Here is a 69,918-nt window from a genome sequence, read left to right as displayed (position 1 = left end):
GTTGGATGTAGAGATTGCTTGAATGAATGAATGAATGAATGAATGAATGAATGAACGAAACTTTTAAAAATAAACATCTAAATGGGTTGGGCTTATTGGGGAGGGGGGTAAACATTCAAGAGAGAGATTATCCCCTGTGCAAACACTGTCAGAGCTTAAAAAAGATTGGAAACAGTTCATTTTACAGTTAGCATAACCCGGATGCCTAAACCTAACAAAAACATACTAAAGTAATTAATTAATTAACTAACTAACTAATTAATTAAAACCACATACCAAGCTACCTTGCAGGCTGACAAAAAATTCTATGTTTTCCCCTTTTTTGGTTTCCCCCTGTTTTTACTTCAGCCCATCCTCATCCTCAAATAACTTCCTAAGAAAGAGTATGTGGCAAGTAAACTTCCTCAGTCCTTATCTGTCTCCATTATGTCTTTGATTTGCCCTGGTGCCTAATAAACAGTTTAGCTGGGTACTGAATTCTAAAGTGAAAATCATTTTCCTTCAGAATTTTGAAGATCTTGTTCCACTGTCTTCTGACATCCAACATTACTGGTGAGAATCTGGTGCTTTTCTGATTTTCATTCCTTCATAGGTTACTTTTTTCTCTCTCTGGAAACTTTTAAGAGATGCTTTCTCATTTTCCTGAGTATTCAGAAATTTCTAAATCTTGTGTGTTCTTTACGCAGGAGGCTTGATGAGCTGTGTTCGTCTGAAGACTTGAGTGTTTTTGGCCTGGGAAATTCTGCTCAATTATTTATTTGAAAATTCTCTCCCCTGCTTGCTTCTCCCTAAAATACTTACTCATCAAATGTGGACTTCCTGCATTGTTTTTTTTTTCTCTTATCTATTCTCTAATAAAATTTTGATTATTTTACTTTATGCTGTATTTTCTGAGAGATTACCCTGACTTTAACTTTCAATATTTCTACTGAATACTAGTTATATTTTTCATGTTCCAGGACTATTTTTTCCCCTAATTGTTCCCTTTTTTTAACACTACTCATGTTTTATAAATTCAGTGCCTTCTTGAATTCTCTTTTTAGCTTCTACCTATAAATTGTTTTGATTGCCTCAGAGGTCTTATTTTCAGTTTGTTTATCTTTGTCTTTCTATTTCATATTTCAGGCTTCCTTAAATAGCTTCTGGCTTGTGGTTGTCCATTCATATTTAAGAATCAAGCAGTAGAAAAGTTTCCTGGAAGCTTTGTGCACATGGATAAGAAGAGATGAATGGCAGGCTTTGTTTCAGAGTAAGCTGGTCTTTATGCTTTGGGATTTCCAAATGTCAGCCTGCGATGTGCTTTACTGGAGGATGCCACCTTCAAATCCAGCTTTCCTAGTCTTCCTCAAACTGTTCAATTTCTTTAGAGAAGACTCTCCATTTTAGGGGGAAGGAGTAATATAAGGGTACGGGGTAGAGCTGAGCACTCTGCATGCCTGGCTGAGCACTTTGCACACAAGGGTCAAGGAAGTTGATTGTCCCATTTACAAACTTTCAATTAAGCCCCCATCTTCAGCCACATATCCCCCTTGCCACCCTCCATTGCACCCAGCAAATCCAAGTCTCAAGCTTCTTCAGGCTTCTGTGGGCAGGTCAGCCCCCAGCTTGGCTGCAGACCCTGACAGGTGTATTCCAGACTGCAGCTCCCTCTATCCTGCTTCCTCAGTCCCCACTCCTCCATCAAACCACTCCTCCAGAAATGTGTTGAGGTTTCTCTTGTCCACAGATACCCTTCCCCTAACCCTTTTCTTTGGAAAGGTGTATATTTTTATTATTCTCCTAAGATATTTCTGAGGCAAGAGAAGATGATGTGCATTTAGCTGACCATCATGGACTAGAAGTCCCATCTGCCTTGTAATGAAGGCTGGTGTCCCATCTGCCTTGTAATGAAGGCTGGTGGGCATGGGCGTGTGTTGTCTTTCACAATTTTACACGAATGGACCTCAGCTGACTGTGCAGTCTTCCTAATCAATGACACACTTACAAGAAATTCAAAAATATGCACAGACATGGAAGGAAAACTTTTTTTTATTACACAACATTTGAGTGTGTGTTGATGAAAATATATTTTAAATATGAAACTAAAATCAGACATGTCCCTAAAGCACCTCTTCAGAATCCTAAGTTTCATAGAATATGTTCAAGAAACCACTGGTCTAGTAAAAAGAACATGATTATTTGGATTCACACAAACTTGATTCAGAACCTGGTTCAATCATCTGTTCTCCCCAAATGTTAGTTTCCTCATCAATACCTACCTCCTTGATTACTGGGAGGATTAAATGAGATAATACACATGCAAAGCACCTAGCACAGAACCTGGAGATTAGTAGGTGCCCCATAAATGCTAATTACTCTTCCTCCTTCCCATCTCATGCTGAGCTACTCACCATGCCCCACTTTGTTCGAGCTATACCCACCTCCCCCTTCTCCACCTCTTGAGAACCTGCTCAGTCTTCAAGGTTCAGCTCAGACATTCCCACATTGACAGAGCCTTCTCCGACCCACCAGAAGATTCATTGTTCGCACCTCTGTTGTAGCTCCCATCTCTCTGCAAGTGAAAGAGCTGTGCACACCCTGTCCCTCTGGCGAAGGATTCCTTAAATACAGCATCCTGATCTTGTTCTTAAGATTCCTCCCTAGCACCCAATATGGTAGCTGGCACATAGTAGGCATTCAATAAATGTTTCAACAGATAAATAATTGAATTGCGACAAACTAAACCAGATTATGGACAGCCTTAAACAACAGCCAGGTTGAGACACAAAAACCAAGCCATGACCCAGACAGACAGATTCGGACTTGTCCACGTTGCAAACACCTCGTTCCTTTCTTGCAGGAGTTTCTGAGCTGTTGTCATAATGACCTGTGCCTCCAGCCCTGCCACTATGCCAAACGCAAGTAAACACATTCAACTCCACGAGACCGAACCTTGGTTTGGCTTGGCCCTTGCCCTGCCCCGTGAGACAGTCAGGAGGACTAGACAGAGCTCACCTGGATTTATGGGAACCCACTGGGTGGGGATAGGATTTTTCATTCTCAAGAATGACATGTTTTGCTCTGGGGCTGGGCTGGGGCAGGATGCCTTCCCTGTTATTCTTCTCTTTACCTTCCCAGGCAGCACATGGCAGAAGAAAACATCTTGGGCCTGGACCTCTCCCCTCTCCTTCCCTCTACCTTCACCTCCCACCCAGGCAGGGTCAGGCCATTAGTCAGGCAAAATAGAGATGTGACACGATCTATAAGCAGGACCCTGTCCAGGGCCTCACACAGAGCCTGGGGGTGGATGGAAGAACACAGCCCACACTGGGAGTTGCTGGCCTAACGAAGAATACAAAGTCCCTCTCTTCAAGAAGCTCCCAGTCTGGAAAGAGCCAAGATGTCCATCGACAGATGAATGGATAAAGAAGATGTGGTATATATATACAATGGAATATTATGCAGCCATCAAAAGAAATGAGATCTTGCCATTTGCAACGACATGGATGGAACTGGAGGGTATTATGTTGAGTGAAATAAGTCAAACAGAGAAAGACATGTATCATATGATCTCACTGATATAAGGAATTCTTAATTGTAGGAAACAAACTGAGGGTTGCTGGAGTGGGGGGTGGGGTGGGAGGGATGGGGTGACTGGGTGATAGACACTGGGGAGGGTAGGTGCTCTGGTAAGCGCTGTGAATTGTGCAAGACTGTTGAATCTCAGATCTGTACCTCTGAAACAAATAATGCAATATATGTTAAGAAAAAAAAAAGAAGAAGAAGAAGGTAGCGGGAGGGGAAGAATGAAGCGGGGGAAATCGGAGGGGTAGACAAACCATGAGAGACAATGGACTCTGAAAAACAAACAGGGTTCTGGAGGGGAGGGGGGTGGGAGGATGGGTTAGCCTGGTGGTGGGTATTGAGGAGGGCACATTCTGCATGGAGCACTGGGTGTTATGCACAAACAATGAATCATGGAACACTTCATCTAAAATTAATGATGTAATGTATGGGGATTAACATAAGAATAAAAAAAAAAAGAGAGAGAAGAAGCTCCCAGTCTAGGGGTACTGCATGGCCCATTCAATTAAGTGTCCAACTCTTGATTTGGGCTCAGGTCATGATCTCATGGTTGTGAGATGGAGCCCCACATCAGGCTCAGCACTGGGCGTGGAGCCTGCTTAAGATTCTCTCTCTTCAGGGCACCTGAGTGACTCAGTCAGTTCAGTGTCTGCCTTCAGACTCAGGTCATGATCCTGGAGTCCTGGGATTGAGCCCAGCGACAAGCTCCCTGATTCTCCCTCTCCCTCTGCCTCCCTTCTCCTCCCCTCCTGCTCTCTCACTTGCTCTCTCTCTCTCTCTCTCAAGTAAATAAATAAAATCTTTAAAAAAAAAAAAAAAAGGTTCTCTCTCTCCTTCTCCCTCCCTTAAAAAATAAAAGCCCCCAGTCTAATGGGGTGGGGAGACAAAGCATAGCTCCCAGGCTGATGTGGTCACACCCACATCCAGGAAACACCCAGTCCAGTGCGGCCGACAGTGCACATGCACACAGGCATCATCCAAAACAGAGGGGATACAGCATGGGTCGTGGTGCCTCCCGTGTCCCTACTGTGTGCCAAGCATTTGACATATGTATCACTTTCAAGGTCATCACCCAAGTGGTCCAGTCTCAAGTGGTATTATCATCCACGAAAGCAACCCCCAAAAATGATAATTTTGAAATAACTCAGCTCGTTGATTTGAATGCCTGAACCCCAACAGAAGGGATTCGTGAGCCACAGCCATGCTGTGTAGCTCTCCTTGCTCTCCCCGCCTCTCCTCCTTCAAACGTACCCCCAACCCACTTTCCTCTCCATTCTACATCACATTTGCCCAACGATTATTCTGACAAGTCGGCACCGTCCTTAGAGGCTGAGGGGGGCGAAGCAAAGGAGTGAGCCAAGCCGAATCTGCTCCAATGCGCAGGGAGGAGGGAACCCCTGGGAAGGAACCCTCATGCCCGAATAATTTCCACCCTGTCACACACATATTGTCTCATCTAAGTCTCCCAGCCACTTTGTAAGGTTGGTGCTATCATCTCTACTCTATCGATGGAAAAACCTGAAGTTAGCAAATAACCTGTGACCAGCAGCGTGTCGTTGCTGAGTGGCAGAATGGGGACTTGCCCCCACCACGACTGCGGGCTCCCGTGCACAGGGAAACGTGATCACGAAAAGCACAAATACCAGTTGTTAGTAGGGTGCCCAGAGTGAAGGAGTTGGGTGACTCAGGACTTTGAGGGAATGCTTTGTGGAGAGCCTTCCCCAGGGTGTGGCAAACTCTTCAAGACCTCAGGATATGGATGTGTTTGTGTCTGTATGTGTCTGGGAGGTAGGTGAGGTGACCACAGGGAGTTCCACTCAGCCATGGTCCACTTCTTACAGCTCATGGTGTGGGAGGACATTCCATGCAGAGCCACTCATCCCGGGGAAATGCAGGGGGAGGGCTGTGAGGACACCTCCCACACTGAGGAGGATGCACAGGGACACTCACTGAGGGTCAGAGCAGGCCAGGGAGACTCCTGAGAGTAGAATTTACTCAGGGTGTCTTGTCACAGAACGTGGAGACTCTGTCTCTGACAACAAGAGGCTGGTGGGGCAGGGAGGGTTGCCACATTTTATAAGCAAGAAAACTGGAGCCTATCGAAGTTTCACAACTACAGAGGACTTGGGACCAGGCTTACACCCAGACCTTCTCAGCCCCACCACACCCTGCAGCCAACCCAGGCTGCCCGGGAGGAGCAGAGAGTTCTACAGCTCACTCCCACGTCCCCAAACCCACCCAAAAGCCTTGGGTCAGATGGGGCTTTGACACTTCTGTCTGTTCTTTCGGGGGCCACCAAGTGACTCTGGATATGGGTTCGTTGGGCGGTTCCATGGTTTCCTGCAGGATCTGGCAAGAGAAGGAACTCAGTGAATGGAGGGGTGCGGGCAGTGATGACAGACGCTATGAAGAGAAGAGCTCTGGGCAGGAGCCCATAGGGACCTCTTCCTGCTCTGCCACAACCCAACACCCAGGACAGCCTTTCGTCACTGCCTAGGAGGAGGTGGGAGTACATCATGCTGTCCAGAACCTCTGAGAGGGGGGAGGATGGGCAGGAGGACGGAGCAGGCCAAACAGTTGGGGTGCCTATGCCTTTCTTCAATGCCCACCCCCTTCAACTGGATTAGCTTTGACTTAACGGTTTTACTCATCCACACTTACTGGCAGGCCTCTGTTTGAAGAAAGCGTCTGGCCTCCTATCTTCTTGCTTAGGAATACCCTTGAACAGGGTTTGTTTGCAATCCTTTCTGTTGTGTGTGTTGAAACCAGGAGTCCCCTGTCCATTTAGGAGGTTCCCAGGTGGGGTCTGGAATGGGTCAGGGCAGTTTTCTCACCTTTGCTGCTTCTGAGTTCCCCCCACTGTTGATCTCAGAAGTCTTTTTTTTTTTTTTTTAATGTTTTATTTATTTATTCATGAGAGTCAGAGAGAGAGAGAGAGAGGCAGAGGCAGAGGGAGAAGCAGGCTCCCCACCTAGCAGGGAGCCCGATGCGGGACTCGATCCCACGACCCTGAGACCATGACCTGAGCCAAAACCAAGAGTCAGATGCTCAACCGACAGCCACACAGGGCGCCCCTGAACATCTCTGTTTTACTCCCTGTGGTGCTGCCCTGCCAAATTTGGGTGCTATTCCCAAGTTTTTCCCTCAGTCCTTCAAGAAGGGAGTTTGTGTGGGATACTTCTGAGGCCTTCAAAGACATAGGCTGTGCCTGGGCCCTCAGATGTTCTCACAGCCCTTTGTGCCTCCCTGGTCCCACATGGTCTTCTGGACTCACCTGCACACTGAAGCCTGTGGAGCTGTCTCCCGCCCCACTAGTTGTAGAAGAATCCAGTAAATGCTTGTTGGCTATTAATTCCCGTTTCCCTTCATCACCTCTGCACGGCTGTAAAACCCATCGCCTTCTTGAAAGTCCCACGGCCCCATGATACTCCATCCAAAGATGCAGAATGCCGGGGGGAAAGGGCGGGGGGAGCAGGTATCTTATTCTCCCAAGCACCCCTCCCCGTGATCTGAGGAGGTTTGACTAGACACCCAAAGGCAGTAAGACCAGAGCAAGAATTTGAGGGCGCTTCAGCCCACAACTCACATTGGAGAGAATCCCTCCCTGGCAGGAAGGTAGGGGGCTAGATTGGATGACCTTGAGCTCTTAGCCCTGGAGGCCAAAGGTGGGGCCGCCCCAAGGCCCTGGTGCTGGTAGCTCCAGCTCCAGAAAGTAGCTCTTCCTCTCCACATGCAGGTCTGTTTCCTGGTCTAAGAAGTAGACCCCTGAGGCCAGGCAGGAGGTAGAGAGGGAGTACATGCTGTCAGCACCCCAAGGCAGACATAAAAGCCACCCTGAGATCAGAAGCCTGAACACCATGCATCCCCAGCAGTCCCATAAATCCTGCTCCATTCCCAGCCACAGCAGGGAGTGGGCCATGGGGATTTATGGATGAAATGGGCAGAGTGGGGGAGCACCTCGAAGGCGTCAAATGCTCCCACAACCCAAGCCCCAAGCCCTGCTGGAACCCCCCAACAGTCCAGTCCTCAGCACCCAGAGGACAGATAGGGAGGCAGTGGCTGCAGCCCCACAAACCCATCCCACCACTTGCCATTCAGACTTTGGGAGAGACCTTCCAAGCCTTTTGAGGGGCATGGAGATGGCAGAAAGGTTACTGGCAACAGGGCCTCTGGGAGAGAACACTCCTCAAGGCCTTGCAGGAGGCTCCGTTTCAAGGCAAAGAAATATCCCTGCCCTCAGGGAGCTCCCACTCCAACGGGGAGACCCAGGCCTGACTTGGGGTAGAAGGTCAGGCTTGCCGGCTGAGACATCTCAGGGCTCCTCCAAGACTCCCTGCTCCAGGGAAGGGCAGGGCTGAGGGTGGAGACTGTGAGTAAGCAGGTTTGCAAAGGACAGCACTTCCAAGCTAAGTGACTCAGAGGCAGGAAGAGAGTGAGAACTGGGCTGGGCCCTCACCTGGCCTGGTGGGCGCAGCTGCCCCAGGCACTTGGGGAGACCCCGTGTCCTCTCATACCCTCAGGCTCCCCTATTCCAGGGTCTCCTCAGGGAGGGGTGCCAGGTAGATTCCTGGGGTCAAGAGTCCTGCAGATGATGGCAGAGTGGAGAGGAGACCTTAATGGATTCCCCTGCCAGAACCCTGCTTTCTCTCTGCCAGAAGCTCAGACACCATTTGCAGAGAGCACCCACTCCAGGTGCCCACTCTCCCTCTGGGCATGTGCCTTGGGGCACATGCCATCTGAACCTCCCAGAGCACTTTGTACTTTCAACCTGGCTGAGATACCTCTAGCTTCTCCTCCCAGAAAGACTGAGCTACCTTAAGGCAGAGACCAGCCTGACTTTGTCTCAAGGCACTTAGTACAGAGCAGATGCCTGGTAGGTGTTTAAAAGTGTTGAATGAATAAATGACCCACTCAGTACAGTATTTCTTAAGGCCGGGCAGGTGCCTGCATCCCCACTCTGTCTCGGAGATGCCACAGCCTCCAAACTGGTCTCCTGGCTTCCTCACTTTGACCACCACCTCCATCCTTCAGCCATAATATAGACAAAGGATCTTGCAAAACACAGGGTCATTATACTTCTTCAAACACCGTTGCTTCCCACTGCTCTTGGGAGAAATCCAAAATCTCTAACCTAGCCCCCAGGAGCTGATGCCTGGCTACCTCTCCAGCCTTGTCACTGTAAGCCCCTCATTCTTTGTGGCATCGAGTTTCCTTTGGCACTGCATGTGAACTGCTATCACTCCTACCTCAGGACATTTGCACTTACATTCTCCTCCCTACCAGCTCTTTCTCCCCCTTTTCTCCTCTTCACCTGCCTAAATCCTGTCATCTTCAGATCTCAGATTAACTGTCTCTTTCGTGGGGAAGCCCTTCCTGATCCCCCAGTGGAAAGGTCCCCGTTACATATCCTCAAGGCAACCTCAGCTTTTCCTTCAGGGTATTTTTCAGTTTGTAATTTCATCAATGTCTATTCACCATACTCATGCCACTCCTACCCCAAAGACCATCAGCAGCATATGGACCAATGCCCAGCCCAACCCAGGGACACACCTGACCAGAAATGCCCTGTACCACAGGGGGCTGGGATTCAGGAAGTACTTGAACCAAGAGGTCAGGCCCACCCTGTGCCAAAGGTGTGGGAAGAAGGAACTCAGTGGGGCATGCATACTCACCCGGAAAGGGAAAGCTGCGGAGTATTTAGAGAGAGAGATAAGGTGGCCAAAAAAGCAGGAAATGAGCTGTGGGGAGTTGTTGGCTGAGGCAAGGCAGTTTAGAATGAAGACTGCAGATCAAAGCCACAGGAAGTGGGCTGGTTTTTTCAGTAACGGAAGAATCTGATCAAAGCCACACTTTCCTGTCTGGGTGGGGTAGACAATTCATTCACTTACTCAATGTATTCATACATTATCATTCGGTCACTCAACAAATATTGATAGAGGACCTTTCTCTGTGCTGGGCACTGTACTATGCCCTGCAAATACAGTGCTGAGTAAAAATGGATCTGGGGCCGCCTGGGTGGCTCAGTTAGTTAGGCGTCTGACTCTTGGTTTCGGCTCAGGTCCTGATCTCAGGGTCGTGAGATGCAGCCCTACATCAGGCTCCCTCTGGGAGTCTGCTTCGAGATTCTCTCTCTCTTTCTCTCTCTTTCTCTCTCCCTCTCCCTCTGCCCCTCCACCTCATACTCTCTCTCTCTCTCTCAAATAAATAAATAAATCTTTTTTTTTTTTAAGTGGATCTGGCCACTACTATCTTGAGTTTACAGGCATCCAGCTTAGCATCCAAATGAGTTTCAAACTGCGAACCTGCAGTCCATTTAGTGGGTCACAGCCAGCACATTTAAAAATGAAATACAGAATGGAATGAAATGAGACGGGATGGAAAGTATCAGTGTATCCCACATAGTAAGGAAAAGCATTGTTTCAGTTATTTATGTATTATGTGAACTGGGTCCCAGCATAAAATATATTTCCTACTGTGGGTCACAACCAAAAAATTTGAAAAATACCAGTCTAAACATTATTTAAGTAATTCCAGAAGCCTGTAACTAATGTGTCTGCTAGGGAGCATGCAGAGATACACAGAGTGCTATGGGAGAATAGAACAGTAGGACCCCACTGGGCTGGGCTGGAGAGGGGTGGTCAGGGACGTCTTCCCTGGGGCAGAGGGCGGATGGGACAAAGGAGCAGAGGAGGCCAAGAAAACTGCATGTACCATCTGGGAGAAGGAGCGTGGAAAATGTAAGGGGAGGAGAGGGAAGGAGCCTGGAGTTCGGCGAGTGGAGGGGAGGATGGCATGACATGAGGATGGAGAGATAGGAAGGACCCTTTTGTGACTTGCTGAAGAGTTTGCTCTTGATCCTAAAAGCAAGAAGCCACTCGTGGGTTTATCCATCCCTACACTCAACAGCTTGCTGAGCAATCCCTCGACCTGGCTGTCCTGGTGCTGGAGGCACAGAGGTGAACACACCTGCAAGCCACCTCTAGGTCCGCTGAGAGTCAGGGTACTGGTAGGTGGGAAGGGGTTACTCCAACCAGCAGACCCTCATCCTATTTCAGTAAACCGATGTCTCAGGTTGGGTTCCCCCAGAAGCTGACTCTAAGACAAGAATGAGCATGCAAGTCATTTACTTGGGAGATGAGCCCAGGAAGCACTGGTAGGAAAATGGAAGTGGCAGAGAGCAGGGGAAGAAGCCCATAGCAGGAGTGGGGCCTGACTTGCAGCCCTGGGCAACCAGCTCCATCCCGCCAAGAACCACTGGGAGACGGCGAGGGGCGCACTTCCTAAGGGGCGGGAGCTGTGGCTTCCATACTCCTGGGGACACTCCTGGCCTGTCCCATACACAGGCGGGGCTGCTCTGGCTGCAGAGAGTTGCAGTGCCAGAGGGATATGGACAGGGCACTGACCATTTCTGCCAAAGTCATCCTGTACCGCTTCCAGAGCATTCTGTGGTCCCTTAACTCATCTGCATTTGATTTAGGGATTACCCCAAGATCTCTAACGCCAGCCTTAACTTTTCCCCTGGTCTCCAAATCTTTATATCAACCAACCATCACCCAGACCTCCCCCTGTAGATGTCCCATGAGCACCTCAAATCATCAAGTCCTAAATTTAATTCAAATGAGTCCCCATCCCCACCATCAGACCTAAACCTCCAGTTGGGATGAACGGTACCCCAAATATCCTGTCACCCAAGCCACAAACATACTCCCTTCATCCCATTGCCCCAGCCAACAGACAACAGTCCCTCCGTCCTGCCCCTCCCTTGTCCATGCCACCACTGACCAGCCTGAGGACGCCTCTGCCCTTTACACCCAGGTCACTATCGGCCCCCTGGCTGCCCTCCTCACCCCCATTGGGCCATCCCAGGCCAGCCTTCCAAAACACAGATCTGGTTGTGTCAGTCCCTCGATCGAAATCTTTCATGCCTTTCATGCCTCCTCACCGCCCCGAGGACACCTGCTTATGCACAAAGGCTTCCATGTAGGGCATCAGCCCCAGCCCTCCTCATGTCCCCACACCATCATTACCACCGCCCCACCTCATCCGCTCCAACTACTCAGATTATCCCTAATTCCACCTCACATACACATTCCTCTGCACTTGTACTCCCGCTTTCTCAACCCAGTAGCCTCTGCTTTGTCCACCTGGCCAGTGACCCTTCTAGTCTCAGCGCAGGCCTGCGTCCTCTGGAGAGCCCACTCTGATCTCCCCCACTGGGCCTACACACCCTCCTGTAGGACAAGGATGTCATGAAATAGTCTGCCCCCCTCCACCAGACTATGAGCTCTTTGAGGGCAGGGACGTTATTTCATCCTTGTTTCCCCAGCACCTCGCGTGTAGTCTGCTCCCAGAAAGCCCTCCATGTGACACTTCCAGACAGTGGCTGAGCTGAGCTGGGAAGCAGTCAACACAGGTGACATACACCTCTGAGGACAAGACAGCATGAGTAGGCCTTCCCCTACCAGCACTGCCCTCCTGAAGCCTGATGACCGGAGCTGGAGCTGTCATGCTAGTGAGGACAGGGTGCACGGAGCCGTTCACACTCTCTCAGGACCAGAGGCAGGACCAGACCAGCAGATAGGCTTTGAACTCGGCAGAGCAAAAAGCTTCTGTCCCGCTGGGTATTACAGACAACCTTGGCTCAAGGGACACTTCTCTACCCATGTGGGCCAAGTGGTCAATGAGCATCGGGCAACAGATCTGCTCTCTGGTGGGTGACTCTGGACAAGACCCTCCTCCTCTCTGGGTCGCAACTTCCCCATCTGTATAATGGCAACTTGCACCAGATTTATTCTAGTTCAAAAATACTACAATTTGACTGTAATCCCACCAAGAAACAAGCCTGAGGGCCGAGTCGGGGACCCATGACACGGTGTGGAAAGAATTAGTACCTGGGGACGACTGCCTCTGTCTAACCTCTGCCCTTGCACCTGTTCCTCTGGCTGAGTCCCTCCACCTTCCTCAGGTTGTTCGTCTACAAAAGAGAATAATGGCATCCACATGGAAAGATTGCTGTAAGGAGAAATGCTATGAACCTGTAAAGTGCCTGGAGCAGCACTCGACCCATAATTCATGCCATCATCGATGTAGGTCCTTTCCCCTGATACTAGAAGGCACCTGTTAGTGCTGGGTGCATCCCAGCTCAGCCTCCAGAGCACCAGACTAGAAAATTCTGTCCTCACTCGCCTCTTCCCATGCCTGCCTCTCTCCCCCACGCCATTATGTGGCTTCCCTCAGCACGAAGCTCAGCTCCTTGCCTATGTCTGGCTAAGGGCCAGAGTGGCCAGGTGAGCATAGTTAGCCACAGATGTGACCACCCAAGATCCAAGACCAGAGCGGCAGAGCCTGGATTCACCCTGAGGTCTGGGCACTCCAAGTCCGGAGCTCCCACCCCAGGACAGCAGACCCCCATGTGACACAGGCCCACAGGCTTGCTGCCCACTCACTGTCCAGCCACCCTCCCTCTGTCCCCAGGTGACCCCACTGCATTCCTGTGGTTTGGGGTTTTCAATTGTGGTGGCAGGTGACCAAAGGTTTGGCACCGTCCCACCAGCAAGTGGGGAGGGGGCTCCAGGGGCCAAATTCTTCTTCAAATGAGATTCCCGTGGTTTCCTCAGCTGAGGCGTCTGCGGAGCAGAGAACAAACAATGTGGAATTAAATTTCTCTGGAAAACAGGCTCGGCGAGTGAAGATCTAAGCATCCCTTTGGGCGTGGGGCCGACTTTGCTGGGTGCCAGGCTGGACTCCCACTGCCTTCCAGGCCCAGCAGTTGAGCAATCCTGGCTCCTGAGGCTACACACCCCTTACCCCCACCAGCAGCCTCCCTACCCTGCATGACCTCAGCATTGTCATCAGAGAAGGGCTCCAGCTTTTCCTGGATTCAGCTGGGGAACCCTGACCAGAGACAGCTGCGAGCCCCCAAACAGGAGCATCCTCCTGGGACGGGTCCACACCAGCTGTGTCTGATGCTGCCGCCACCACTGGGTGAGATTTCAGGATCAGGTTGCAAAGACTAGGGGACGTGGTGAGACTGGCTGTCTCCCTGGGTCCCCAGGCCCCTGCAACATATTCTAGAGTGACAGACCCCAAGAGGCACAGAGGAGAGAAGAACAAAGAAGCAGAGCCACCAGCTGATTTCCCCAATCCCCTGCACAATATCATCTTAGATCCTGGCAAAAAAAGGCCCCCTGTGATGTATTCATACAAGGGAACATCATTTGGTCATAATAAGGCAGGAAGTACTAATACGTGCTATAATACAGATGAACCTTGAAATCATTATGCTACGTGAAAGGAGCCAGTCACAAAGACACGTATTGTGTGATTCCATTTACACCAAATTTCCAGAAAAGGTAAATGGATGGAGACAGAATTCAGATCAGTGGTTGCCAGGGCCTGGGGGAAGACAGAATAGGGAGTGACTGCTTAGTGGGTATTGTGTTTCCTTTTAGGGATGATGAAAATGTTTTGGAACTAGGTAGAGAGAGTGGTTGCACAACATTGTGAGTGTACTAAGTGCAGCTAATGCTAAATTTTGTATTATATCTATTTTACCACATTAAAAGGAAAAAAGAAAGGCCCTTTCCTTGGGTCCCCCACTGCAGAGGGATCCTGCTCTAGCTGCCCCTGTGGAATGAGAGGTCCAAAGATCAGAGTGGATGTACCTAACAGAGAGCCATGGCCTCCCTTCTAGACCACACTTGATGTATTTCTTGCCTAAACACCCTGAGATTTCTCCAGGTTCCTTTCCCCAAAGGCAAACTGCACCTTGGGCCCAAGGGACAGAGAAGGGACAGCTGTTTCCAGGGGAGTAGATGGAATTTAGCTTATCTGGCCTGGGCTGTCCATCCTTCCGGTGCAGGATGGAGCCAGATATGAAAAGAGAAGAGGGGTCAGACCACAGGCCAGGGACTGGGATCCAGGGGCCACCCCTCCCTGGGCAGCTGCCTACTGGCACCGAATTTTAAGTCATCAGAGAACTATGAATTTGACCCTGGCCTTCAAGATCATTATGAACGTATATATGTCAAGGTGGATGGATAGAACATACTTTATTAATGGTGTGTAAGCTTGACTTACAGCTTTTGAATATTTAGACTCAGGGTAGTTGGGCATCTGTATTTGTCTTCTATTGCTGTGTAACAAATGAGCACAGACATAGTGCTCAAAAGAACACCCATTTATTAACTCACAGCTCCACAGGTCGGAAATCCAATGGACCTAACTGGGTTCTCTACTTGAGCTCCCAAAAGGACGAAACCAAAGGGTCAGCCGGGCTGGGCTCTTATCTGGAGGTTCTGGGGAAGAATCCACTTGGAGGCTCTCTCAGATTGTTGGCAGGACCCAGTTCCATGGGGTGTAGGGCTGAGGTCCCCATTTCCTTGCTGGTTGTCAATTGAGGGTCACTCGTGTCAAATCCTTCTCATGCTTCAAATCTCTATTACTTCCCATCCTGCTACCAGATGGGAGAAAACTCTCTTCTTATAAAGGACTCATCCAATTAGGCCAGGCCCATCTAATTCACCTCCATATTTTAAGGCCAACTGACTTGGGACTTTATATCTACAAAATCCTTCATAACGTACCTAGATTAGTATTTGATTGAGTAAGCAGAGGATGGGATCCTGAGATGGGGGCATCTTAGAATTCTGCCTACCATGGCATCTATTTGTAATCTTTCCCCAGGCCTTGAAAATGTTAGGGGTCAACTTCTCCAACCAGAAGGGTCCAGTTCCCTCTACCTGAGGACTTATCTCATGGGAACTTTGCTTAACCTAGAGCAACCATGGCCCATCTCTGGAGGAAGCCAAGTCCAGCAGGACCTATGAAACTAATAATAATAACCATTTATAAATACTTAGTGTGGGGGAATCAGGAATCATTACACATAACTTTCAAACATCCCAGAATAAAACAAGGCTCGGGACATTAATTAACATTCCCAGAGTCACATGGCCCATCAGTGGGGGAAATTGTAGAGTCTAACGCCTACACGATGTTGCTTCACAAAATCTTAAGGAATTCAAGCCCCCCAACATCTCATCTGGGGTCAGACACTGTGTTAATCAGGCTGCCACGGCTGTACGCACTCCAACATCCTGGTGGCTTCACATATAAAGATTTCTTTCTCGGGGCACCTGGGTGGCTCAGTCATTGGGCGTCTACCTTCGGCTGTGGTCGTGATCCCGGGGTCCTGGGATTGAGCCCCGTATAGGGCTCCCTGCTCAGCGGGGAGCCTGCTTCTCCCTCTCCCACTCCCCCTGCTTGTGTTCCCTCTCTCGCTGTGTCTCTCTCTATCAAATAAATAAATAAAATATTTTTTAAAAAAAAAGATTTCTTTCTCACACAGGTACAGTGGGTGTGGGCTCTGCTCCTCACAGCATTGCGGGGACCAGGACACCCCACTCTCGTGAAGGCCTTAACCTCCTCCCGTGGGTCCTCCACATCCAGCCATTGGGCAGGGAAGAGAGGGAGCCACGGTGAGTTTTTCAGGGGTCAGACCAAGATAAGACATGGTTGACATTTCTTTGGCCACCTTCCACTGGCCAGAACTCAGTCCATAGCCCTGGTTAACTGCAGGGGAGGCCAGGAAATGCAGTCTCACTATGTGCTCAGGAGGAAAAGGAAATTGACTCTGAGGAACAGACAACACGGGTGTTGCCGAGGATACCACGCTCTTTGGCCACACGTGGTTCCAGGGGTGCTGTAGGCAAAGGGGGGGGCCACGTGCAATCCATGACAACAGAGCTGAGCTCAAGAAGTGAAGACAAAGGTAGGCATGCTGGCAGGGGTTGGGGGCAGGGAGGTGTGAGAGCACAGTGTGTCTTTTTACTCACCTACTAGGCTCAGCAGGAAGCCTTGCTCATCCAATGAGCTCACTGTGAGCCTAGGGCTATGCAGGATCACCCAGCACCTTCCTCCTTCCTCCAGCTGGCTGGGGGTCCCTTTGGGGATTGGCTTCCTCCAGAGCAGGGACCACATTTGATTCATCTCTCTGGATCCCTGCTGGGCCTGGTACAGTGTCCAATGCCTGGGGGCCCCTGGCCACAGGCTGCTCCCAGCCTAGTGGGTGGAAAGGACTCAGAGCTCTCTGGTCTAACCCAAGGCAGGCAGGGACATGCCATAGAGGAGGGGTACCAACAAAGTGCCCCCTGGGGGAGATTAATTCTACCTGAGGCTCAGGCAGAAGGCTTTATGGAGGAGGTGACATTTCAGCAGGTCCTTGAAGGAGGAAGGTTAGCATTTGGAGCATAGAGGTGGGCCGTGGTTGCTCTAGGTTAAGCAAAGTTCCCACGAGATAAGTCCTCAGGTAGAGGGAACTGGACCCTTCTGGCTTGGGTCACTGCTGTTCCTGGTCAGGGGTGGGGCACAGGTACCGATATCCCTATAGGAGTGTCCCTCCACCTCCACTCCCCCAGGGAGAATGAGAAGCCCACCCTGGGCCCCAAGAGGGTAGGGATTCCTGAAGCCACCGGACCCTGTGCAGTGGGGACGCGGACTGCACAGACCAGCCTGCACTGCCTTCACATGGCCCTAGAAGGCAGGACCTGAGTTTCAGTCTGGCCCTGTCATCCCTTGCCATGGGGTGGCAAGTCACCCCTTTCCCCACCCGTGTCCCTCCCTGAGCCTCAGTGACCCATCAGACCAGTGAGATCCGACCTTCAAAGTAAAGCGCACGATGTACCCCTAGGGTAACACAGAATGATCCACTGACATGGGGGAAGAAGAATTTTAGAATTCAAGGTATAGGGCGCCTGGGTGGCTCAGTTGGTTAAGCGACTGCCTTCGGCTCAGGTCATGATCCTGGAGTCCCGGGATTGAGTCCCGTATCGGGCTCCCTGCTCAGCAGGGAGTCTGCTTCTCCCTCCGACCCTCCCCCCTCTCATGTGCTCTCTCTCATTCTCTCTCTCTCAAATAAATAAATAAAATCTTTTTTAAAAAAATAAATAAATAAATAAATAAATAAATAAAATAAAATAAAATAAAATAAAAAGAATTCAAGGTATATGTATTTACATGTATTCCCATCTAAAAGTAAGAAAGGCATTCGGCTGTCATAATATTTAACATACAGATGTTATGTACCCCTTCTCAGCTAATCATGTCCCCCTGCATTAGTCAATGTCTGGAGGGAGGTGCAGTTGCTCACTTTGCAACAGATTGTTAACAGACGGACGCTTACATATGCCCAGTTCAGTGGAATTTGCAGATTGTCATGTCTAATTCAAACTAAATTAACCCTCCTGAAAAAAAGGACAATTGGCCTAAAAAAATTTCTGCAAAGAAACAGCAAGAAAAGAGCAGTGCTTCCCCCTAACCCGAGGACATGATTTCATGTGACATTTCATAACGGGAAAACAAGGGTTGTCTGTTGAATGCTACAGTTGCGGTTTCCAAAAATGAAGTCTCTTTCATCAGGATAAAGGTGAACTTTAAACAGTTGTTGAGGAAGTAACTTTTTTTGGAAGGAAAATAATGTAGAGAGCATTTAGAAATAAAATTTGAAAGCGTTCCCATTGTTGCAAGATTTTGTTGCTGAAAATCTTGTGTGTGCCACGATCTTTCATATCAACGCCTTAAAAAAGGGGGGGGGAGTTTTTTTAACTTGCTTGAAAATCTTCCAAATGAAGAGTTTGAGTGGGTTTGAAATCCATTTGCTGAAAGTATTAAAATGCAACATATTCCAATTTCTTTGCAAGAACAACTGATTGACATGAGAGAAGATGGAAATTTGGAATTCAATTTTCAGCAAAACCTTTGCATAATTGGTGGATGGCACTGAAAATTCAAAAATGAATGTCATGACTTAATGAGCCGAGCCCACAATGCACCTCATCCATCTGGATCTAGGTATCTCCATGAGGCCTCCTTTTCAGCTGTGACAGCCTTGAAACCTGAATATTAAGTAAACTGAATTTAGGACCAGACATTCAAGTCACTGTTCTACAGAGTGTTAAACCAGGCTTTTCAAAAATAAAGAAGCGTATTCAAAGACGTTCCTCTCACTGTGAGAGAAAAAAGGGATTTTATACCATGATTAAATGAAAGGCCATAAACATTACTTTAAAATATGGTGTTTATTTATTACATTTTTCATTTCTATGTATGTGGTTTTACAGTGTACATGATATAACAATATACATGATATCTGACTTGTACATATATGAATAATGTACATGATGCACTTTGTAATGTACATATATTTATGTAATATACATACTAACATATATTCATGTATATAGTTCGTGTATATAAAGTTCTATGTACATAATTTATAAATTCATTGCTACCAGGGCCACAGGTTGCTCCCAGCCTAGTGGGTGGAAAGGACTCAGAGCTCTCTGGTCTAACCCAAGGCAGGTGGGGACGTGCCATAGAGGAGGGGTACCAGCAAAGTGCTCCCTGGGAGAGATTAATTCTGCCTAATGCTGCTCAGCATTTTTTACTGATGGGACGTATGAATGATAAAGCTTGAGTTCAAGGATGTCTTGAACTCCCTGTCAGTGCCAGGGACCCCCTCCTCTAGCTGTGGCATTAGAGACTGCACAGGTGTCCTCTGTCCTGGGTAGGGCTATTCATAACACAGATGTTCCTGGACTGGGCTTCACCTGGCCTGCATGTAGAGTTTCAGGCATACATGTTTTGTAGCTAAGGAGGCAGAGACACAGAAGAGTAAGACCTGAGCCCACCCCACCTTCTGAGGGCAGCCCCTTCATAAAGACCAGAACGCCCTCCCCTGCCTAAGAAGGACCTCACTCCTCTCCTCCTCACCCCTCCCACTGTAACGGGAAGGAAAACAAAACTTTCCTCCCGCTCAGAGGGAATCAAGAGGCCCTGAGAGGGTAACTGTCTTTCCTGGAGCATCACAGCAAACTGGCAATGGAGACTAGGTGTGAATTCAGGCAACCAGAGGGCCAGGTCCGGCCTTTTACCTGCTTTATTCTCTCTGGACCTTGATGCAGAACCTGGTTTTTAGGTACCAAAATTCTCGCTATCATCTCTGTTGGAAAGCCCTTCCTGCTATTAATTTTAGTCTTGCATGCTGCAAATAAAGCCTAGAATGTTCAGGATGCTAACCACCCAGGTCAGTTCTCTGCCCCGTTGTAGCAAAGAACGTCCCTCCCCAACATCTTTCACATCTGTCTTAACCCCAAAGAAGAGCGAGTTCCAGAGAAAAGTAAGGCCCGCACCTCTGCTATGCTGTCAGGGGGCTCAGCCCCTCCCTGAAGCAAAGATCTTTCTATGGCGCAAATATGTTCATGTTATTCCTCCCCTGGTCCTACTCTGCTTAAAAGCATCCCCTACATCTCCACTCCCCACAACAGAACAGCCAGGCTGCTTAGGCCAACCCACATACCCTTCTCCCCCCTGCCCAGCATCACCCACTGACAGGAAACAGAAACCACACTAGTTAATTTAAGCAGAAAGGAATTTCATGTGTTCTATGCTTACAAAGTCATCAGAAAGGCTAGAGGAATAGGCTGCACCTGCAGGAATGGCTCCCAGGAAAACACAGGACCCACCTTAGGACCTGCCCCCTCTGGCACCTTCAGGAAGGTAAAGAATCAGGAGCTACCCAAGGTCTGTTGACCTCAAGAGCCATCACCTAACTCTTTCAGGATCAGGAAGCTGTTTCAGCAACGTCTCCACACCCATAAAGCTGGACCCTGGATGCTAGAAAGCAGCAGCCCCAGCATCCCAGTGTCTCTATAGCCGTGCTCAGCAGCCATAAGCCATGGTCCCAAGACCACGTGATTGACAAAACCTGTAGCCTAACCAGGACGTCAGAGGCAAGGGAGTGTGAGAAATACAGAAAAATGCATGTTCTGCCTTTTTGAAAATCAATTAACATACTCCATCACATCAACAAGCTGAAGAAGAAAAATCACACAATCATATCCATAGATGCAGAAAGAAATGCTGTCCCACCCCTTGGGGGGATTGATCATGTCAGGGGGAAGGAGAGGAGCAGAGAGAGGTTGGGAGAGAGGCAGGGTGGCATGGAGATGGCAGCTGAGGCTGGAATTGGTGTTCCTAGGACTGGCTTAAGGTGTAAGAAGTGGCCAAATGTAAACCAAAAAAGCTACACATTCCAAGAAAGACGATGACCTCAGGCACAGGGTCATAGGGCTGGGGGCCCCTCGGCCCTGAATTACTGCCACAAAGGCTGTCCTCCGTGCCAGCCCCCAGGGAGGCAGCCAGGGTTAACACCAGAACCCCAGTCCTGGCCCAACACAATCACCTCCCCGTTGACCTGCCCCTTCCACGGCAGATACTCAGCAGCTGTCCCTCTCCACTGCCCCACCCAACTCTCCCACCCACTCCTGAGCTGCAGCCCCATGGGTGAGGCCACTGTGTACCATGCACCCTGGCTTGTCACTTGCAGCTTGCATCCACCCCACTTCCTTCATTCCAAGACACAACTGCTCACCAAGCCAGCCGGGCTGCACGGATATCCAGAGATGACTTTTCACGCAACCATCAGGAGAGAGCACCTTCTTATAACTTTGCCCAGCTTTGCTCCCTGGCCTCCCATGACCCTGGTTCATCGTGCCTCCACAAAGCCACAGGGTATCAAAAACTTTAAGGCCAGGGCACCTGGGTGGCTCAGTCGGCTAAGCATCCGATTCTTGGTTATGGCTCAGGTCATGATCTCAGAGTTGTGAGATTGAGCCCCCCGCCTCACCCCCCACCATCGGATTCAGCTCAGTGTGGAGTTTGCTTGGGATTCTTTCCCTCTTCCTCTCCCTCCTCTTCTGCGCCCCTTCCCCCCCCCCCACCCCGCTTGCATGCTCATGCACTCTCTCTCTCTCTCAAATAAATAAATAAAATCTTTAAAAAAAAAAAAAAAAAAAAACTTTAAGGCCAAAAGCCTTCCCATTGAGCATAATGGGAGCACAGAGCTGCCCACCCACCCATCCCTGAGATTAGCCACTGCTGGGACCACTATGAGTCCCTGAGCTAGAGACTTTGCCAGCTCCCTCACTTCAGACCAACCTGCCCAGACCTGGCTCAGCTCTGCCACCGGTGCCCTCCCCCACCATGACTTGATACCCCCGCACAACACTCTGGGACCCCGGCCCGGAACAAGGAGGGACTTGGGGCCAGGGAGAGGGGACACTTAGACTTCTGGTCTTTTTGCCATCACCCCTGCATGGAACTTCCTCTCTGGGGCACAGACGAGACCATGCAGAAGGATAGCCCATGAGTGAATGAATGAAGAGAAGCAAGGCTACACGCCCCTTCTGAAAGTCCTCCAGACACTCAGAGCCTCCTCCCCTTGAATCAGAAGCCCCATTCCCAGGCGAAGAAGGAAAAAAAAGAAAATGTAAGATCTACGCCCAGTCTTAGTTCCAGTGGGTCCGTACCCTGTGCTTGCCACGGTGCCACCTACCCCAGACAGTATAGGAGGGGGGTGTGGGAAGGGTCTCCTGCCCACCGGCATCCTGCTTTCCTAGGCCAAAGCCTTCACTTCCTGCTAGTTCTGCCAGCCCATGGTCCTTTCCTGGCTGGCATATGGTGGGCGAAATGCCCACAGCACACCTTAGTCCTAACAAGACCCTGTCCCTAAGGCAGAGCTTGTCTCTAACAAGCAGAGCTCCACTGACCGCTCTCCCCCAACAGGAGGCAGTTGGGGGGCGGTGAGCGGGGCAGGCAAGCAAGAAGCTTGGGAAACACACACACACACACACACACACAGCCCCAGCAACCTCCAGGCCAGTGCAAGTGCCAGCCCTACCTGAGCTCATCAGGAGGGGTGGGGCCTGCAGGCCATCAGCCACGTGTAGGGCCTGGAGGGGAAGAGGGAGGGAGGAAGGGCCGCCTGCTCTTACAGGTTGGGAGGTGAACTGCACCTCCCCTCACTCTCCACCCGGACTTTGAGCAGTCTTGGTCCCAGGAGCCAGGAGTGAAGACAGCGATCTGCCTACCCAGGACACCAGGTACGTGCCTTTATTCTCTAAGAAGAGAGGGAGATTCAGCACCTTTGCCAGCCTGACTCATTTAACCCTTTGTCCTCAGCTTCTTCTCCACCTGTCCTGGGGGCTGGAAGTAAAAGCAGAGAGAAATGGGAGGAGGCTGTAGATGAGAGAGGTGGTCTCAGGACCACAGACCCCGGAGGTCAGCACTTTAAGAGAATGAAATCTGTACCCCTCAGCGTACAGATGAGAGAACCAAGGTCCGGGGGAGAGGGGGGCGAGGGACAGAGAAGAGGCTTGCCCAAGGTCACAGAGACTTGGGAAGGGAATGGACACAGAACCCAGGCCTCCTGCCTCCCAGCCCAGAGCACAAAGCCTGGCCCTGAGCCCCCCACTGTGCTGGGCCTTTCCGAGGCTGCCAGGAATCCAGGGGTGGGGGCCGTGGCCAGGTTCTGCTTTCCTGGATCTGGGTGGAGAGGATGAAGCAATCAGAAGCCACTCGTCAAGGATGGGGGTGGGGGGGGCTATTGAGTCAAAATGCTTTTGAGGAGGCTCAGACTTCACCTTCTGTCACCTTCTCCCTTCACTGACCTGGGCTCATGATAGGAGGGAGAGAGTAAGTCAGTGAAGTGGAAATGGGGATTTGCCAAGATTTCAGGCCTCCTGCCTCTGGAGCCCTTAGGAACAAAGAAAGATATTTGAGTCCAAATCTGAAGGGGGAATATATGGGAGGGACCTATGAATAGGCAGAGGTGGCTGGAGCCCTCCCATGTACATAGGCAAGTACACACACATACACAAGCACACCCCCAGAGTGTGGAGCCCCAGGGACCCTCCTCTCCATCTTAGAGCAGGAAAGAAAGAGCTAGAGAAGTGGGCTGGTGAGGGTTTCCAGGAATAAAGGAGTGAGCCCCAGCCCCTGCCCTGGAGGGTCTGCTGGTGATTCAGGTAGTATTCAAAGTGAAAAGAGTTTCAACAAGAGCCTGAGGGGCTGCCTGCCTTTTGCTCAATCCCACGCCTGTCCCACTGGGTTCCAGAATCCCAGAAGGGGCAGATGTGAAAAGGGTCTTAAATCTATGAAGTAGTGATATAGGGTTAAGAGTTTGGGAGTGTGGAGCCAAGACCACCCAGGTTCAAAGCCGCTGGGTTCAAATCCCCATTCCACCTGTGGATTCTGCAGGTTCTGTGACCTTAGGCAAATCACTGAACCTCTCCAGCCCCACAGTAAGAGTACCCTCCTCACAGAACCACTGAGAAAATGAAATGAGTAAACTTTAAGTTCTGTTATTATTATATCCCCATCATACAGATGGGACAACTGAGGCCCACAGAGGAAACGGTAGCACAATAGCAGTTTCCAATCAGTAAGCAGGCATCCTAGGTTCTAGTCTGAGTGATGACCCAGGCCCCCAGTGTGCTCTGCAAGGTCAGTAACCCCAGCCTCCTCTGTGGCGCCCAGCCAAAAACCCTGCAGGATGCACTGAGATCCTGCCCCAAGAAACCCGGGCCACGTGGAGCATGTGAGGAAAGAGCCACAGCTCTGTGTCCTCAGCTGCCCCCAGGAAATTGCTCGGAGGCCTAGTCCCTTCCACTGCCATTTAAAGACACGCTTCCCGTGCCTGGGACACACCGACCCCTCCAGGCCCCAGCCAAGGAGAGGTCTGGCAACAGAGCCTACAGGAGCCATGGGGAACAAGGGAGCCTGGCTTTTCTCATTAACTTACTGTGCAACCTCAGGCAAATCATACGCCCTCTCTGGACCTCAGATATCCCTCTGCATTGGAACTCCACGTGGTATAGGCAGTTAGGAATCCAAGTCCCTTCCTCTAGGAAGTCCTCCCTGACCTCTGCACCAGTGCCTACAGAGTCTCCTCTGTTTTGCCTCCCTTGGTAACAGTGTTTTTAATTGCTCACCTGCTTACTTGTCTGTTTCACTTACTGGCCCACACACAGTAGCAGCTGACATCAGGCAGCCTGAGGTCGGAGTCCTGCTCTGACACTTGGATGACACAGTATGACACTTGGGCAAGTTACTGGCCTCTCTGTCTCTCCATTCACACATCATAAAATGGAAAATAATAGTGTCTACCTCATAGGGTTGTTAGGAGGAGTTTAAAAGACTTTATGTGTAATATATGTGCATAGTAATTATTCAATAAATATTAGCTGGTATTTATTTAATAAAGAAGGCTGTGATATAGCAGATATTCAATGACCTCTACTGAAACAATTTTATTTGACAATCACTTGCATAATGCTTATTATGTGCCATGCACCGTTCTAAGCATGTTACAAATCTTCACACATTTTATAGTTAAGGAAAACTGAGACACAGAGAAGTTCATTAACTTGTCCAACATTGTACAGCTAGAAAGTGGTAGAGCCAGGATGCAAACCCAGGCAGTCTGGCTCCGGTATCCATGCTTTTAATGAATGAATAAATATGCCTTTCCTTGCGGGGGGCGGGTTGGGGGGAGGAGTGGGAGGGACTTCAACTACCAAAGTTGCTCAGTTCCCAACCCTGGTCTCTTTCAGGTCCTGGGAGCTCCTGGTTGGCAAGTGACATCTCTGGGGTGTAAGTGAGGCTGGTTTGAAGCTAGAGGTAAACGGACGGTCACTGCCCCCACCATGTCGCAAGTGATGTCCAGCCCCCTGCTGGCAGGAGGCCATGCAGTTGGCTTGTCTCCCTGCGAAGAACCCAGGAGGGCCCTGCACCCAGCACCCAGCCCCGGCCTGCCACTGCAGTGTCCCTACTATACCACAGAAGGTTGGGGAGCCCAGGCCCTGATGGCCCCCACACCCTTCAAGGGGCCCCCCAGCAGGCTCCAGCAGGGTCCACAGGCTAGAGCCAAAGCCAGCTGCCTCCTGCAGTCCCCTGGGGAGCAGACCTCAGGGACCCTGGAGGACCTCGACTCCTACATTGACTTCTCACTGGAGAGCCTCAACCAGATGATTCTGGAACTAGACCCCACCTTCCAGCTGCTCCCCACAGGAACTGGTAGCCCCTGGGCTGAGCCCACCCAGAGCACCACCTCAAGGAAAAAGAAAGATGAGCCTGAAGCCTTGGGTAAGGACCTGGGGCACGGTGCCAAGGGGGGTGCTTGGGGACCAGACCTCATGAGGAAGAAGAACTTTTCTATCAAATCAGAGGAGCAGGAGAAAATGTCCTGTTGGGAGGTGCTGTGCAGCCCTAAACAAGTTACTTAATTTCTCTGTTTTCTTTCCTATATCAAAGAGATATATATAAGTTTCCCTCACTATCCAATTCTATTTTGTTCCTGAGTTTGGAAAAGTGATGGATACCTGTTTTATGTGATTTTTCAGAGACTTTAAATAAGCTTATATATATATATATATGTATATATATTATATATATATATATAAGAATTTCATACAATGCCATGCATGTAACTAAGAGCCCAAGAAATGTGGAGTCCCTGAACCTCACTGTTCTATAGTATATCTCTTTAGGTCCTAACCTGGGTCCCCTGAAACTTTTATAGGATTGCTATCTGGGCCCCTGTCCCTGTTTAGGGGAGTATCTCTCTGGGGAGGCCCAAACTGGAAGTAGCGGGGTTAGAAAGACACAGAATTCAGTCTATTTGGGGTGGGACCCTGCTGTGTGTAAGCAGCGATGTGCTGGTAAGCTCCATGATGGGGTGGCAGAGAGCCCTGTTTGCAAACATCTGCCAATTTCACGGTATAGATTCTCCCAGCATGGCCAATCTCAAGCTACCAAAATGATGTCACTGAATGTAGTACTGGAAAGAGATAACCTGTAGATGGCCATTACGGTATATATAGTATTTCTACCATACCATTACAATAGATATAAATAATCTCAAGAGTATAGATAATAGTGGGGCACCTGGCTGGCTCAGTTGGAAGAGAATGCGACTCATGACCTCAGGACCATGAGTTCGAGCCCCATGCTGGGTGCAGAGATTATTTAAATAAATAAAACTCGGGGCGCCTGGGTGGCTCAGTCGTTAAGCGTCTGCCTTCGGCTCAGGTCGTGATCCCAGGGTCCTGGGATCGAGTGTCGCGTCGGGCTCCCTGCTTGAAGGGGAGCCTGCTTCTCCCTCTCCCATTCCCCCTGCTTGTGTTCCCTCTCTCACTGTGTCTCTCTCTGTCAAATAAATAAATAAAATCTTAAAAATAATAATAAATAAATAAAACTTTTTTAAAATTTTATTTATTTATTTGAGAGAGGGTGTGCTCATGCGAGCGTACAAGCAGGGGGAGGGACAGAGGGAGAGAATCTCAAGCGACTCCATGCTGAGCAGTGGCTCAATCTCACGACCCTGAGATCATGACCTGAGAGGAAACCAGGACTTGGATGCTCAACCAACTGAGCCAGCCAGGCGCCCCTAAATAAATAAAACTTAAAAAAAAAAAAAAAGAATCTAGATAATAGCAAAATCTAATTAAATAATTGGGATATGATGAATTGTATTTATTACTTTTGTTTTTATTGTAAGTTATTTCATTGTAGGTTTATGTAATTTAATTTTTAATAATGTCTGAGTTTAGAAATCAGCTGGACAAAATCCTAAAAATTTAACAATCAGCTCTTACGAGCTGGTACAAGCCAACTTCAATATACCACTACATCCAAGGGAATCTAGAAATCGCTACATCTGGTGTCAGTTTCCTGAACAAAGGGTTTCAAGTGTACTCTGAGGATGAAGGTCAAGGAGCAGGACCCCATTAGACAGGCTGGAAGACTGAGGTCTCCAGGGGTTTAAAGGATCAGCATGGGTTAAGGGATACAATTAGGATTAGAGATAGTGTCCATGAGAATTTCTACTTATTGAGCACTTATTATATCCAGGCTCTGTGCTGAACATCTTACAGGAGAACATTTAATCCTCCCAATCTATCCCCGTGAAATATTTTATCACCATTTTACAGATGAAAAAAACGGAGGCTGAGGGACTCCAGTAAGGAGCCAGTCTAGCCTAATCACTGGAGGTGGGCAAACTTTCCACAAGCTAGTGACTTCACTCCTTTGTCTCATATTCTTCATCTGTAATATAGAGAGGAGTTCTTACCTCAAAGGGGGTTGCAGGGTTTAAAAGAAATAACACTTGGGTGTTTATCAGAAATCCTGACATGCTGTTAGTCATTATAAATGGCAGCTGGTTTAATTAAACACTAGGGTTGCATTTAGGACCCGCCCCAGGATAGGCTCAGGGTCTGGGATGGAGGTGAGCCCAGCACCCAGGTCCTTCGGCGCCCCAGTTCCCAGTCTCCAGCCTGCCTTCTGCCCCTCCCATTGAGCATTGCCTTCCAGGGCTGTTAAAAGAACCACCTCTATCCGCCAAGATCTTCCTGCTTCTTGAGGCTGGTCACAGGCATGTCTCTGCAGGGAAGGTGACTTGGGTCTAATTACCATTGGCAGGAGCAAGCCCAGGGCTTTAATGTTCATGCCCCAAGGCAGGGGTTCCACACACTCAAGGCCCGCTGGGGCAAGACCAGCCTCTGTGGAGCGTCCACATGTATGGGGTAGGGATGTTGACAACATCCCCTTCCTCCAAGGAGCCAGTGGTCAGTAGTCTGTGTTCTCAGATGCCCTGGACACAACCTGCCATCATGGGGATGTGTCCACCTGACCCTGGGTAGCAGAGGGGTTCGGGGGATGAGCGGGCAGCCAACAGTGGTCAGAGAGTTCTGATGAAGCCCCCTAATTCTGCCCTAGCATCTTCTGATGGAATAAGAAAATCCTCTTCTCTAACCTCTGCCTGAATGTCAGTGATGCCTGGGAATTCACTACCTCCTGAGACAGCCGGCATAGTCAGCTCCCTGTTAGAAAGTTCTTCCCTGCGACCGTTGTGATTGCTAACAGTGTGTCACTGTGATGGGTGGCACCTGTCCCGTGCATCTCAACCTGCCAAAACCCTCCCCTCAGACCACCACTACCGGCAACAAAGCGCTTGCCAGCCTGTGGAAACCTAACTAGTTCTGGGCACCGTGGTGAGTTTTCACTGGGCCAAATGTATCCAAATGTGTGGGATGCCCTCCCTTCGCCTCTCATCCTTCCTTCTCTTGGGGTGTCAAAGGGAAGATGTTCTATAATTGTGGTGCTAGCAGATGTTCACTGTTTTCTCTTTGTCCTCACTTGGCAAAATTAAAAATTAAGCATCGGTGATCCTATGTTTCTCCCTCCCCTAAATAAATATAGATAGATTTTGTAGTGCATGATCTCAGCATCTACCCTGTGAAGGAAACAGTGGTAGCCTCATTTTACAGATGAGAAAGTGAGGCTCAGGGAGAAGAAGTAATGACCCAGGGTCACACAGCCAGTGGGTTGTAGGTCAGGCCTCAAAGCCTGGGCATCTGGCCTCCAAAGTCTGTGTTCTTGCCTTTCTCTCTCTTCTTTGGAGCTAGTTTCCTGCCCTCCAGAGCTTCGAAGAACAAATCTGTATGGAGGCAGCCTGCAGGCTTCTCTTCTGGGGCTCTCCTCCTGCAGCGCTCACAAATCTCCCCCAGCTTCCCTGCCCCTGCCTCTTGCTTACCCTGGGGGGCTCCCATCCCACAGGGAGCATGGTTATTCCAAGCAAACACCATATCCATCTCTGCCACTCCTCCCCTCCCCATCTTTGGAACAGGCACCCACATTTCATTTTCCAACAATTTCTGCCAGGCAAGGCTGTTTGCCAATCCCAAGAGAAGGGTGCTTAATAACTGTCTCTCTGCCCCCCTCCCCACCCACGTGTCCCCTTCCACCAGCCCAGCCTGGTGCTGGCGCCTGTATCCACCCAGCACTGCTCAGACTTGCCCCACGAGCCTGTAAACAGTGGCTGCACCCAGGTGAGGGTGTGGGGGGCCTCCACCTCCCCTAGCCGCATGCACCTCAGGGCAGCAGCGAGAGGTGACTCACAGCTCCAGGACTCCTTCCTTCCTTCCCACCCTGCTCTGCTTGCTCAGTCCCCCGAGCAAGGCCTTTCTTTGGTCGGTGTTTGGATGACCCAGTGATTAGGAAACCCAGAGCTTCACCAGGTGGAGAGACCCTCTCCCAAAGCAGCCAAGCACCTTTTCACAGGGCAAGGCCTTGGGAAAGTGTCCTGAGGAGTCCCCCGTCCTGGAGTCCTAGAAGACGCCCTCCAAACAGAGCACAAGAGCAGGCGTTGGATTCCTCCACTCCCTGGCTGTGTGACATTGGATAACCCACTTAACCTTTCTGAGCCTTGATTTCTCATCTCTTATTTGGGATTCATAATGTTTTCTACTTCAACAGAGTTGTTGTGAGGGTTACGTGAGTTAATACAGGTAACATGTTTGCAACGGCGTGGGCACACAGTAAATACCAGCCTTTATTAAAAACTCTGCAGTAAATGCCAGCTCCATTGCCACATCTCTCTGAGCCTCAGTTTCCTCTCCATAAAATCAGTGCCTGCTGGCAGTGGGCATAAGAGCTGAGAGGATTATGGGTATAAACACTATAAAGTCCTATAAAAATAGAAGTGGTGCTTGCCAACCTTCCAGAAGAATGCACCCCATTCCAAGACCGCTACTCTTTCAGAACGCACAACACGTTGTGCCAAATAGTCTTCTCTTGCCCTCGGCAGTGGGACTCCCCCCTTAGCTGGACAGTGTCAGCCATCTGGCCAACACTGGCCTCAAAAAGCAGGCAGGCAGGAGAAGTTCTCCAAAGCTCACCATGGGCTAGGCTCCAGGCACCATTCATCAGTGTCTTTTATCCTTACCACAACCTCAGGAGGTTGGTTTTAGATCCCCACTTTGCAGATAAGGAAACTGAGGCTCGCAGTGGTTAGGAAAGTTAGCCGATGCCTCTTGGCAGGAAAGTGGCAAAACCAGGACTCACACCCAGGTTTATCTGACGGCAAAGCCAGGCCTGTTCCTACACTCCTTGGAACAGCATGCTCAGGTCAGCCTGCCAGCCCCCCTTCATCTGGTGTAATCCTCCACCCCAACCCCAGCCCAAGCAGGTTCAGACAGAGGCAGTGACCGCGAGCAGGCTCTGAGGTCCTACCCAGGAGCGGGCTGGGGCAGGCAGGGATTCCACAGAGTGGGCAGGAGTTGGTACATGTGCCAAAGCCCAAGGTGGTGGGAGGCTGGCAGACAGGAGCTGAAGGTGCAGTTTCCCTCTGACTTTGCCCCAGTTTCCATCCTGGGAAGCCAGAGGCAGGATTCAACAGGCCTCCAGGAGGGAGCAGCTAGGTAGCCCCCACCTTCCACCACCTTTGCTGGAATAGCACCAAGGACAGTTCCCCTCCCCCAGGTCAGGAGGAGGGGTGTCCATACTCACCGTGGGGAAAACCACAAGGTACCCACTCCAGGGAGGAGCAAGTTCTCAAAACAAGAGTCCTGGGTGCCCCCACTGAGGAATAGAGAGAGCACTGGAGTGAGTCACCACCCTCGGCCGTGTTTAATAACCAACAATGGCGTACCAGCTAAAAGCATGTCCTGGGAGGTCCACAGCTTGATAATGTAGCAAACCCTGGCCTCTGGGAGCTCCTGCTCTAAAGCAGAGTTCTTAAACTCTACAGTGCACTCAGATTCCAGGGAGTCTTGCTAAAATGTAGATTCTGCTTCAGCAGGCTTGGGATGGAAACTGAGATTCTGCGCATCTGACCAGCTCCCACCCCCAGGTGGCGTGGCACTGCTGGGCCAGGGGCCGCAGTGCTGTGGCTTGGTGCCCATTGGAATCAGCTGGAAAACTAAAACAACCTGAGGTCTGGGTCCACACCGGAGATTCTGATCTATTTGGCACAGGGTGTAGCCTGGGCATTTGGACTTTTAAAACCTCATCGGATGATTCTAGTGTGCAAACAAGCATGAGAACCCCTGCCTTCATTGTAGGCACAGATGTAGAAACAGCCTTCACCTGCCCTGGACAAAGAAGGCATCAGAAATGTGACTGGCACCCTCCTTAAGCAGTCATTTCAACCTGGGGAGGGGGACATTCATGCAGGAGAGGATTTCCTAGTTTTAAGGTATTTACCATGTGCCAGGAGAAGTGTTATGCCGCCTACGTTCATCTCATTTCATCCTTACTCTAGCACCAAGAGACTGGATATATAGTCACCCCATTTCACAGGTATGGAACCTGAAGCTCGAGTTGGTGAAGTCGTTTGGCCAAGTGCTCTGATAGTAAGTGGCAGAGCCAGATCTGAAACCCAGGTCTCTCGGACTCCAAGGCCTGTGTTCATTCCAAGGCATCTCCCCACCAAAGGAAGAAATCACAAGGAGGGTGACTTTGGAGCTGTGCCTAGAAAGGGGAGCTGGGTGCAAATCCGAATCCAGCAAACTTCTCTCTGAGCCTTGGTTTCCTCATCTGTCTAAAGGAGGGGAAACCAGATGGTGTTGAGGACTCTTCCAGCATTCCTGTTCTGTAAGCCCAGGTTCCCGGTTTCACCAGTGTTCTGCTCTCTCCCCAGACATAAAGTACATCGAGGTGACCTCCACCAGATCAAGGTGTCATGATGGCCCCCAGTGCTGCTCCAGCCCATCTGTCACCCCGCCCTTTGGTTCCCCACGCAGTGGTGGCCTCCTCCTTTCCAGAGACATCCCCCGAGAGACTCGAAGCAGCAGCGAGAGCCTCATTTTCTCTGGGAGCCAGGGCAAGGGGCACCAGCGCCCCCCTCCCCACTCTGGGGCTCCCTCTTCTCATCCCCCACCCTCTCCCAGCATCTCTATCCCCGGCATGGGGAACAAGGCCTCCGGCCCCCATGGCTTGGGCTCCCCACTGGCAGCTTCTCCAGGCTTGGAGAAGGGGCTGGGGGGCCTGGCCCCACAGCAGGGCAGCAGGGTCTCTGTGTTGTCAGCCAGCCCAGCATCCGATGTCAGCTACGTGTTCGGAAGGTAGGTCACTCCCACTGTAGCTTCTGATATTGTCTCTGCAACACACACACACACACACACCCTAAAAATCATAGAGAGGCACCCTGTTCTATCGGAGCAAAATCAGGTTGTACACCAAAAACAAAAGAGTGAATATTCTCTTTTATGCCATCACAGCCATTTGGACCTCAAGCTTTCCTCAGGCACTTAGAATATAACTCAAAATTTTGAGAATATAACAAAAATTTTGATTTATGCCTTCCTCTTGAGAAAAGAACTGTTTACATTCATGAGGCTGACCTGTATCCTTTCCAGCACTCATACAACCCATCTGAAGGAAGGGATTTTTTTTAAAACACAGGGATGTAAATAAAATTTGGAGGCCTGGGATAAACCATTTAGGAAAGAAAAGCCTCCTTCCTCTTTGTTGCTAGCAAAACCTAGCAGGAAGGAGGCGAACCTGCCTGTCCCCCCGCCCCCCAGCCCAGTTTGCTGGCCTCACAAAATAAAGCTGCACACACACACCCATCCTGTCCAGGAGGACCAAACCTCAGGACCTCTGTCCCCCACACTGACTCCAGAGCCGATGTGCCAAGGCAGTCCTTGGCAAGGAGGCCGGGATTCCACGGCCATGGCCGTTGGCATGGGCCTCTGAACTCAGAGAGAAGTCTCGCTGGATGCAGAGCTGGCCTCCTCCTCTTCCTCCAGCTGGGGAGTTCTCTCTGCATCCACCGTGGACATGGTCCAGCCTGCGTGCAGGGCTCTTGGGAATGTTGGGTACTTGTGTGATAGCTCAGTCAGACCTGCCCGGCTGGGAAGGCAGAGGGGATCCAGTCCAGCCTAAGCCCACATGACCTGCAGGGGATCAGCTCATGAGCTACTTTAAATGACCAAAGACTGCAGTGCAGAGACATTTCTGTATCCTTCAGCATCGCTTGGGGATCAGGTGGGCATGCACTTTGCTTTGGGCTGTGGGGGATGGAGTATGCAATACTCTATTTAACCAGAGCTACGGGCACCAAGATCAGTAGATTCTGGAGCCTGGCTCTGACTTCTGCATGTCCACTAACAGCCTAACTCCCTGCCTGTCTGGTGCCCTCCCTGCAGCAGCCAGTCCCTCCTCCACTCCAGCATCTCCAGCCATCAGTCATCTTCTAGATCCTTGGAGAGTCCAGCGAGCTCTTCCTCCAGCCTCCACAGCCTTGGCCAAGTGTCTCCGGGTACAAGAGCCAGTGACTTCCAGGTCCCCAGCAACCCCACCCCAAACATGGGCCAGCCCAGAGCAACTCACTCCCCACCACTGGCCAAGGAACACGCCAACAGCTGCCCACCATCCATCACCAACTCCATGGTGGACATACCCATCGTGCTGATCAATGGCTGCCCAGAACCAGAGTCTCCCCCATCCCAGCAGATCCCAGGACACCAGGACTTTGTCCGACCTGGGGCCCCTTCTTCCAGCAAGTCTTGTCCAGCCACCAGGAGCCACAGCCAGACCCCTCTCACCACATCCTCAGAGGGTATGTTGTAAACCAGTCCTTCAGCCGTTGTGAGGTTCAGCTTGGGGGGATAGACAAAGCATCAGTGGGTTTTTGCAATAGCAGGTCAATGCGCTGAATACCTACTGTGTGCCGAGCACTTTGCCAAAGAGTAGGGACAGAGAGATGGACACAGTTTAGAAAGAGACAAAAACCAAGGATCACTACAGAATAGAAAAACCACAGAAGGCAAGAGATGTCCTAAGTCTTATGGGGCCACAAAGGAAGGCGTGATCCTTTTAGTCTAAAAAACTGGGAAAGCTCCTTGGAGGAAGTGACATCTGAGCTGGGTCTGGAAAACTGAATCAAATGTCTGGAGCCAGAGCAGGGGAGGTGGGGCATTCCCAGCAGAGGGAACAGCAAGTCCATGGTCATGAAGGTGTAGAAGCACATGCATGTTTAAGAAATGACTGGAGTGTTGGGTGTGGGATGAAGTAGTTGAGTAATCTGGGGCAAGATTGGGAAAGGTCTTGAACACCACGCTAAAGAGTGGATTTTACCCATTAGGCCGCGGCATCGGGGGCTAGCAGGGAATCTCAAACAGGAAAGTGATGGGGTCAGAGGTACATGTTCAATAGATAACTCTGGCAGCTGCATGGCAGATGACCTGCAGGGCCCGGCCCAGGCAGGGAGAGCAGTTTTGTTTTGATTTTCATCATGAAGTGGTCCAGACAAGCTGTAACGGGGGACTGCACCAGGGCGGGGCAGGGCGGAGGAGAGAGGACAGAGCCAGGAGACCCTCGGGATATGAAAACAACAGGCTTGATGACTAATGCAAGAGAGGGAGAAGAAGGAGAGTCAGTCCTACCTCTGACGTTCGTGGATGACGAACACACAGAGAGCCGACGGAGACAATGCATTCCAATTCAGACAGCTAAAAACCACAAAGCAGCAAACACCCTCCTTCCCGTAGTCTGTGACTACAGGCGTCCAAAAAGAACAAAACCAGCCAGAACGCAAAGCAGTAAACACAGAGGCTCAGGCTTAGCACCCATAGGGTGCACCTCTCCAGAGAAGAGCCCCTGCAGAGCCCCAGGGACACTGTCCCTGCTCCCCACCCCCCACTCAGCCACAAGCATCAGGGGGACTCCTGGGGGTTATGATGTTCACTCTGGCCCACACTGCCATTCGGGAAGCCAGGTCAATGTAAGCAAGAGAAAAATGGCATATAGGTGTGCCTTTGAATCTGCTCTGATCGTTTTCCCGGAATAAATCATTTGCAGATTTTAGTACCTTTTTTTATGATGAGTTACTCTCAGCTGGCCACAGCACACACCTTTTCAGGATACCAAAATGGAAAACCACTGTTCTCTGCCTTAGGGACCCGGGGAAGTGGCCATTTTGTCATCTCAATGAGCACATCTACTTAGTCCAGCGATATTCCCATCCTGGTTTGGTGGTGCCCCAGGATATCACTCATTATACCCTGGGGTCTTATCAAAGTCTGCAAACTTTCTCCAAACAAAATCCTTGCTAATTGCCTAGGCTATTGGAATGTCAAAAACCCTCAGAGACGGTTTAGTACACTTAGTCCCCTCTGGGCTTCAGGAGCAAGACAGTTGTCCCAAATCAGAGTCAGGAATCCTGTCTCCTGACTTCTGCACAGGCTCATCTGCCCAGATCTGCTGCCTTCCTTTCCTCAAACTTTTCTTTCATTTTCTTTTCCAAACTGAACATGCCCCCCAAGACACTTGTAGGATTCTTAAGGGGGAAGAGAGGGTAAAACCAAACACATGATGCATCTCAGAATCCCTTATTTATCCCTTCTTTCAGGCCACACCAGACAACACAAGATTTGAGAAACTGTTTCTCATTAAACTGAGATTTTATCTGTTTGTGATTTATTTCCAAGGATACGAGGGGAGACTCCTAGGTCCTAGATGCGCCAAGCCCTGAATTCTTCTGTTGGATTTTGCCTCTTGTAGGCAGTTGGAGATACAGTGGGGTTGGGGTAGGGTAGGGTGGGTTGAATGGGACCACTGCGCAGAGGTGGGGGAAGGGTCTCTCAGCTCCCCTCGGTCCAGCCTAAAGAGTCCCCCCTCTCTGTCTTCCAGGTCCCACCAGGGACATGCAGCCCACCATGAAGTTTGTGATGGACACATCTAAATACTGGTTTAAGCCAAACATCACCCGGGAACAAGGTAAAAGGAAGCGCTCTGTTTCAAGGGTTGAGTGACCCAGGAGTCAAGTCTGGGTCTTGCATCTTGCATCAGGCAGATGGGGCCCTGGGTCATGGTAGGGGAGGGAATGGCAAATGGTAGGTCCAGGGAAGGGGGATATCGTGCAAACCTCATGTCCTGAGGAAATAGGGACTGCAGCAGGAAGGGTGGAGATTAGACAATAGGAAGGACTTCCTGGGAACACAAGGTGATTCTGTAATGTCTGCTCTATGAAGATTCTATGGGGCTGGGGGACAGGGGTGTCCAGGTGGGGGGGGAGGTAACTGTCTCTGACCCAAGGATTGTTCCAGCAATTGAGCTGCTGAGGAAAGAGGAGCCAGGGGCTTTCGTCGTGAGGGACAGTTCTTCCTACCAAGGCTCCTTTGGCCTTGCCTTGAAGGTGCAGGAGGCCCCTGCACCTGCCCCGAACCGATCAGGTATGCGTACCTGTCTCTTCATTCAAGGCCTCACAGAGGCAACAGGCTGTGGTAGGTTCTAGTCCCAGCTCTCCACTGCTACCTTGCAGCAGGCCCATAAGTACTCCTGGGAGGAGGGTCAGCCCTCTCCCAGCTGCCTTCCTGCACCAGACACTCTGTAAGGAGCTCCTTCCACGGCAAGCCTGAGCTTCCTCTGCCTCTGGGAGTCCCCAGATTCCCTGCTCTGCTCTCATGGGGGGAAGAGGAGGAAGCTCCCAGCCCCTCTCCAGGATGCTCTCCTCTGCCCACCCCCCACCTTCGCTGTCCAGACCAGCTTTATTGTGAAGGAACCTAATGTAGTAATAACGTGTGTGCCCTAGCTTACCACGTGTATGTGACAGTTTATCACGTGTGATAGCTTATTGAGTGAATGCACTGGCTTATTACATGTGCGTGATAGCTTATCACATATGTGCTAGTTTATCACACATGTGATAGCTTAGCACATGCTTTCCCGTGGTCTCACACACACAACACACATCTCTGGGGCATGCACCCTGCACTGGGATACCTCGCTAGGGAGATAGATAAAAACAGATCATTATAGTACAAAGTATCTAAGTTACAGCCCCTCCCCAAACCCCAGGAGTATAGCTCTCATGTAACAAAAGGATCAGGTAAATAGGTTCCAAGAGTTAGTTAATGACACCACCCCCCGAGAGCAAAGATGAAAACCCCAACTTCATGCTCTCTACACCATGCTGCTCTGGTTAAATAAGAAAGTGACCTCGGGGCAGTATTGGTTATCAAGAACGCCTTGCCAACGAGCACAGAGAGAAGGAAACCATGGGCGGGTGAAGAAGAGGCAGAGGGGCACTGTTCACCCTCCAGGGCCAGCCTAGCTCCAGCAGGGACCATCTGGTGAAGAATCACAGTACCTGGGAAGGAGTGGGTAGACGAAGAGAGAAATCAGGCTGAAGGATTAAGATTTGATCTTAGTAGTCACTGGGACCATCCCCAGTAGCCCTTGAGACCAAGAGAAAGTTCTCCTGAGAGAATTACTGGACGCAGAAACCTTTGAGCAAACATGTTGGCACCTCCTTTGTGGGAGGCCTTGAAGATAGGGTTCCCCCTAGCAGTCCCACCCACCCCTAGGCAGGGGAACAAACCAGTTAACCTCTGGATGGACCGGGAGGAGACGGGTCAGGGAACGAGTTGGTCAGTGTTCAGCTAACACTGGGCTCTGGAACCCCCATCCACATGCGCTCTTTCTTCTATCTTTGTCCAGGTGAGGACAACAGTGACCTCATCCGCCACTTCCTCATCGAGTCTTCCGCCAAAGGGGTGCATCTCAAAGGAGCAGACGAGGAGCCCTACTTTGGTGAGCCTCTCCAGCCTGCAGGCCCCTGGGTGGGCCCCACCCTTCTGGGCTGGGAGACTGGTCTGGGGAAAGCCTTCTCACGCAGGGCTGCCTGTTTCCTTGCAGGGAGCCTCTCTGCCTTTGTGTGCCAGCATTCCATCATGGCCCTGGCCCTGCCCTGCAAACTCACCATCCCACAGAAAGGTGGGTCTGGGCCCCAAAGAGGCAACCCCGGGGAACTAAAAAGGCTCCTAGTGGTCACATCCCACCTTATTTATGGATTAGTGTCACAGTTAAAAGTGCTTCACCTAGCATCCATCAGCATCTTCACTTCCTGGCTTGAGAATTTGAGAATGTCGACCCCTCTGAGCCTCTGTTTCTTCCTCTATGAAATGGGGACAGCCATCATCATACTTACTTAAAGGATTGGTTGGGGGTTAAATGAGCCGGTCCAGGCAAGGCTCTTATCACAGAGTACGTGTTTGATAAATAGGAGCCTTCTTTGAGAGGATGAAAGGAACGTAAGTCAGCCAGTTTGGAGAGGGTTGTTTTTTTCTTCCGGGTCCAACCTTTACTGGGCACTCCCTCATTCACACATCCCTCACCACAACTGTGTCAAATAGGTGTTATCCCCATTTAACAGATGAGAAAAGGAGGGCTCGAGGAGCTAAGTAGCTCGCCCAAAGGCACACAGATCAGACCTCAAACTGAGATCAGGAAGTCCCATCCAGAGCCCACAGCCCAGCCGCATCAGCAGCTGGAGTAGATGATCCCTGGGTGTGCAGGAGGAGCAGAAGAGGGGTTCTGGGAGTGGAGTCAGGGCAGGGGGAGCCCCCAGTGTGGTGATGGGGAAAGCCTCCCTACATTCTGCAAAGAAAGGCCTGGGTTTGGGATGGGGTGTGAAAGAAGGGAGGAGGTGAGAGGCTTCTGAGGACCAGGTGACTGCAGCAGTCCAGGGGCTGGAGGAGTGAGGAGGCAAAAGAGGGACCAAAAGGCTTGCAAGTCAGGCATCTGGGGAGCCCCAAGTGGCCCCGTTTGTCTAATTATGGTAATCACACCAGGTTTCTCAACGGCTTGCTTCCTGAAGGTGGGGGCGGAGGTGGGAGATGTTCAAGGGGATTAATGTTCCTATGAGAAGAGTCCCGTTCACTCCACCCCCACCCCCTCTGGGGACTGTTACTTTGCTTTGGCTCAGAATTGGGAGCTGGAGACTCCTCAGGCCCCACTACAGACAGCCGGGCCTCTCACCTGAAGAAATCTGCAGGTAAGTGGCATGGGGGAGGCTCCAGGCTTGCCTGAGCCCCCATAGGGCCCCTCCCAACCCCACGCACACACTTGTACATGCAGGTCCACACATGTTCCCACTACAGCTTTGTTTCTTCGTCCTTAACAAGGTGCCCCGCGGTCCTCCCCATCCCTATAAACCTGGAGGTGAGAGGCTGCAAGCCTGGGTGGGGGGAGCCCGTGGGGGTGGCAGGAGAGAGGGAGGTTGGTGTGGCTTACACCCCATCCTGCACACTCATGGGCACATGTGGACATGCTGGGGCCTCTCTGGTTCTGAGGGACCTGCCCTAGAAGTGATCTCTGGGTCTGGGATCCTCTGTGGAGTGTCAAGTCCAAAGGCCAGGCATAGATCAGCACTTGTCCGAGTGCCCTCCCCCCATTCTTGTCTTCTCCACCTTCGCTTGGCAATGAACCAGGGCCCCGGGGTGGGTGGAGGTAGAGACAGTGCCAACCATGCTTCTGGACAGAAGGAAGGTTTGCCTGGACATCCCTACACATAGGGCAACAGCTTTACTCCACCCTAGAGGGCCAAAGGCCAGAGCAATGCAAAGCCACAGATGCTCCCAACATCCTCTGGGGTTGGCCTTGAATTGCAGTCACCTACACAGTCCTGCCTGCCTGCCTGGTGGCTCAGAGGAGCCCCACTGGATTCCTGAAGAAGGAAGAGCCCCGACGCCAGCTCTGGGCAGAAGGAGGACCAGGGCCTGGGGGACCCTACCTGCCCCTGCATGGTGGATCCTGGCAAGGCCTAAGCACAGCATTTACATCCCCCAGGCTGCCATGCCCTGTATCTGACCTCTGTGAGTGTAGAGACCCTGAGTGGAGCCCTGGCCGTGCGGAAGGCCATCTCAACCACCTTTAAGAGGGACGTCCTCCCCACACCCACCGTGGTCCACTTCAAAGTCACGGAGCAAGGCATCACCCTGACCGATGTCCAGAGGAAGTAAGGGGCTTCCCTTGCCTTGGGGCTGCTGGGCGGGGCAGGGGGATCTGGAGGGGATGGCTGAGATGGCCGTGGATCAGTGATGAAGGTAGGATTCAGGATTCTGGACCCAATGTGGTCAGTGACTTGCTGAGTGACTCCAGGCAAGTTCTCTGCCTTCTCTGGTCCTCACGCCAATGACCCCATCCCAAAGTCCCCCTTTCAGTGGCACTGGTTCAATCTGGTTCATCCACTGATGAACCTCGTCCCAAAGTCCCCCTTCCAGGACACTGGTTCAGACTGGTTCATCCACTGATGGAACAACTGCAGAACGCCAGACTTTGGCTGCCCACTTCAACACAGTGGCTGAAATCACTCCTTCCCCGGGCTCAGGGCTTCACAGTCTGGCAGGATCCTGGCCCTGGGCTGGAGGAACAAGAGATGAGCAAGACATCATTCCTTTCCTCAAGCAGTTAAATGACACAGTGGGCAGGGGGCAGAGGAGAGAGGGTAGAAAACCTGAATATATAGGACACAAGGCAGATTCATTCCATGAAAAGAGAGAAGTCTGGGGCGCCTGGGTGGCTCAGTCGGTGACGTGTCTGCCTTCGGCTCAGGTCATGATCCCGGGGTCCTGGGATCGAGCCCCGCATTGGGCTCTCTGCTCTGCGGGGAGTCTGCTTCTCCCTCTCCCTCTGCCCCTGCGCTGGAGCGCTCTTTCTCTCTCTCTCTCTTTCAAATGAATAAATAAAATCTAAAAAAAAAAAAAAAAAAAAAAGGAAAGAAAAGAGAGAAGTGCAAACATGTGCCCCAAGGCCCAGCAGTGGGAAAGGTCACAGCAGGCTGTAAGGGGTCTAATTGGGAGGCTTCTTGGAGAGCAGGGCATCTGAACTTCGGGAGAGCTAGAGATGATGGAGGTAGGACATGGCACTGGGACAGGCTCTCACCAGCAGTCCTTCTCTTCCAGGGTGTTTTTCCGGCGCCATTACCCCCTCACCACCCTCCGCTTCTGTGGCATGGACCCCGAGCAACGGAAGTAAGTTCAAGTCTGGGCCAAACTCACAAAGCCATCCAGGGCCTAGCTGCCCACTGAGGTTTCTTGCTGACTCTGGGACTGGGGTCACAGACAAAGCCTGTGAACCTCGAGGGGCTGGGAGCAACAGGATGAGGGGAGGGTGGGACCCGGTGGGGTGTGGTCACAGCTGGCCATTGTCCCCAGCTGCTCAGCCAGAGTCCTGTGGAATGCAGAGAAGCCTCAATACTCATTCCTGTCCCTCTTCCTTTCCCACAGGTGGCAAAAGTACTGCAAGCCCTCCTGGTAAGGCTTCCCTGTGTCCTGTCAGTCACCATAAAAGGTCTCCCTGGGCCAGAACCTGGGACCCAACAAGAGGAAGAACTCGGGAAAGGAAGGAGGCCCTGTCCTGACCTTAAGAGAACCCATGGTTTTGATGGGGGTGGCACAGGCCCGGGTCCTCAGAGAGCCTCCAGTCTGAAGGGGGAGACATGAGCCTGGGAGCCCTCGGTCTTATGTAGGAGGCACAGGCTCTAACCTCAGGCAGCCTTAATCGATGGGGATGCCCCAGTCTGATGGTCAAGACACATCCTTGCCCTCAGGAAGCTTCCACTCTGATGAGGAATATGCAGGTCCTGTCCTCATGGAGCCACCATTCAAAAGGAGGGTTACCTAGATCTTGAACTCGGGGGTCTCCCAGTCTGACAGAGGAGGCCCATCCTACCCTCAGAGAGCTGGGGAAGGGGCAGGGCAGAGCACCGTACTAGCTGAGATCACCCCTCCCAGCCTCTCTGGGCCCCACCACCTCACCCAGGCTATGTTCTCCCACCAGGATCTTCGGGTTTGTGGCCAAGAGCCAGACAGAGTCACAGGAGAATGTGTGCCACCTGTTTGCGGAGTATGACACAGTCCAGCCAGCCTCCCAGGTCATCGGCCTGGTGGGTGCCCTGCTGCAGGACACAGAAAGGATGTAGAGGGAGGGAGCTTCCCGTGCACCTTCCTGGACATCCAAAGGGGGCTGGAACCCCTGAGCAGGGGCTTGTGGCCACACTAATGAGCCAATATATTGGACTGGGGAGAACGGTACCAAGTTGAAACCCTGGAAACCTAATGACCGTCAGCAGTGATCTTCATCCAGACCCAGCTGGGTCTCAGTTTCCTCAACCATAAAAAGAGGCCAATAGACAGGACCAGCTGTGCTTCTCAGACTTTGATGGCATCTCAACAAGCTCCCTGTGATTCTGAAGCACGCCCACATCTGAGGACCCCTGACTCCATCAACTTGGACACTGCCAATGCAGAAGCCTGAGTTAGAGACCTGCGACCCTCTGTCGTGGCAAACAGAAGGTGCTGGGTTGGGACCCATGGGCCCCTAGCCCAACACTGACCTGGGAGAGGTGATATGCAAGGATCGACCAAAGGAGGGATGGACGGACTCTATTTCCCTCCATATCTGTTCCTTTCCCCACTTCCATAATGGCTTCTTGGGCAGCTGTTCCCAGGACAAAGCAGGATCTGCCTGCCCTGGATTCTTTAGGCCAATGTGGCCACAGTTGTCAGGGCAGCTTAGCAAGGGGGATCTTGTCCTCATGGTCAGAGACCACCCAGCTGCCCTCACATCCTTGATGTCTAGTTCCCACCACTGCAAATGAGTATCAGCCCCATCTTTTCTCTCAATTTTTTGGTAAGCAAGTGTCCTCCAGCTGGTGTCACAACTGCCCTAATGTTACTTATGTAACCCACGGGAGGGAGGTGGGGGCAGGGAGACCCTCTGCTCTCCAGAGCAGATGCCAGGGCCAGCTTTCTCTGGTTCTGCCTCAGCTCCCGTCCTGCTGAGTGCCCCCTGCTTCCCAAAACACACACATAGACACCCAGACAGGCCCAGCAGTAGGGCATCTATGGTCTTACAGCCACACGGGGGCAGCAGAGAGTCATGAATGCAGACAGGCCGCCAACTCAGGAGGTTTGGAGAAGCTGGGCAGTCTTTCCCCCACCCCCACCTCGGTCAAGACTCCCAAGAAGCTGGAATCCTTTGTCTAACAGGTCTGGGGTCCTAAGAAAACCACACCGTGAGGGTGGAAGAGGAGGCTCAGAGAAGAAGCCCACTTTTGTTCTACAAGGAGCAAATGCCTGCCCCCTCCCAGCTGTGGGCCCTGCCACCCCATTGTTATCATTATCTTTGGCCAAAGCTGGGCCTGACGGATTGGGATTTCAACCCAGGAAACCAAACCGGACTGAGGCTGCCCTGGGCTGGCGGGACTGGCTGAGAGCAGCCCGCCCAGCCTGTGCTCAGGCACTGCCCCATCCCTGGAGAGTGGAGAACACTAGACAAGTTCTGAAGGTCATATTCAGGAGGCTGGCAGAGAGCCCCCCCTTTTACCCATGGGTGCCTGTGTACTTCTCATGGAAAATAAAGTGTCTGTCTTGGCATAACAGTTGGTTCTAAGGCATTCGGGGCTGCCCGCTCAGAGGTGGAGACCGGAACAGAGAGGGGCCCTGAGTTGGCAGGTGATGGCTATGTCATAGAGAACACTCCCCCCTACACCCCTGGCCACAGCAGCACAGTCTGCATTGGCTTCCCTTCATAAGCCATCTCTTTGGCCATTCTGTGTCCCCCACATGGCCCACACATGCGGCTTTCTTCCTCGTGACTCCTTGCCTGCCATTCTGCCAGGAGGACAGAGAATTGAGATCTCGCCCTTGTCCCAGGGCTGAAGGTGAGTCTGTGTGGCCCCCCTGACAGATCCCAAGGTCTCACTCGGGCTCCCTCAGGGGCAAGGAGAGGCAACAGAAACATGAGTGGAGTCGAGAAGAGTCTCTGAACCTAGATGAGCCCTGAGCTACCAGCTCAGCCCTAGAGAAATAGACAATGGCTTCATCCCACCCTGGGCCTGGGGGTTCTACGACTAGCTTCTGCCAGCTGGCAGTCCAAGCCTTGCCAAGTGGTATAGGAGGGGCCTCAGGAAATCTACTTTCCTAAGGGGCCTTAGGAAGGGGAGCTGCGTCTTCTGTTCAGGCCGAGTTCTGTGACCCAGTGACAGGAGCTGCCCTGGAGGGCCTGCGAAGAGACCCTCCCAAAGGCCTTGAATCGCTGTTGAGAAGCCCTGCCTCCCCTCCCACTACCAAACTTCAATTCCAACCTCCCACCCCAGCCCCCTTCAGCCTGGCCCTGGACCGAGTCCATGGAAGGTAATATCTCTGGTGCATTTACCACAGCTCATCTTTCCTCCAGGAACATTTAACAAAGAACTTGACTTAGACTTTTGCCGATGGGCAGAGCAGCCAGCCCAGCAAGGATAGGAGGGGTGGTGAGCAGAGGGGAGGAAAGATAGCCACCAAGCCGGGAGCCAGGAGGGGAGGGGTCTTCATACCCCAAGAGTTTTCTGTTCAGGAGGTCCCAGGACTTGTAGCCCTTGGTCTGAAGCCTCCCTCCCCAGTATCTTCCAATGTCACCCCTCCCAACTTTCTACCCTCCCCATCCTGCTGTCTACACACACATATACCACCCACCCACCCCTCCCTCACCCTCCTTCCCCGGGTTCTCCTGTCCCTCGCCAACCCATTTCTTCTTGACCCTCCTGCCTCAAACCCATCATCTCCCTCTTTACAGAAAAACCTTCCTCTCTCTCACTCTTGTCCCCTGTAATTTCCCCAGGTGGCTGGACCCACAGCAAAGCCCAGTTCGGATCGATAGGAAGGGAGAGGGGCAGCCACCTGCACTGCCAATCATTTTTCAAGCCTCAGACTGCCACCCTCTCTAAACCCTGCCTCTTTTCTGGCTACAGAGTGACCTCCCCAGAAGGCTGAAGCACCCTCACGCCGCCACCTCCCCTCCACTCTTCTGTCTGCTCACCTCTGCTCTTTCATCCTCCACCTCCTGTCCTGAACTCTCAAGCTATCCAACAGGCGGAGGGCTTGGAACCAGGACAGGACTGGGAGGTGAAGGGCTTCCAACCCAGAGATTGGTGCCTGGCTTCATGCAACAAGGGTTTTCTGGCTAGATGCTTTGTTCATGTGAGCTGGGAAAATAGATCAGTGCAACAGCGTTCTAACCGAGGTGTGTGAGTGCCATGTGGGGCTGGCAGGAAAAGTAGAAATAGGGAATGTAAACTTTATCCATTTGGAGGGAATGAGGGCAATGTTACCAAGGAGGTAACATTCGAGTTGGGTCTTCAAGAATGAAAAGGAGTTTAGCGTGCAAAGAAACCATGGAGGCTCTTACGTGCTAAGTACAATGTAAGGCACACTATATATGTTTAATCCCATTTTACTGAGGCTCGGAGGGTTAACTTGCCCATATTTTCCTAGCTGGGAAATGGCAGAGAAATAGGATTCCAAATCTGGGCCCGTTCTGCCTCTGCATTCTCAGACAAGCTGATGGATGAATTTGTGCGTGAAGCACACAGGTATGAGATGGTACCATGTTCAGTGTGGCTAAAGTATATGGTACCCAAGGAAGTAAGTGAGAGAGGAAGCAAAGGAGAGTCAGGAGCCAGATTATCAAGAAACTTGGGTTCTAAGCTGAGAATGTCTAGGGAATGAATACTTGTTAAACGCATGGATGAGTGAGTGAATGAATGAATGAGGTTGGGCTCAAGACCCTTTGTGTACAGTTGCACAGGTTGTGCAATGCACAATTATACATGGCAACCTGCTTGGGTTTCATTCTGTAGGCAATGGGGAGACGCCAGAGGCTTTTCAGCCAAGGAGTAAGTGACCAGATTTGTGCTTTAGAAATAGGGCTGTGGGGGCAGGAGACAGGACCTGAGGCCTGGGTTGGGGAGAAGTGTGACTGAAAGAGGAAGCTGTGAGAACTTGGACTTCAGGCCAGGAAAGGGATAAGAGCCTAAGGAGACAGGCTGGGACAGGAGCCTACCTGATCTAGGCCTGGGTCCTGGGTTCCTATGACTTGAAGGGCCACGTGGGAAAGAGCAGGACCTCCCTCCCAGTCCCCCTGATATTAGTCTCCTCAGGCCGCCGTAACACAATACTGGGTGACCTAAACAACAGACACTTAAACTTTGTCACAGTTCCGGAGCGTGAGGTGCCAGCATGTTTGGGTTTTGGTGAGAGCTCTCTTCTTGGCTTGTAGATGGCCACCTTCTCGTTGTTTGTGCACATGGACCTTTCTTCAGTGTGTGCTCCTGGAGAGGGAAATCTCTTCTTCTTAATAAAGCCACCAAGTCTCTAGCATTAGGACCCCACCCTTCTAATCTCAATTAACTTTAATGAACTCCTAAAAATACTATCTCCAGATACAATCACACTGGGGGTTAGGGCTTGTGAACTTGGAGGGACACAGTTCAATCCTGCCCCAGCCACGTTCCCCACTCCCACAGTCCCCCTGTGCTGGCCGGGCTGGGGCTCTCTTCTTCCTGACGCTTGCCCTCAGAGACAGCCTGGGGCTTGTTTTGTAAGCCTCTGCTTCTTGAAGGCATCTCAGCCTTTGCCTCCCTGCAATGGAGTCTTGTTGAGGAAGTCAAGTGGAGTTTGTTTTGCAGCAGGCCTGGAGGCCGGGGAGGCGAGCCAGGAGGGAACCAGAGAACATGAGGAGGGAAAGGAGAAGGGAGAATGCCACTCACTTGCTCATTCACTCATTCACCAAACATGTGCTGCACAGGGCAGCGTTAGGCATACTGGGGCTGGGCAGGGAATGGGGAAGGGGTCTGCGTGTGCCCCAGGAGAGACGTTCTGTCCTCCACAGCATTAGATGTGACACCCTTGAACACTGAGATGAAACATATCATTTGTCTAGTTCACACCACTCTCACCTACACACACACACACACAACTTCCCTCTTCTGCATCAAGAATTAGAAGCCTGGGGGGGGTCAGGCAGATGTGGGTGGCAGGTCCCCTCTGCCATTGACTAGCTTCATGATTTATCAAGAGTCAGACGCTCAACCAACTGAGCCATCCAGGTGCTCCTATCTCATTTAATCTTGACGGCAATACTTCATAAGTACTATTATTTATCCTCATTTGATGGATATAGAACTGTGGAGTAGGAGACCAAGTCAGTCTCTCAGGGTCCACCAAGAATAAGTAGCACAGTGAGATTTGAACCCAAGCAATGTGGACCCAAGCCCACGGTGACAATGACGATAATAGTGACATTTGGAGCTTATTGAACCCAAGGTCATCAAATCCAATCCCCTGCCTCCACATACACCAGGTTACGGCTGTCTGCCCCTCATTCTGGTGTCTCTGCCAAATCCCTCCTCTCGCATCAGGGATTGTGTCCCCAGCCCCAGGCTGCTGGGGATGTTGACAAAGTCACCCCTCCCTCTTCCTGCCTGGAAAGTGGCACATCTCCCACTATAATCTCCCACCCAGAATCTTCCCTCAGGACCTCCTTCCTTCTTCCCCAGCTAGAGCCCTAACTTTAGCTTCCCCTTTCTGGTGCCTAAAGAGGCCTTTCCTATGGAAAGTGTAGGTGCCCAAACATTCCCCCTGCACTCACTGGGAGATGATGAGTTCTAATCCACTTCTGCCACCAGCTCCTTTATGCCTTCAGACAAGCAAGCCACAGACCCCAGTAGGCCTCCATTTCCCATCTGTGTAATGGGTGAGCTGGAGAAGAACTTAAAGGCTGCCCCCAGCCCTGGTGTTCTTGATTTTGACCTTTCTCAGCCACCAGTCTAGAGCCATCCTCTCTCCCCCTCACATGCACCCCTCTCCAATGAGATACTGCCCGGCTCTCCCTAAAGCTTCCTGTGTGGTCTTCCCCACCACTACCTCCCACCCTAGAACTATGGGATCTGCCTGTGGGTAGCCTCTGCTCTCACCCCACTCCAGACCTGGCCTCTACTTTGGATTGTGCTGACCCTCCCTTCCTCTGCCAGGGCCCAGAGTCCCCTACAAGGCCACCATCTGCAGAGAGCACAAAGGGAGGCTAGCCCTTCCCCAGCCAGTGAGCCAGCTCCCCTCATTAGAGCCCCAAGAATATCCCCACTGCAGGGATTTACAAAATCCCTTTGCATTTTAAAGGCAAACTTCCCCACACCTCTCCCAAAAAAGAAAACTTTTCAAAACTTTTAAGGTCCCAGTTTACATTTTTTACATAAACCCCCCTGGGCCTACTGCCTGGGATTTAGGACTCACCCACCCCTAAATTCAAAATCTCTTTTGGGGAGGGTTTTTGTTTTTACCACAACCCCTCCCTCATTGCATGGGGCAAGGACTGCCCAGGGCTTTTGGAAGTGGGGGTGGTCACAGTTCTGGGCTGGCCTGGCCTGACCCCTCACAGAGCCAGCGATCAGGCCAGGGTCACTGAGCAGTCACATGTCACTTTGAATGGGAAGCCTTGAACTGAGGCTGAGAAATGAAGTTGGGAAACAGCTCAGCCAAAGGCAATTGGACTTTTTTTTTTTTTACTTATGTTTTTTGGGGGAAAAAAACCTCTATTGTCCGACTAACCTTCCATGATGCTGGAAAATTGAATTTATTTCCTGAGCAATCTGGTCCAATTTCCCCTGGGTGGAGACAAGACTGGGCTTCCCTCCCTGCTGTTCCAATTTAGAAGCTCTGGTTCTGCTCAGAGACCAGGACCCAGGAGGGAGGCAGGGACCCTGAGCCCTGGCCCTTCCAGGCAGCGCGCCCCTCCCCCACCCCACAATCCTTTCCCAGGAAGCCCCCCTTCCAGCCCCTGTGGGTAAGGAAGCTTCCCCCCTGCCCAATCCCCCCAGTCTCAAGGCCCCAGTGTTCATTTCCATTTTCACTTTCCCAGCAACCTGGGTTTGCTGGGCATCTGTCCTGGCCTGTCCCAGACCTACCCCAGCAATCCATGTGTGCCCCTCTGTGTCCCCCCAGCTTCCTGCCTCTGTTTCCAGTCTCTTCAGGGCAAGCCAATAGAAGTACAGCTGCAAAGCATTTGTGCTGGCCGCCAGGCTGGCGGGGGAGCCATCTGCAGCCGGGTAGCTGCCAGGCCTGCAATGACGGGAACCCTGGGCCCTAGCCCTTCCACCGCAACCCCCAACACAGGAACCTCTCTGTCTACCAAGGCCTAGGAGGCCAAGGGGAAGGGGAATGACCTTGAGACCACTGCAGGAGACAGTGTACAGACCTAGTCAGCCCTTACTTGGTAACCTGCAGCTGAGCTTCACTGCAGGGGTGGGGGAGGGGGTGCTGCTCCCAGAGGAGGCTGTCGGATGGTGGGGGGCTGCCCACCCAAGCCTCAATGACAGATATGTCCTCAGCTGGCCAGCGCCCCACTGCTGCCCTTCCTGGGCTAATAGAAAAGTTCCCAGGCCACTAGTGGGTAGAGTAGGAAAGAGGGAAAGGACTCTCTCTCCTAGCCCCAGCACAGAGAACCCCAGGTCCCCACTTCCCCTAATCTACACCCACCTCCCCTCCTTGGGTGAGGGGGAGGTTGCATTGAGTGAATGGAGTTCTGAGATGCCTCCAGCCGCAGCAAACCCATTTGGTTCCAATCAGAGCAGGTTTCCAGATCACAGAGGGCACATGGGGGAGGGAGGCTGTGCACACAACCCCTCCACTCTATCCCCTCCCCAGAGTGCAGACCCTGTCCTATGAGATCTCCTTTCACCTCCCAGGTGGGTCTCACACAGCCACTGGAAGGCTAGGTGAGGCAGGCAAATCTTAGGGGGCAACAGCATAGACCCCAGACCTCTGTCCATGTTAGCAAAACAGACTACAGGGCACCTGGTGGCTCAGTTGGTTAAGCGACTGCCTTCAGCTCAGGTCATGATCCTGGAGTCCCGGGATCGAGTCCCACATCGGGCTCCCTGCTCGGTGGGGAGTCTGCTTCTCCCTCTGATCCTCCTCCCTCTCATGCTCTCTGTCTCATTCTCTCTCTCTCAAATAAATAAATAAAATCTTTAAAAAAAAAAAAAAAAGAAGAAGAAGAAGAGACATGCTAAAGTATTCAGAAGTGGGGTGCCTGGGTGGCTCAGTCGTTAAGCATCTGCCTTCAGCTCAGGTCATGATCCCAGGGTCCTGGGATCAAGCCCCACATTGGGCTCCCTGCTAGCCAAGAAGCCTGCTTCTCCCTCTCCCACTCCCCGTTTGTGTTTCCTCTCTCGCTGTGTCTTTCTCTGTCAAATAAATAAATAAAATCTTTAAAAAAAAAAAAAAAAGACAGACTACAGAGGAGAGTGGGAAACTGAAGGAAAGAGGGTCCTGGCAGGAGGAGAAAGGGCTACAAACAGAGTCAGAGCAAGCGAAGGTCCCGGAAACTACCAGGTCCCAACTGGATCTTATCACAAATGGGGAAGCAGGGGTCCTGAGAAGGAAGTCCAATAGAACCACTTACTGAACTCAGCCCCAAGCCCTGTTCGTGCATTCCGCCCACCAGTCTTACCAGGAATTATGATCCCACCTTCAACAGACGGGAAAACTGTGGCTCATAGGAATAGAAGGTCCCACCTGCCCAATCTCACCCAAGTGGTAAGCAACCAGGGCCACCTGGTTGACTTTGGCACTTGGGTCTCAACTTCCGCATTGATAAAATGGGCCAGTGTTGTCTAAAACTGGGTTGGACAGTGATTCTGTGATTCCCTCAATTTCTATCATCCTAAACAAACCCAGAGGTTTCCCTTGGCTTAGGTGGTCTTTAGGAAGAAGGTCATCCAAATTTCAGAATTTAGAGCTGGTAAGGGAGCCAGCTCTAAAGAGAACGAGGGGACCCAGCCAGCCATGGAAGCTGCTAATCTCCATCTCTCCCTGGGGGGGGACTTCACTGCCGCCTCCACTGAAAGCAATTTGTCATGCCCTGAATTAAGTGATTCCAACAAGGGTTTAATTTCAGTTTAATGGCTCTGTTTTTATGTGTAATTAAATACCATTGCATGGCGAAAATATGTTGTTTGCACTTTAGAGACTGTGTAAGGGCCCAGGAAGCCAATCCCACCGGGTTTCTACTCCCAGGCTCCACCAGCCCCTCCCCTAGTCTGGCTGGAATAATCCAGGTCATGGAGAAGGGGGTTGGTGACCTGGGAAGAGAGGAGCAGGGGGGGGGGGTGAGGGGAGAAATGGTCCTGGGGGCGCCTGCTCACTCAGTAGAGCATGTTTCTAATTATCCTCAGCACCCTCACTTCTGCTCCCTGACCCTAACTCTCCCCAGCCCCTAGGGCCTCAGACGTAGAGGGGACAGATCACTCTGACAGTGAAGATCTAATTAGACTCTTGACTGGCTAAAGTGGTGTCCACTCCCCCATGGGTATGTGCAAAGGTCTGCCCTATTGTCTCTCCTCCACTTATTGTTCTCATTAACCCTCTCCTCCCCCATGAATATGCTTCCTCCCCATTGACCCTCTCCCCTGACACACAAACTGCCCCTTTCCTCCCCTCTTCCCTAAGACAACCCCAGGACCCAACAACTGACCCAACAGTCGTAGCTGCCTGCCTGCCTCCCACATCATCTTGACTTTCTCCTTCTGGGTCAGAGGTGACATTGCCATAGGGGTCTGGAATGCAGGGGGAGTTTCTCTGGCTAGGAATGTTTCAGGGTCATTTACCACACAGTCATATCCCCCCAGGAAGGGGGGCCAAGCAGGCACCCCAAGTCCTGCATGCCTCATAACATTCTTGGAGCAGCTTGGTATAGTTGAATCTGGCCCAGAGGGCAGAGGAGTTGGGACAAGCAGCCTTTTCCTGGAAGGAGCTGAAGTGATTGCAGGAGCTGGAACCTAGGGGCCTTCGTAGGAGGAGGGGCCAGGAAGTTTGGCCAACTCTCCAGAGATGCCCCAGCCTGAATCCAATACTGGAGTCAGTCCAAGTCTCCCCTTTTTACTCCCTACTCCCACCCTGCTGGCTTGCCGGTGGAAAACCCAGCCCCCAACCCTCAGCGACAGCAGGGCTTGATCTCCACTAATGAGCTGGGAAATGGAAACCAAATGCCTGAAGTAGATTGGCACCAATGGGCTAAAGGATCCTGGTGGGGTGCCTCCCACCCGCCTGCGCCAAGCCACAGTGGAGAGGATTAACATTTCTTGGGGAGGTAGAGCAGAGCACTCAAGGACTTCAGTTTTAAATTCGTCTGGGTAAGTCCCAACAGGACACAAGAGTTCAGTCCTTGCCACCTCCTCCCTTCCACCTCTGCCAGACATGCTGATGCCCTGTGGCTACGAGAGTGACCCTCCAAGGGGATTTGGAGGCCATGGCTGGGCAGGTAGGGGGTGGGCTAAGTGCAAACTAGACCAGCAATTCCTCTCCGGAGCCTGGTTCTCCCCACTGTGACACTGCTCAGGACAGTGTACTTCCTCTAGCCTGGGAGTGGTAGAGGGTGTCCACATAGACACAGCTTTTTTATTTCCTTCTTTTGGGACACCTAGGACCTGACTCCCAGATTGTGGAGGCAAGCGCAGGGGGGCAAGGTGGGGGGAAGGGTGGGCAGTGTTTCTGTGGGATGTGTAATTCTGTCTCCCAGAGTGCATATCCTCTATCCTTCGGTGCTTAGGCTCCCCACAAATCCTGCAATGGGGACACCTAATGAGTGAAGGCCACTCATTCATAGTGGGGAGGGAAGTACATACATATTCTGTGAATTTCTCTATTCCCTCCCACCTCACATCACATACATTCACAGATTCACACAGCCCACATAGACACACCCCTCAAATTAGCGTCTCCTCTACACACGCCCACACCCAGTACACATGCGTTCACATCTCACCTTGTATATTCACTTCGTATATTCCAAAGTATCGCTTTGCTATATTCATACACATGCACATACACTCAAACCCACACCCACACGTACCACAAATATGCAGATATACCAAAGGCACATCCCAGGCCATATATGCAGCTACTTCCCAAGCAGATCCAGCTTTTTTTGGAGACCCACGAGAGGAAAAGGACCTCTTAGTAACCACTACCAATGGTACCGGGGTAGAGCATTGAAAGGGGGGCTGGAGAAAAAAGGGGAATTTAAAGAGATGTTTTAGGGAAAGAGATACTCTCTCTACATTTATTTGGTCTAAGGACCTAAAACTTAACTGTCAGCCTGCACCTACCTCAGCCCAAGAAGTAGGGGGCTCCATGAAAGGGAGTCAGGGGGCCAAGGTCACTTTGTTCTTTAATCTCCTACTGCGGGCAGTGGCTTGTGGTGTCTCAGGGAGACCAGATGGCTACAGGATACTCTCACTGAGGCAGAGCTAGAGAGATGAGGATTGCAGGCCCGAATTTAAGATGCAGATAGCGCAGGGGCAAGCTCATCAGGAGCCAGTGAGTTAAAAGGCCTGGGAGTGCCTCTGGAACTGGGGAAGGGCTCGGAATCCAGAAGGCAACCCAACAGGAGGGAACCCCCCCAGAAGGTAGAAGACTTGGTGCACAGTGTCTTCAGGCTGCCTGTGACCTCCTGAGAAGGGGCCCCCACCCAGATCAGTGTACACACACACAGAGCACAGAGATGGGGGAAAGGGGCAGTGGGAGATGACCAGAAATCCAGTCGTACCACATGGGCACAAATTCTGGGCTTGGCACCAAGAGCCCACAGCCTGCTGAGCTCAAGACAGCAAAATCAAAGATGCCCCTACTCCCAACCTCTCAGAACCAAATCTCAACACAACTACCCCATTAAGGAATCTAGGCAGTCAGAGCCGGGGAATGTATTGGAGTTTACCCCCTGTCCCCAACTTCAGGGAAGTGCCTCCCCCACTAAATTAATACATCAAATCCAGATGCACATCCAGTCTGCCTGATGCCCTAGGACATACTCCAGCTTCACACACATGATCCCAGAAATAGCTCTGGCCCAGCAGGGCTGTCCTTGCTTGCCTTCCTTCCAGAAGCCATTATTTGCCCACCAGGAGTCTGAACACAGACAGCATGACTTTGGGGACAGGGAAGCTCCCTAGGAAGAGGCTGCAGGGAAGAGGTGGGTGAATTGGTTGACTCTTTGCAGTCCTCTTACCATATAGGACAGGTCTGGGGACCACACTATGACCCCCCTTCCCACCCTTGGTGCATCCCTGTCTCTAATTATAAATAAATCAACCAAACACAATTGTCTAGATTTTTGTTTTGTTTTGTTCTGTTTTGTTAAAAAAAAAAAAAAAAAAAAAGACATCATGGCCAACTGGTAGGTCTCTTAGTCTCCTTCCATCCAGTCAAGCCAGAAATGCCTGGAGGGCAGGGAGGTATGGGGAGGGAGGCAAAGCCACAGGCCGTGAGCCACTGGAAGGATGGAGTCATCCTGGTGACTTTGTGACTGTGACCACAAACAGGGGAGGAAGTAGGACCCCAGGCAAGTCCTTCACCCCCCAGCATGTGTGTCTTCTGTTCCATCAGGCACATGTGGTCCCATAGCGCATCCTTTCCTCCCACCCTGACTATTCAGAGATGGGCCCCACCTCCCCAGCCCTCTGTCCTGTATGACTTCTTCCGACCTTCTTCCCTCCTCCACAGCAGGGTCTGGGCGGCCAGGCAACCAAGCAGGTGGCACACCATACCCAAAGGTGGGCTTGTCTCTATAGGTCCTTCCCCTTGGAGGGGCCTGGGGAAGAGAAGAAGGGGAGCCTGGCAGGCTTGATCTTTGAGAGTGGGCCTGGGACTCCTGACCATTGAATCATCTGCCACCCCACACTTGCCCTACAGCTTCCACCCTCTGACTAAATCGAGGGGAAGGACAATGCTACAAGGTACAAAAGTCAAGGTACATGTCTACTTTCTTTCTCTGATTCTGGAAATGGGACTTCTCTTCCCCCATAAGCTAGTGCTCAGTTTGTAGGAAGTGGCCCCACATGACCAAATCAAACAAAGTCAAAATAAGAGCCCCCAGGGCTAAAAAACTAGAGCTGGCATGTAGTATGTGGTCAATAAATGTTTTTAGATGGCTGAATGAATGAATGAATGAATGAATCCAGGATCAATTTGGAGACATACCAGGGCTCCCCATTGCCACTCTGAGACCTCTCGGACTATCTAAGCCCAAAGACACCCCTAGGCTTTGGCTCACCCCAAGGGCACACCCACACATACACACATACACACAAACACACACACACACACAGGAAGGGAAACTTCTGGGTCAGAGACAGAGCCAGGACTCAGACTCAGGCTCCAGGTCAGCTCTGTAGCCTCTAGGGGATGGGGGTGGCAGGGGGCACTGAGCCCCCTGCCTCCTGGCAGGGCTCACTCGCGGAAGCTGTCAGCCAACTGGTGGCAGTCCAGCTCCCCTTTTGGCTCCAGGCCCCCCGGAAGCTTCACTCCCGTCTTCCGGTCCACACACCAGCACTTGCCGCGCTGCCCATCTAAGGCCGGGTGACACTGCCAAGACAAGTGTGTGAGAGGTCAGTCCCCAGGCAGCCTGCCCCAATCCCAGCCCAGCCCAAGTCAGACAGTTGATCCAAGATGGCCTCTGAGGGCAGAGGCTCTTTCACAAGCACGGACCGTCTGAGCTCATGGAGTAGAGAGATATTGGCCAAGAAATGAAGGTTGTCTCAGAGGTCAGCACTGGTCTAGGGATAAAGGGCTCAAGTGTCAGAACTTTCAGTGGGATAAAAACTGGGGGAAGAAAACACAGAACTGTACAACACAAAGAGTGAACCCTAATGTAAATTATGGACCAATATTAGTTCCTTAATTTGTGGTAGCATATCTACCGTACTAAACCAAGATGTTAACAGGGAAAACTGGGGGTGAGGGAGTAGATAGGAACACTGTACTTTCTGCTCGATTTTTCTGTAAACCTAAGGGGTGCCTGGGTGGCTCAGTCGTTAAGCGTCTGCCTTCAGCTCAGGTCGTGATCCCAGGGTCCTGGGATCAAGCCCCACATCGGGCTCCCTGCTCCGCGGGAAGCCTGCTTCTCCCTCTCCCACTCCCCCTGCTTGTGTTCCCTCTCTCACTGTCTCTTTCTCTGTCAAATAAATAAAATCTTTAAAAAAAAAAAAACTGCTCTAGAAAATAAAATCTATTAATTTTTTTTAATGAGGGGAAAAAAGTTTTTAAAAATTGGGCAAGGATGGTGGCACCTGGGTGGCTCAGTCGTCTGAGCATCCAACTCTTGGTTTCGGCTCAGGTCCGATCTCAGGGTTTTGAGATGGAGCCCCGGGTGGGGCTCCCGCTCAGCAGGGAGTCTGCTTGAGATTCTCTCTCTCTCTTTGTGTCTCTGCCTCTCCCCCTGCACTTGCTCACACTCATTCTCTCTCTCTCTCTCAAATAAATAAATAAAATCTTCTAAAAAATGGGACAAGGATAAAATTGGTGTTGGGATAAAGCTTGCAAGTAGGTTTGGCACTGGTTTGAGGGGGCCTTTCTGGTCCTGCACTCATTGCATACCACCCCATAATCTCCTCATGTCATCCTGGGATTTGCCGACCTGGGGGCAGCCCTTCTCCTCCTATCTAGGCCTCTATTGGCCAAGTAGCAGCCCACTTTGTGGATCTATCTACAGAGCACGGAGTGGGAGAATGTATGTGTCTATGTCCACAAAGAGCTGGAGAAAGACCCAGGCCAGGACTCCCCAAGCCACACCGAGCATAAGGCTCTGCCCAGATATGCCACTCTTCCAAGTAAGCCCACCCCTCATGGGTCAGAGATGGGGCTGAGGAGGGCCAACCTTGCTGAACATCCTAGCCTCCTGGGGGCTTATGAGAGGAGCCCATGTTCCAAGGGCATGAGGGAATATGGAGGTTCCTGCATTCATGTTTTCTCTCCTGCCCCTCTGCTTCTGTCCAAAGCTCCCATTCCCAGCTGTCAGATCTGCTTCACCTCCATCCTGGCTGTACCCCAGGTGGTTTGGTTACTCAGCGTGGGGGAAGGGGCAGGCTGAGTTTCCTCCTTAACCCTTCATGACTGAGCCCCTCCATCCCCAAATGAAATCTGAGACATTCTATGGCAAAGGAGAACTACTCATAGGACGGAGTACAGTACAGGGAATGAAAGAGTGCTGGGAGGTAGAGGTTGGCAGGAGTGCTAAGTGGTGAATCCAGACATGATGGAAATAGCCCTGGATGGGGAGGCAGGACAGCTGATCTGCCATTAACTCACTATGTGACTTTGGGCCTGTTTCCTCATCTCCAAAATGAGTGTGGTGGGGAAAATAAGCTGAGGCTCTAAGACTGGGGGCGGACCCAGAGGGTTAGGTTTGGGTGGGGAGGTCTCCCCCTTCCCGAGATCTCCAACCGGCACCATCTTGTGGAGAGACCAGGAATGCCCCAAGAGCCGAGGCCAGGACAGAGCCAGCAGGGATGAAGACCCACCTGCTTCGGGTGGAAGTTGCCATTTCGGTCGCAGTTGGGGATGGGGATGATGTAAAAGTCCTCGTGGGTGCGGCTCTGTGAGGCGGCCAGCCGCTCCAGGGCCCGGTGCAGCTCACTCTGGCAGGAGCCCTGGGGCTGGAGGAAGGGAAAATGAAACTGCTTAGCAGAAGGGAGAGAGGCAGGAAGACCCCAAAGCTGGGGGTCAGATCAGGACTCAAGGCCCAGAAAGGAGGTTCAAGGCCCAGAGGCCGGGCAGGGCCCAGTGGGTTCAGGGGACCCTGGTGGACAGAGCAGAAGGACACTGAACAGAGGATTCTGAGCTAAAGAGCTTCTAAAAAGGAAGGGTGTGAATGGAAGGGACCTTGTGGGGGGAAGGGGTTATGGAAACCTATGGAGATGGTTGGGAAGGGAATGATTTCTAAGCAGGAGGGATAGCTGACATCATACAATTAACAACTTGGTAAGAAGACCCAGGCCAGGATCCATCAGAACCATCCATCAGAAAGGACTTAGCCAGACCCTGGGGCAGGGTCTCCAGGCCCCCTGCTGTGGCCAGCGTTAACCACTTAGTTACTGAAAAAGTCTGCATGGAGAATCCAAGAGAAGAGCTAAGAAATGCCAGGAGGCTTGGGAAAACCACTATTTACAAACCCATACAGAAGTATTTCAGTACTTAACAATTACTTCAACTGCATATATATATAACTGATGAACAGGAAAGGCAGTTCAAGGAAAGGAATGAGGATTCTCTGGGTCCTGATGATGCATACTGGGTGCCTCTTGCACACAGTAGGCATCCAATGAATGTTTGTTGAATAAACATAATCCAGATCTAGTGGTGGTGGCGGTGCACATGTGCATTTGTAGGTCAGAGGTCCTCACCACAGGCCGAGCTTCCTCCCGGGGCACCCCGATGACCTTCATCTTGCCCCCGCTGGTGCTGCGGTCTCGAATTTTGGCGAAGTGCTTCTGCAGGCACCTACGGTCATGGGCACTGCAGGGACTGAAGCTGTTGTTGGGGTGGTCACCCTCATCCTTGTCTGCAGTCAGGCCAAGATGGGGAGAGGTCAGCACCAGGAAAGGACAGGGCAACACACCAACCCAGCCTCCCACCTTGCTTTCTTCTTGGAGATTCTCCAGCCTGGCTCTGGGAAAGAATAGGGGGCCTTGGGGTGGGGTGGGGGGGAATAAAAGCAACACCCTCATCTCCTCCCCAATCTCCTGGGATTTCCTCAGGAGAATATTCCTCTTAAAGTCCTTGACTTGTCCCTCACCCCACCCAGTCCAGCCCTCAGATGAGTCACCAGCTGCAGCTGCACAGAGAGCAGGAGGGTCTCCTGGGCCCTGCAGGGAGGTCTAAGGCAGGCAGGGGCCTCCCCACCAGATTTCACACACACCCCCATTCAGCTCCTGCTACCATCCCCCACTCTGTCTGCTCTCTCTTCCTGTCTCCTTTCCTGCTCTTTTCAGCATCTGGCTGAGCCAACCAGGGGATCCTCAAATCTGTTGGCTCTGCTACCCCTCTTCCACATGACCAAAATCAGAATTTCCATGAGTGATGAGAAATCTGGCCCAAAAGGCCCTCCCCATTGGCTGAACAGGAGAGAAGAAGCGGGAGTAGGTGTGTATGCCTACATGTGAAAGTGTGAATCCGTGTGTATGTGTGACACACACTGTGTGGCCGCAGGACCAAAAACACCCTCACACCTCCCTTCAGTTCCCCCCACCCCCACATCTCCCATCCTTGGATTTTAGACACCATCCGAAGTCCATGTCTATTGCCCAGAGCCAGGGCACTGGAGATGTGGAGATGGGGGTGGTGAGGCTGGACCTGCACACTCTCCCTGGGATCCCCTGAAGACTCTATCTGAACTCGAGAATAACCCAATCCAGAAGTCCCAGAACCGTAACCACTACTCCAACCTCCAGGCAGCCAAAACCGGAATATAGGGCTGAGCTGGAGAAAGAGGTTGCAAGACCTCTAAAATGCTTGGGCTTGATCAGAGTCACCTCTAAAATGCTTGGGCTTGGCAGCTCGCTGCATTCCAGATGTTGGCAGCTAGACAGAAGGTTACATCTGGTTTGCGTCAGGATTTTTTTTCCTGAGGAGTTAGCAGGTTCCTCCATGCATGGCAGCAGTCCCAGAGCTGCCTCTGGGTCAAATGGTATTTTTCTGTCTAGCCAAATTTAGTTGGGGGGTTAGTTCTCTTTTTATTCTCCTAGTTCTGGTGGTGTGGGGGGAAGCAAGTAGATAAAGGGAAACCAGGCAAGGAGGAATCTAGACTTTCAGAAAGTCTTTGTCAAGATTCCATACCAAAGGTTATTTATAAAATTGAGTCACCAAGGATGGGAAGGTTTTGTCATGGGTGGAGGGCGGGTTTAGAAAGAAGAATCAAAGGTAAGGAATAAATGGAGCAGATAGATATAATCTATCCTTCTGCATATTTAACATCCCAAGAAGGACAGTCCGGAGGGGACTCCAGTCTCAGAGACAACATCAAGTTCTTTTTTTTTTTTTTTTAAGATTTTATTTATTTATTTGACAGAGAGAGACACAGCGAGAGAGGGAACACAAGCAGGGGGAGTGAGAGAGGGAGAAGCAGGCTTCCCGCCGAGCAGGGAGCCCAATGCGGGGCTCTATCCCAGGACCCTGGGATCATGACCTGAGCCAAAGGCAGATGCTTAACGACTGAGCCACCCAGGTGCACCAACATCAAGTTCATAAGGGTCAACCAAGGAGAATCCACTATAGCAAGACCTCCCAGGGACGTGGACAGCAAAAGATGTGGGTAAATTTCAGAAGACCAGCATTGTCAAGGGGGCCATAAGAAGATGGACCCCAAACCCTCAGTCAGAACCAGAGAAAAGATCTGGGACACAGGCTCTTCCCTGAAGACCCTCCCAAGAAACCTTTCTGGCCAAAAGGCCCAGACTGGCCAGTGATCCCTACCCCTGCATCCACCTTGCACAAAAGCATAGACTTTTGGAAGGGGGCACAGTGTTTCAGGGGTGTAGGCTGGAGGTGGATAATGGAGAGGAAGAGGAAATGAAAGACCTAAAAGAATTAGAGCCAAATCTTGAAACCACAGAGGCTGAGCTGAGACATGAACAAAAGCACCACCATTTTACCCGGAAAAGGCTGGAAGGGATCAAAAGGACTCATTTCCCACAGTCCATGGTGCTAATTTGAGGGGTACCCTTGGAACCTGGAAAAGGTTTTGGTCTTTCCTTGAGTTTGCTTTCTTTTCGTAGCCATAAAGGGAAGCACTACTTTGCGCAGTGGCACTTGTTTCTCTTGGTAAGCAGGCAGAATGTTTTCAGGTTCAAGAAATAAGCAAGAGTTTTTTAACAAATGGAGAGGTTGAGAGCCTCCTATCCTGCAAGTATGGCGCATCAGGGTGGTAAAGACCTCAAGAACCTAGAGAGATCTAGAGTAGAAATGTAACTGCAACTAGGCTTTCCAATGTTGAGTTTCTACGAGTTGAAGTTCACAAATGATTAACTCTTGGGGGGTTATTAATGGATATATAGAATATTTATCCCTTAACTTAGGAGGCATTATTAAGAAGGACAATGTAGGGGGTGCCTGGGTGGCTCAGTTGGTTGAGCAGTTGAGCATCTGGCTCTTGGTTTTGGCTCAGGTCATGATCTCGGGGTTGCGAGATCAAGCCCCAACTAGGGGTAGGACTCTGCAGCACTCAGCCCATAGTCTGCTTGGGGTTTTCTCTCTCCCTCTCCCTCTGCCCCTCCCCCTGTTTGTGCTCGTTCTCACTCTCTCGCTCGTAAGTAAATAAATAAAATCTTTTAAAAAACGGGGGGGAGGACAACTGGGTCCACTCACTGAAACCTGGAGCTGCATGGGCCATAGGGCAAGGCTGGAAGCATAGCTTATGCTCTTGTGTGAATAAGGCCTCCTGTCACACTAAGGGGATTATCTGGGGAAATCTAAGCAGGCAGTGTGTCTGGCCTCCCCCTCCTTGGTTTCCCCACTTTTTTGTTGTTGCTAGGCAAGTTTCCTTTTTTATTTTTTGAAGAACTGAAGAATCCTACAAGCCTCCAAAACACACATACTTGAGTCCAGATACTCATCAATGCCATACTTGGACCCTTCTTGCCCAAGGCCAGACTGCTTTACCCCACCAAAAGGGCACTCCACAGAGATCAATCCTTCATTAACACCAAGCATGCCAACTTCCAGCTGCTCTGCCACTCTCCAGATCTGGTCCCGGTCTGTCCCTACCTTGTGTCTAAGCTTAGAGAAGAATACACCAGATAGGGAGAGTAGCTGCTTACTTACTCTCATGGGGACATAGGTACACAGAGTATATCCATATCTGCCCACTCAGACACAGACAGGCCAGGATTCAAGAACCACAAACATATACAAACAATCATGTGTCCAGGCACACACTGGTCCACACATGCACACCCACATGCACTCGGGCACTCTGACCCTGCCCCGAGCAGAGACAGACCCAGGGCAGGGCACTCTGCCTGCCCCATAGCTTGTTGACGTTCCATTTAATCTGTAACTTTTCCTCGCCCAGCCTTGCTTAACAGGCAGATTGAGGATCCACCCCATGATCCACCCCTAGACGCTGGGTTTGGGAGGGTGAGGATCGTAGCCTTGGGCCTCTGAAAAATGTTAACCTTCCACTCTCCAAAGCTGTCTAAATACTTACTACTTCCCTGCTTACTCAATACCTGGTACTGCTCACCCAGGTGAGGCCCTCTGGAAAGACCCCAATCCCTGTGGGTCGGTCCCCCCCGAGTTAGACCTGACCTCTAAAAGGCTTATTTAAGGGGTGGGACTTCCAAGGTAGGCCAGGTCATCTCTTCCAGCCCCTGCTTGGAGCTAGGCCAATAACGTGCAAACACAGTGCAAACCTTGGTCTTTGCTCTAGCAACCAAGGGTAAGGCACCCAGAGAGAGAAAAGACTTCACAGCTTTGGCACCACTGGCTGAAAAGTTCATGGTCAAAGCTAGAGGATTTCCTCTTTCTGGCTGCCTGATTTCAACCCCATGATTCCTCCTCAACTCCAGGCCCAGTCCCCTTCAAGACACCCAGGGTGAGGCTGTGAGGTGGGTGGGCCCAGCCACCCAGACACAGGCATTTCAGCTCACCCCTGTACCCTGCAAGAAAGGCCTTTTCTTTCTTCCCCTGGACTCAGCCTCGAGAAACCAGGATCACCCATGCCAGGTACCCAGCCCTTTCTTCAAGGTCTGGCTCACATGGCATCCCCCTCACCGTCATGCCATGCTGCCCTCCTCAGACTGAAGGAAAGCTGGCCTGTCCTTCCCATGTTTACAGCAGCAAAAAGCACCAAGTTCCTCCTTACCCCTTTCAACTCCTCTGAATGTCCCCCTACTTTGCTCAATTGCCCTACTGTCCCTCAAAATCCCAGCATCAGAGGAGAACTTAAGTTTCAACCGGAATCTTCTCGGCTTCTTCTTCATCACCATCTTCATCATGGCTCTAACTAATGGAGGTCTTATTCCATGCCAGACACCCCAAGCCTGTGAGGCAGGTCCCATTGTCATCTCCATTTTACAGATGAGGAAATGCAGTAGACTGGTTGGAGGGGAAGGAAGACAGACTTATCCCTGCAGCTCCTATGTCTTTAAATGGAAAAGACTCTTGATACCCGAGGCACCAATAATTCTGGCTTTGCCAATACTAAAGAAAAAATGTTAAGCAGCCATGCTCCTCCCCCTACCTCCCCCAAGGCACAGAATTTCTGGGAAGGCCCTGTTCCCATGACATGACTGGATTCCCAGTACTGAAGTAAGGGGGACAATATTTGCTGCGTTGACTAAAAATTAACCCAGGCTGTCTGTTCCCTAACCCTGTCCCAGAGAGACCCAAGAGCACAGTTTAGGAGCTCCCCAGTCCAAACACTGATCTTCCCACTGTCCACTCCCCCAGATTCCATGAGTCAAGGGTCAGTCCACTGATGCAGAATTGTGGACTTCTGACGCACATGTCCCACCCCACCCCCACCTCTGGGGGCCTGAGCAGCGTTAATCCACAATGTTTTCTGGCTCAGAAAGCTGGGACAGGAGGGCTATGGGGAGGTTAGGGGGCAGAGGCTTAAGATGGAAGGAGGAAACCTGCTCCTGGGGCAAATAGGAGGCAGCTGGACATAGCAGGCCAAGGGAAGGGGCACGCCAAGTGGTTGTCCTCCCCCAGTCACCTGCTGAAGCTTCGCCCCAAGAGGAAAAGGCAGAAAGAGAAGCCTGATATCCTCTGCCAAACTATTCCCAAGGCAAGAGGGTCCAAGCCTTGGGACCTAGGAGGGACAGTGGCCTATTGACAGTGAAAGGCTAGAGAGAATAGCGGAGATAAGGTCTGAGCTCTGGCCATCTTGTCTCACCAGAGACTCTGCAGGGCTGTTGCACAACTCTAGGGGGCACCTTTCACATGGTGCAGGGGATGTTTCTGTGATGACTAGGAGGTGAGAAGGCATGGACACAGCTTGCCGAGTAGGTACCTAGTTTCCCCAGGGTTCTCCAGGCTTGCCCTTTCCCTCTCCAGATCTTTGCATACCCTGCATGGGTGGAGGACAGGCAAGGAGGGAGGGAGTGGGCATTAGAGACCTGGACCCTGTAATCCCAAGGGGACATAAAGGCCAATTTGCATGATGTCCACAGGATAATCACAAACTTCATACCATTTCCTCCAAAGCCCCTAGGGGATTAGATTTTCCTCCACTATCGGATGGGGTACTCCTACCCAGCCAGGGAGGAGGGGGTGCTCAAGACCCTCTGAGGGCTCTTCTGCCCCGAGTTCAAGTCAGTGAGCGAGAAGGTTAGCACCTATTCTAATCTGGTGCCAGATATATACCCACTGTACAGTGGAGGATGGAGATATGAAGGGAAAGAGGTCCCATTATACTCAGGGAGCCCAAGGGCTCAGCCCTCACTCCCAATCTGGTCTGGTACCAGGACCCCTCCTCTCCCACTGGCACCAGCATCTGTGCCCCAGGATCAGTGCCTTACTCCCTCGGGACACCCCCCCGGCCCCCCTGCTTCCCAGATGTGCTGGGTGCCAGGCTGGCATTTCTCCTAGAATGTTTTCTGCTGACCTATCTCTCACTGCCTAGGGACAGGAAGGGCAGAGAGGCCTGAGGCCAGACCCCTGGGGTCCACCTCCTTCCTGTTTTCCCTGCATCCTGCTTTCCTCCGCTAACAAGCTGCAGAGGATTGAGGAAGTGGAACGGTCTGGGACCCAGCGCAGGAAGCTTGGGGCCGGAGTCCCAGCATCCGGAGTGCAACAATGGAAGCTTCAAGCACCAGGAAAAGAGACACAGACAGAGGCACAGGGAGAGGAAAACAGAGTCAGAGAGGGAACAAGAAACAGAGGCAGAGATACAGAAAAGCAGAGAGAGAGATTGCCAAAGTAACAGAGAAAGACAGGAACAAAGACAGAAAGAGAAACAGTGACAGAGACACGGAGAGAAAGAGCAACAGAAAGGTGCTGAGGAGAAAGTGAGAGAAACAGGACAAAAGCAGAAAGGGAACAAGATAGAGAAAGAGAAACTGATAACAGGCGGAAGACATTGAGGAAAGGAGAACTCAGGAATGTTGGTAGTGAAACTAGAGATTGAGAGACGTAGCAGGAAATAACAAAAGAATAAGAAAGAACAAAAGACTGAGAAAGATTATAAGGAGAAACTGAGAGGCTCACTGAAAAATGGAAAAAGAGAAAGTGTAAGGGCCTTCTAAGCCTCTCCCTCTCCCTCTTCCTCTCTCCCCCCTCTTGCTCTCCCGTCTCCCCCTCTCCCTCTCTCTCTCTCCTTTCTCTACTCCCTATCCCACACCGTTAGGTTTCTACAGCTCTGGGCTGGGAGCCAAGACTTGCTTCTCTTCGCCACCTCAGATGACACCTGCCAGGAGAGAGGAGCGGGGTGCCTGTATACCAGTGCAGGACGAGGTGCCCAGGCCTGGCAGAGAGACCTCTGTCTTCCCAATACCTCTCAAACAGCAAGGTGAGCTGCCTGGGGGGAGGGGGGGCTTTGGGGAGGGGCAACTCTGATGCCCCCCACCACCAAAGCCCCTCTAATTTGCATGTCCCACTCAACCCTACCTCAATGTCAAAAGGCCAAGCCCTGGCTTCTTAGACCCCTGGGGTTTCACATGTGGCCAGGATGAGGGAAGTTCCAGGATCAGGAACAGACAGCCACCACCACTGCCACCTCCATCCTCTAGTTATCTGGCCCCAGGCCGCTCACTTGCAGGCTGCTGGCTGGACCAGGTCAGGTTATGTTCCACTCTTGCACCAGCAGCCAGGACTACCATTGAGACCTCTCTTCCCAAACAGACACCCTTGGGAGGTTTGAGATGGAGGGCTGGGACAGTCTTCCTTGCTGGTGGCAACAGGCCGCTAGGGATTCAACAGCAGTTTCCTTGGGTGAGCCTGTCCCATGCCAGTCCAGCCCTGCCAGGTACCTGCCTCCTCGTTAACTCAGATTTTCAAGGGCTTTCCAGGCCAGCCTGAATGGGGAAGGGGCTCCTAGGAGGGGAGAACACCAGGTAGGGCATGCAAGGACAGGGGCACCTTACCAGAGGGCTGCAGGCTTTCCTGGATGGCCTCGATCTCCGCCAGCTCCATGCACACGCCTTGCCCGTGCATCAGCGTGTGCAGGGGCTTCTCCACCCCCCGGGGCGGGTAGCAGCGCAGGCCGGAGCCGCAGCGAGGGGTATACACCCCGCAGGGCATCCCTTTGCCCAGGGCGCAAGTGGCGCAACAGCCGCAGCCCGGCTCCCGCACCAGCTCCTCGCAGCCCACGGGGGGGCGGCAGCGCGCCAGCTTCTCCTCCGAGCAGGGCGGGCAGTGGATGGCTTCGTCGCCCAGGCTCGGCCCAGGCCCAGCGGCCAGCAGCAGCGCGGCCACGAGGCAGAGGGGCAGCATGACCGAGCTAGGACGGGGCGAACGCGCGCGCACACTGGCAGCAGGGACACACGGCGACAGCGCCCGGGCGCGCCTGGAGGACCCGACCCGGAGGGCGCGGGGAGACGGGGCAGCCCCGCGGGCTGACAGGGACGGAGCCAGGGAAGTTAGCAAGCGGGCTGGAGGGGAGCGAGCCTGGCCGCCGAGGCGCTGCGCCGCATCCTCGGCCCGGCCCAGGCGGCGGGCGGCGGGCGGCGGGGTGGGGGGGAAGGGGGTTGAGCGGCTGCCCGGGACCGGCTCCCCCGGACTTTATACCGGCCCCTGGCCACACCCCCAGCGCCTTCCCAGAGGTGGGGGAGCGGGGGCGCGGGGGGGGGAGGGGGAGGCGGCCGTTAGGGGGAGGGGGCGCTGTCCTGAGTCGCCGCCGCCGCCGCCGCTACAACATCTGAAAGTCCTTTTCTGCCGCAGAAGGAAGCGGAGCAGTTTGGAAGCCGTGGCAGGCGCCGACAGCGCCTCTGAACCGGAGCCTGGGAGGGGAGAGAAAGAAGAGGAGACGCCAAGGGGCTGCTCTTTGGCCCCCTCCCTCGACCTTGGAGGATTCCTCCCCTACCCCGCGAAGGCGGCTGCAGTCCCACCCCACCCCCCACCCTCCAAGAACGCGACCTCCTAGCCCGGACTCCCGGCTCCGCGGATTCAGTCTCCCGGGCCAGAGTCCTTTCCACCCCACTCCCACCCACTGGAGACCAAGTCGGGTGAAGTGGGAAAAAGGAAGCAAGCACCCAACGAGGGACCCAGAAGGGCCTGATGGCCCTAAGAAGTTAGTAGGCTCTCTTCCCACTCGCCCTTCCAACTCCCCCACGCCCCCCGCGCGCGCACTATCTCCCCAGGGCTCATCTGGGTCCTGGTCCACTCTGCCTTCCTGAGAACTGAATCCACCGAACTCCTGGAGAAGGAGGTGCCCAGCCTCTTCTTCCTTCCTGGATGTTTGCTTCTACTGCCCGACTCCCTCCCCAGAGGAGGATTGGCTAGGGAGATTGCCACTCTCAGTGTGCAAATTGTGCATCGCACAACTCCAGGGGGCACCATTTCTCTCGTGGTCATTGTAGGTTTGTGTAGCTGTTATGACAGTTTTCCAGCAGATGGCAGTCAAGCATTTCGAGGGAGGGGTGCCTTCTCCTAATTCAGCTGGTGTTGCTATTTGGGCTAGTGCCTGGGGCTGACTAGGCCCTCTGTGAGATCTTATTGGTGCCTGTTTCCCCGGCCCCTTGCCTCAGTCCTGCTGGGATCCGGAGAGACCCTAGAGTAACATTTGAGCAGAGACCCACCTCCTAGGTTCTCTCTGGTCTCCCAGTACTCACCCATTCTCCACACAAAGGCTTCTGCTGTCCTGGAGCTGGTTTCAGGCTAAGAGTGCGTGTCAGGGCACAATCGGTGGCCCAGTGTGGATTTTTTTTATTATTATTAATCTTATTTTATTTATTTATTTATCTTTGGCTTGGCTTAGCCTAGAAAGCGGCAAGGCAGCCAAGCCAAAGTGCAGATCAGAGACCGTTTTCCTTCTTCCCGCTTCCTGCTTCCTCTCCCAGGGCAGCAGTTTTTCATTTCAGTCTCACAGCAATTAGGCCCTCTCCTACCTTCTCCAGTGTAGACTGTCCAGGTGATATGAGGAAGAGAGGGGCTGGAAGCTGAAAGTGTAGGGACAGAACCAAAAAGTTGCAAACTGACGGCACCTACTGGCAATCATCAAGACTGCAGAAGGTCTGGAGAGTTCTGGCGGGGGACAAGATTCTGGGATTCTCTCCCTGCCATCTATCTCACAGACATACTGGGGTCTCTTCTTTTTTGGAGCAGGGAAAACAGAGCCAGGTTCCTCACGTCCCTGGGGGAAGCCCAGCCTGTCCCTGATTCAGAAAACTTCCCCCAGCCCTCTCCCCACCTTCCATCATCTTGAACCCGGTTCTGCCACCAACTCATTGTATGAAGTTGGACACCACTCCTTAGAGCTTGAATGTCCCTAACTCTAAAATAGAGGTAAGGTCATCTCCACCAATCCTGCCTCTTAAAGCTCTTATGAGAGTAAAATGGGACCAGAAAGGATGGTTTTGATACCAACACCAGACTTGCCCCGTAGACAGCAAACCTGGGAGAGCTAAAGGCGCTGGGAGGTGGAGGAAGGAGTGCAGGAGAGGCTGGACTGAAAGCAAAAAAGTACCTGGAGGTGAAGCATGAGTGCAGGTGTGGGAAATCCAGAAAGGTTTCTAGGTGAGACAGGTGCCCAGACCTCTACCCCAGCATCCCCGATCTATTTGCTGGTGCGCACCCACCCCCCAACATCACTGTCTAGGATAATTCCAAGGAAGCAGGAAAATAGATATAAGTAGGCCATCCAAGCACCTTCCCATCATTCATGCAACACCTATTTACTGGACGCTGATTGTATGCAGGCTTTGTGCTACATACTGAGGACACAGAAATGGCCAAGATGACTCTCTGCCCTCAAGGAGCTCACTGTCTAGTGAGGGGAGGCAGGCATAAAAATAAAATAAGCCTAAGAAGTGTGCAAGTGCCCTGGGAGATATCCATGTGGGGCACTGTGGGGACCCAGATACACAAGTGGTCAGTTCTACATCCAAGGCATGGAAAAGCTTCACAGAGAAGGTGACTCATGAGCCAACCATCTTCCATGCTGGAGGAAAAAGCACAGGTATTAACATCAGGCCAACCTGGATTCTAATCCCAGCTTTGCCACTAGACTCACTGGGGAACCTGAAACAAGTTACTCTGAGCTTCACTGTCCTTACCTCGAAAATAGGGCTTTGTGATAAAGAAAGAAGGGTGAGGAGGAGAGAGTGGCTTGTGCAAATTGCCCAGCCTACAGGGGGCGCTGAGTGTTTGCTATCCCACCCTATCCCACCCTGCAGGAAACTATAATTCTCCACCGGGCCCCTGGTGAGCCCCCGGTGGCAGGACCTGTTTCCCTCAGCAGAATGGAGGCTCTCAGAGGACTGGGTTTAGTGTCCCCCCTGGGCTTGCTGGTGTCTGGGGATAGGCTAAATAAAGGGCACAGGATTTGGAGTGAGAGGACCTGGGTTCAAGTTGCAGCACAGTCACTTAAGAGCTGTGTGACCTTGGATACCCACTTAATGTCTTGAAGGGTCATTTCATCCATTTTAAAAAGAGAAAAAAAAAAAATTCTGAGTTCAGTTCTCCAGTGTTTTTTACATGCTCTTGAAACAAAGATATAACTAACCCTAAAAACATATAATAAAAATAAAAAATAAAAAAACAAAGAGCAAAAGAGATAATTGGGCTTACCCCACAGGATGATTGCAAGAGAAAATGAGATAATGGATAAGAAAGCGTTCTGGAACCCAAGAAATGGGGTACAGATGCTGCTCATTGGTTTTCTCCACCTGATTGCTGCCTCCTTGAGGCCTGAGAGCACGTCCTGGAGCCCCCAGAGATAGAAACATGGCCTTCCTTCCCTGTCATCTTTTCCAGCCCAAGGCTCCACCGGAAAAGGAACCTCTGTGGGGCACTAGGCTGGCTCACTTGGAAGAGCATGTGACTCTTGATCTCAGAGTTGTGAGTTCCAGTCCCATGCTGGATTACTGAAAAATAAAATAAACTTAAAAAAAAAAAAAAAAAAGAGGGTGCCTGGGTGGCTCAGTTGGTTAAGCATCTGCCTTTGGCTCAGGTCATGATCCCGGAGTCCTGGGATCGAGTCCCACATCAGGCTCCCTGCTCAGTGGGGAGCCTGCTTCTCCCTCTCCCTCTGCCTGCCACTCCCCTTGCTTGTGCTCACTCTCTCTCTCTGTCAAATAAATAAATAAAATCTCAAAAAAAAAAAAAAGAAAGAAAAAGAACCTCTGCTTCCGTCTCA

General features: G+C 51.7%; 2 protein-coding genes and 1 long non-coding RNA gene across 4 annotated transcripts; 2 read left to right on the top strand and 1 right to left on the bottom strand.

Annotated features, from left to right (window-relative positions):
• The first annotated feature begins 25,109 nt into the window (after window positions 1–25,109).
• Window positions 25,110–42,692, top strand: TNS4 (tensin 4). Its single transcript, XM_045888949.2, has 12 exons — window positions 25,110–25,548; window positions 31,886–32,309; window positions 33,396–33,808; window positions 35,881–35,967; window positions 36,297–36,422; window positions 37,690–37,782; window positions 37,888–37,965; window positions 38,957–39,025; window positions 39,820–39,988; window positions 40,935–41,003; window positions 41,259–41,285; window positions 41,812–42,692. The coding sequence occupies exons 1-12, from the start codon at window positions 25,110–25,112 to the stop codon at window positions 41,951–41,953; spliced, it is 2,136 nt and encodes a 711-aa protein (XP_045744905.1). The 3' UTR covers window positions 41,954–42,692.
• Window positions 42,693–53,989: 11,297 nt separating this feature from the next.
• IGFBP4 (insulin like growth factor binding protein 4) lies at window positions 53,990–66,506 on the bottom strand. Of its 2 annotated transcripts, none has more exons than XM_045888950.3 (4): window positions 65,708–66,506; window positions 58,028–58,185; window positions 57,146–57,280; window positions 53,990–55,211 (listed from the first exon to the last, which is right to left on the bottom strand). In XM_045888950.3, the coding sequence occupies exons 1-4, from the start codon at window positions 66,054–66,056 to the stop codon at window positions 55,077–55,079; spliced, it is 777 nt and encodes a 258-aa protein (XP_045744906.1). In that variant the 5' UTR covers window positions 66,057–66,506; the 3' UTR covers window positions 53,990–55,076. The 2 variants fall into 2 exon arrangements, with proteins under 2 accessions (XP_045744906.1, XP_064438722.1); XM_064582652.1 differs by lacking the exon at window positions 65,708–66,506 and adding an exon at window positions 62,485–64,287.
• On the top strand, window positions 64,171–69,684 carry LOC123854018 (uncharacterized). Its single transcript, XR_006793235.2, has 2 exons — window positions 64,171–65,133; window positions 66,504–69,684. It is a non-coding gene; the product is annotated as an uncharacterized LOC123854018 (long non-coding RNA).
• The last annotated feature ends 234 nt before the right edge of the window (window positions 69,685–69,918 follow it).

This window comes from Mirounga angustirostris, unplaced genomic scaffold (assembly GCF_029215605.1).
Source record: "Mirounga angustirostris isolate CCGP_5_RB_7025 unplaced genomic scaffold, mMirAng1.0.hap1 SCAF_17, whole genome shotgun sequence".
Taxonomy (NCBI): Eukaryota; Metazoa; Chordata; class Mammalia; order Carnivora; family Phocidae; genus Mirounga; species Mirounga angustirostris.
Note: the sequence above shows the minus strand (reverse complement) of the source record. Positions and strands in the feature narration are given on the sequence as shown.

Excerpts from the sequence above, each read along its gene's own strand:
- IGFBP4 (XM_045888950.3), bottom strand. The coding sequence starts at position 66,056 with ATGCTGCCCCTCTGCCTCGTGGCCGCGCTGCTGCTGGCCGCTGGGCCT. Across the intron at positions 58,186-65,707 it reads GGAAAGCCTGCAGCCCTCTG|ACAAGGATGAGGGTGACCAC; the intron begins GTAAGGTGCCCC and ends GCCTGACTGCAG. Across the intron at positions 57,281-58,027 it reads GGGAGGAAGCTCGGCCTGTG|CCCCAGGGCTCCTGCCAGAG; the intron begins GTGAGGACCTCT and ends CCCTTCCTCCAG.
- TNS4 (XM_045888949.2), top strand. The coding sequence starts at position 25,110 with ATGTCGCAAGTGATGTCCAGCCCCCTGCTGGCAGGAGGCCATGCAGTT. Across the intron at positions 37,966-38,956 it reads ACTCACCATCCCACAGAAAG|AATTGGGAGCTGGAGACTCC; the intron begins GTGGGTCTGGGC and ends GCTTTGGCTCAG. Across the intron at positions 39,989-40,934 it reads CTGACCGATGTCCAGAGGAA|GGTGTTTTTCCGGCGCCATT; the intron begins GTAAGGGGCTTC and ends CTTCTCTTCCAG.